Genomic DNA, 72,089 nt, shown 5'->3' with positions numbered 1-72,089 from the left:
ACTGAAACGCTTTGTAATAGGCTAGTTAAAACACTTGGTCTGTTATGCCTTCATGCATATTTATCTGCAATTGATGCATGCTAATCCGCCATGCTTAAGATATGATGTTCATAATCCATAGCTATTTGTTCAAGTTGCTCCTGCAGATAAGAAGCTTAAAGCGCCCTGGCAGTTTACCACCGGGCGGGTCATGATACCCAAATATATATATGACCAAGGTTTATAACCAAGGTTGTAAAAGATAACCAAATATGGAAATATATGATACCTGTGACCTTTAGGGATAGTGTTGGCTGACCAACTTTGTAATGAGGGTAATAACCCTAATCCGGAGTAGAAGTAACTCCTGTTATATGATGCCGGTTTATCATAAAACCGTTCCGGGCTGTGATAAACACCGGTTTATTCCATACTGGTGACTTTGAGTCAAAACCAGACCGGGCTGATAGTCTCCGGATTATAATTTGATCGTGTACTGACAACTTGTAGTTGACAGCCTAACCGGGTTGATAAACACCAGTTTAAAAAACATCACAAATCTTATGAAAACAAAGAAAGCTTAGCAAAAGGCAAATGAAAACCGTTGTAGTCGAGGCTTTTTACAGGCTGCCAGGCCCTAAATTCGACAACAAAGAATCCCCAAGGAACATTGTGAGCTGTGCTCAGTGGGTGCCTATGTTTGAGCTGTTGTTTTACAACACTCTCTTTGCCCCAGATTGATGTGGCTTTGAGCCGATCAAGAGGTGTGACTGTGGTTCGAATACGACCGAGCCCCCAAGTGATGATGTGGCATTACGCCGATCAAGAGGTGTAGCTATGGTTCGGGTACGACCAAGCCCCCAAGTGATGCTGTGGCATTGCGCCGATCAAGAGGTGTAGCTATGGTTCGGATACGACCAAGCCCCCAAGTGATGTTGTGGCATTGCGCCGATCAAGAGGTGTAGCTATGGTTCGGATACGACCAAGCCCCCAAGTGATGTAATAGAAAGCTTTCAGAAGCTAAATCAAGGGGTAAACCGGATGCCGCTTTGTAAGCTCCATGTAACCACACATGATGTAAGAAAAACAACAGATACCCCGCTTTAGCTGAGGTTCCGGTTTATTATATTGATCATAATATATACATTGTCATAATATGTACATAAGCAGAGCCTATAGCTCAAGTATAGTAAGGCCGAAGATGAGCAATATTCCACGGCCGGTTGGTCTCCTCCTCCGATTTATGTGAGTCTTTGCGCTCTCGAACATCGATTAGGTAGTATGAACAGTTGTGCAGATTCTTGCTGACCACAAAGGGTCCTTCCCAAGGGGGGATAGCTTGTGCATGTCCGTCTGATCCTGGATGAGTCGAAGCACCAAATCGCCTTCTTGAAAGGTTCTGGTTCTAACCCGGCGGCTATGATAACGACGCAGATCTTGCTGATAAATCGCCGAACGGGCTGCCGCCATGTCACGTTCCTCATCTAACAGGTCAAGAGCTTCCTGCCATGCCTTCTCGTTGTCAGCTTCAACATATGCCTCTACACGAGGTGAGTCATGACGGATGTCACTAGGAAGAACTGCTTCCGCTCCATAAACCATGAAGAATGGTGTGTATCCTGTCGATCTGTTGGGTGTGGTATTGATGCTCCACAACACAGAAGGTAACTCCTCAACCCAACAACCCGGCGTCCGTTGCAAAGGAACCATAAGCCGGGGTTTGATGCCTCTCAAGATCTCTTGATTGGCCCTCTCCGCTTGACCATTGGACTGGGGATGAGCCACTGATCACACGTCAAGCCGGATGTGCTCACGTTGACAGAACTCCTTCATGGCACCCTTTGACAGATTGGTACCATTGTCTGTTATAATGCTGTGTGGAAAGCCAAACCGGAAGATCACCTTTTTGATGAATTGAACCGCCGTAGCTGCATCACACTTACTAACTGGCTCTGCCTTCACCCACTTCATGAACTTATCAACCGCCACCAAAAGGTGGGTCTTCTTGTCCTTGGAGATCTTGAAAGGCCCAACCATATCCAGCCCCCAAGTTGCAAATGGCCAGGTGATTGGAATCATCCTCAATTCTTGAGCCGGTAAATGAGCGTGCCTTGAGAATTTATGACAGCCATCACATCTTTTGACCAAGTCCTCGGCATCAGCATGAGTTGTCAACCAATAGAAACCGTGACGAAACGCCTTGGCCACCAAAGATTTTGAACCGGTGTGGTGACCACAATCTCCTTCGTGGATCTCACGCAAAATTTCACGGCCTTCCTCAGGAGACACACAGCGTTGAAACGCCCCTGTCACACTGCAATGATGTAACTCTCCATTGATAATAGTCATGGACTTGGACCGCCGGATTATCTGCCTGGCCAGAGTTTCATCCTCTGGTAACTCGCCCCGGTTCATATACGCCAGATATGGAACCATCCAATCTGGGATAACATGAAGGGCCGCCACCAACTGAGCTTCCGGATCAGGAACGGCCAAATCCTCTTCACCAGGGAGCTTGACGGACGGATTATGCAGAACATCCAGGAAGACATTAGGTGGAACCGGTTTACGTTGGGAACCCAGGCGGCTTAAAGCGTCCGCCGCTTCATTCTTCCGCCGGTCCACATGATCCACCTGATAACCTTTAAAGTGACCTGCAACAATATCCACCTCACGACGATATGCTGCCATGAGTGGGTCCTTGGAATCCCAAGTGCCGGACACTTGTTGAGCCACCAGATCCGAGTCACTGAAGCACTTAACTCGGCTTGGGTTCATCTCCTTAGCCATCCGAAGACCATGGAGTAAAGCCTCATATTCAGCTGCATTGTTAGTGCGAGGGAACATTAAACGGAGAACATAACAAAACTTATCACCTCGTGGGGAAGTTAATATGACTCCAGCCCCCAAGCCCTCCAATTGCCTGGACCCATCAAAATGAATAGTCCAATAAGTATGATCCGGCTTCTCCTCAGGCGCTTGTAATTCTGTCCAATCATTGATGAAATCCACAAGTGCCTGAGATTTGATCGCCGTTCGAGGTATGTATTTCAACCCGTGAGGCCCGAGCTCTATAGCCCACTTAGCAATCCGACCAGTTGCTTCCCTGTTCTAGATTATATCCCCCAAAGGAGCAGAGCTGACCACCGTGATGGGATGAACTTGGAAATACTACTTAAGCTTCCGGCTTGCCATGAAAACCCCATACACCAATTTTTGCCAATGCGGATACCTCTGCTTGGACTCAATAAGCACCTCACTGATATAGTAAACCGGCCGCTGAACCGGATATTCCTTTCCCGCCTCCTTGCGCTCCACCACAATAGCCACACTAACAGCCCAAGCATTAGCTGCCACATATAGCAACAATGGTTCTTTGTCCACTGGAGCAGCGAGAATCGGTGGATTAGCCAGCTGCCGCTTTAAGTCCTCAAATGCTTCATTAGCGGCGTCACTCCAGACGAAGTTATCCGTTTTCTTCAGCATCTGATATAAAGGGATGGCCTTCTCGCCAAGGCGACTGACAAACCGGCTCAACGCGGCAATCTGGCCTGCCAGGCGTTGAACATCATTGATACACTTCGGTTTAGCCAAGGAGGTGATGGCTTTGATCTTTTCCGGATTAGCTTCAATGCCCCTGTTAGACACCAAAAAGCCCAAGAGCTTACCTGCAGGTACACCAAAAACACACTTGGCCGGATTAAGCATTATTTTATAAACCCGCAGGTTATCAAAGGTTTCCTTCAAGTCATCAATCAACGTCTCCTTCTTCCTTGATTTTACCATAGTATCATCCACATAGGCGTGAACATTGCGGCCGATCTGTTTATGAAGACAATTCTGCACACACCGTTGATAAGTCGCCTGGGCACTCTTAAGCCCAAAGGGCATGGACACATAGCAGAAGGCTCCAAAGGGAGTTATGAAGGTTGTCTTCTCCTGGTCCTTAACTGCCATTTTGATCTGATGATAACCAGAATATGCATCCAAAAAGCTTAAACGCTCACAACCCGCCGTAGCATCAATAATTTGATCAATACGGGGAAGGGCAAAAGGATCTGCTGGACAAGCTTTGTTGAGATCTGTGTAGTCCACACACATACGCCAAGTGCCATTCTTCTTGAGGACCAGCACCGGATTAGCCAACCACTCAGGATGGAATACTTCAACGATAAATCCAGCCGCCAAGAGTCTGGCTACTTCCTCTCCAATAGCCTTGCGTCTTTCTTCATTGAACCGGCGGAGAAACTGCTTGACCGGTTTATACTTGGGATCAACATTGAGAGTGTGCTCAGCAAGTTCTCTCGGTACACCTGGCATGCCAGAAGGCTTCCATGCAAAGATGTCCCCATTCTCACGGATGAACTCGATGAGCGCGCCTTCCTATTTCAGATCCAAGTTAGCGCTGATGCTAAACTGCTTGGACGAATCGCCAGGCACGAAGTCAACAAGCTTAGTCTCATCAGCCAATTTAAACTTCAGGGCTGGATCATGCTCTGTAGTTGGTTTCTTCAACGAAGTCATATCCACCGGATCAACATTGTCCTTGTAAAACTTCAACTCTTCTGTTGCACAAACCGACTCAGCATAAGCCGCATCACCTTCTTCACACTCCAGAGCAATCTTGCGGCTCCCATGCACGGTTATAGTTCCCTTGTGACCCGGCATCTTGAGCTGCAGATAAACATAACAAGGCCGTGCCATAAACTTAGCATAAGCTGGCCGTCCAAATAGGGCATGATACGGGCTTCTGATTTTCACCACTTCAAAGGTCAAGGTTTCTGATCTCGAGTCATGCTCATCTCCAAAAGCCACCTCCAGAGCTATCTTACCAACAGGATATGCTAACTTACCAGGCACCACACCATGGAACACCGTATTGGACGGTTTAAGATTTTTATCTGTTAACCCCATGCGACGGAAAGTTTCATAATAAAGGATATTGATACTACTCCCTCCATCCATGAGTACCTTAGTGAACTTATAACCTCCCACCTGAGGTGCCACCACCAGAGCCAGATGACCCGGATTGTCAACCCGGGGTGGATGATCTTCTCTACTCCACACAATCGACTGCTTGGACCAGCGCAAATAATGGGGCACCGCCGGTTCAATGTCATTCACCACCCTTTTATGAAGCTTCTGATCGCGCTTGTCCAAGCTAGTGGTGAAGACATGATACTGTCCGCTATTCAACTGCTTCGGGTTGCTCTGGTAACCCGACTGCTGCTGCTGCTGATTGCCCTGATGATTATAGCCACCTTGGTTACCCTGATTACTTTGATTGTTATGTCCACCCTGATTACCGTGAAAGCCTGAACCAGAATTTCCTCCGCCATAACCCGGCCCATGAGAGCCGGGGCCCGAACCGCCTCCTGGTCCATGATCATATCGGAAAGAATCAGAATTTTTGAACTCTTGCATGATGTAACAATCTTTCCAGAGGTGCATGGACGGGTCCTCCTTCGTCCCATGCTTTGGACAGGGCTGGTTCAACAGATAAGACAGACGGTCCGGATTAGGACTTGGCCTTCCACCGCGCTGGGGCAGTTTACCCTTACGCCGCTGGCCCTTGTCATGTGTATTAGTATTAGCCACAAAGTCTAAAGCGTGGTCCGCCTTACGCTTGCCGCCGTTTCCATGACCTGCCGAGTTGTGATGCTGCCCCTTGGCGTTGCCGCTCTTCTTTGCCTTCCCTGTCTTATCATCGTCAGACTCGGGATCCTTGGTACTATCAGAGTCGGCATACTTCACTAGTGCAGCCATGAGGGTTCCCATGTCATTACAATGACATTTGAGCCGTCCCAACTTCAACTTCAGGGGTTCAAACCGGCAATTGCCTTCCAATGTTAAAACTGCGGTGTCAGCGTTGATGCGGTCCGATGAATGCAAAATCTCCGAAACCCGGCGCACCCAATGATTTGTTGACTCTCCTTCCTCCTGGACACAGGCAGCTAAGTCCACAATTGACATGGGCTGCTTGCATGTATCCTTGAAATTCTAAATAAACCGGGCTCTCGACTCGGCCCATAACCTGATAGAATTAGCCGGTAAGCTCTTTAACCAAGTGCGGGCTGTCCCTTCTAGCATCATGGTGAAGTATTTCGCACATGCCGCATCATCCACATCCAGCATCTCCGTGGCCATCTCATAGCTTTCGACCCATGTTTCAGGGGATAAATCGGCAGTGTAATTCGGCACCTTGCGCGGACCCTTGAAATCCTTGGGCAGGCGCACATTGCGTCACGCCGGGACGAGACACGGCACTCCCAAAGAACTAGAGGTAACTCCTGGTTCCACCGATGTGGTTGGACAAACCGGAGTAGGCTGACGGGCTTCATGCTGCGCCGCTAACTCGGACTCTCTGCGTGCCCGAGCCCGGTCCACCACCTCCTGAGCATCACCAGCACCACCCGCCGGGTTATTGCCACGGGGCGGATCACGGTTCCGCGCATTGCTTGACACTGCCGGTTCATCCATACGCCTGGTGTAACTCCGGCTTGGACGGGGAGTGGAATGAATCCGATCATGACTATATGAATAAGCCTCCTGTTGAACCAAGGTTGTCTGAAGAAGCTCCTTAACCCGACACGTCTCGACCGCCGCCGGAGAATCGCCTTCGACCGGGATGGCCGCCAGCCGTGAAGCGGCAGCGACAATGTTGTCCATCGGGTTAGAATAATGACCCGGTGGTGTGGGGACATGCGGTGCTACAATGTTGTTCTGACGAGGCGGATCCACCAAACGTGGCTGAACCGACGCCCCTACTCCAGATGCCTCTGCCCGGTTTACTACCGGTGGATTACTGGTCCCCGCTCCTGGGGTGTTAAAGAGATTTCTGGCATCATAAACCGGCGGTAGGCGAGATCGGTGCCTCCTCTTCAGGACTTCGTTCGACGCACTCTGATCCAGCATAATCCGGTAAGCTTGTGCATCCAAAGCGGCCCGCTCCGCGGCTATCCTGGTATCCTTAGCTGCTAAGTCGGCTTAGGCCAGGGTGATCTGATATTTCACTTTTGTGATTTCGGCATTTTGTGCATCCTGATCCGCCGGATTAACCTCCGCCATCAGCGTTTCCAATGCGTCAAACAAATCAGATAGAACCTGAGCTGGCAGTCGCGCAGGGCCTCCTGCCCCGGTCGCTGCTGCCGCTGCCGATCCGGAAATCATCGCCGATGCGGTCGAAGAGTGGAGCGCCGGTTGCGTACCGGCCATGAAGATCGCAACCCGGTTTGGCAGATCAAAGGGGTCCGGAATACTGTCGCCATCGGAACAGCCCCCAATCCGGCCATCTTGTAACTGATATAATGACTCGGTCTCTCCGGTCGATGACTCGTCGCCGGAATAAACGACGGTCTCACCACCAGATTCCGATCTATCCTCAGATTCCCCTCCATGGATAACTCCCACAAAGGCACGCTTTATGACAGGCTTGACCCGGGCAGATCTCGCACGCTGAGCCGTTTCGACGAGGTCGGTGCAGATGTCCGGCTCAGGGCCCGGTTCGCCGATCTTGCCAATGAAAATGTGTATGCCACCAAAGGGGAGCCGGTACCCGTACTCAATTGAGCCGGCCTCGGGGCCCCAGCCTGCATCGTCGATGTAGAGCTTGCCGCGATGACTCTTGGTCATCCGACCCACAGCGTAACCCTTGAGTCCTTCGAAGCTGCCCTCCAAGAATTTGAAACCATCGTCCGATAGCCCCACGGTGGGCGCCAACTGTCGTGGTTTTGTCACGACAGATGTCCTAGAGAAAGGACTTAGTCGTGGAGCCAACGCTACGGGTTAGCTTAAAGGGGTTAAAGCGGACAAGGGACGCAAGAGAGTTTTATACTAGTTCAGCCCCTTACGATGAAGGTAAAAGCCTACGTCTAGTTGTGATGGAATTGATGGGGTTTCGATGACCAGGGAGCGAATACGCTTTGAGTCTCGAGTTGTTGTTTGTTGTCCTTGAACCGCCGCCGGGTCGTCCCCTTATATACATGGTTTGACGCCCGCCGGTTTACAGAATCCCGAGGCCGGCTCATAATCGGGTCCGGCTCGGTCTCTGCTACTTCTATCTTACAACACAAGTTTACATATCAATGCCGGTTTATGTCTACATGCCTTAAACCGGCTTTGGGCCCTGGGCCTTCATGAAGCGTCACCGTCTGTCTTCATGGACTTCAGATACAGATGAACTACTTATGGGGTTAACCCGGCCTCTCCTGGCCGGTTTACGCCCAGTGGTAATATCCCCAACAGGTGGAATAGAGTATGATGGAGGAGGTTGTGTGGAGAAGACAAAAAGGAGAAAGTCTCACATCGACACGGCTAATCAACGGGCTATGGAGATGCCCATCAATTGATGTCAATGCGAGGAGTAGGGATTGCCATGCAATGGATGCACTAAGAGCTATAAGTGTATGAAAGCTCAGACTGGAAACTAAGTGGGTGTGCATCCAACTTGCTTGCTCATGAAGACCTCGGGCATTTGAGGAAGCCCATCATCGAAATATACAAGCCAAGTTCTATAATAAAAATTCCCACTAGTATATGAAAGTGATAACTCAAGAGACTCTCTATATGAAGAACATGGTGCTACTCTGAAGCACAAGTGTGGAAAAAGGATAGTAACATTGTCCCTTTTATTCTTTTTTTTCTTTTTTTGCGGGCTTCTTTGGCCCCTTTTTTTATTTAGGCTTCTTTGGCCTCTCTCTTCTTCTTTTTTCGGGACAATGCTCTAATAATGATGATCATCACACTTCTATTTACTTACAACTCAATATTACGACTCGATACTAGAACAAAGATATGACTCTATATGAATGCCTCCGGCGGTGTACCGGGATGTCCAATGATCTAGCGTAGCAATGACATCAAAAAACGGACAAGCCATGAAAACATCATGCTAGCTATCTTATGATCATGCAAAGCAATATGACAATGAATGCTCAAGTCATGTATATGATGATGATGGAAGTTGCATGGCAATATATCTCGGAATGGCTATGGAAATGACATAATAGGTAGGTATGGTGGCTCTTTTGAGGAAGATATAAGGAGGCTTATGTGGGATAGAGCGTATCATATCACGGGGTTTGGATGCACCGGCGAAGTTTGCTCCAACTCTCGAGGTGAGAAAGGGCAATGCACGGTACCGAAGAGGCTAGCAATGATGGAAGGGTGAGAGTGCGTATAATCCATGGACTCAACATTAGTCATAAAGAACTCATATACTTATTGCAAAAGTTTATTAGCCCTCGAAGCAAAGTACTACTACGCATGCCCCTAGGGGGGAGGTTGGTAGGAGTTAACCATCGCGCGCCCCTGACCTCCACACAAAGGATGGCAATCAAAAAATATCTCATGCTCCAACTTCGTTACATAACGGTTCACCATACGTGCATGCTACGGGAATCACAAACCTCAACACAATTATTTCTACTAATCCACAAGTACCCACTAGCACACTCTAATATCACCACCTTTATATCGCAAAACTATTGCAAGGAATCAAACATATCATATTCAGTGATCTACAAGTTTTATGTAGGATTTTATGACTAACCATGTGAATGACCAATTCCTGTCATCTCTCTAAATAGATATAAGTGAAGCAAGAGAGTTTAGTTCTTTCTAGAAAAGATATGCCCACGCTCTAACAAATATAAGTGAAGCAAAAGAGCATTCTACAAATGGCGGTTGTCTATGTAAAGAGAAACAGGCAATCCAAACTTCAAATGATATAAGTGAAGCGCATGAAGCATTCTATAAAGCCATACTCAAAAGATATAAGTGAGGTGCAAAGAGCATTCTATAAATCAACCAAGGACTATCTCATACCATCATGGTGCATAAAGGAAAAGTGAAAACTAAATGCAAAAGACGCTCCAAGATTTGCACATATCGCATGAACGAAACGAATCCGAAAACATACCGATACTTGTTGAAGAAATAGGGGATGCCTTCCGGGGCATCCCCAAGCTTAGACGCTTGAGTCTCCTTGAATATTTACTTGGGGTGCCTTGGGAATCCCCAAGCTTGAGCTCTTGCCTCTCCTCCTTTTCCTATATCGAGACCTTCTCGATCATCGAACACTTCATCCACACAAAACTTCAACAGAAAACTCAGTAAGATCCGTTAGTATAATAAAGCAAATCACTACTCTAAGTACTGTTGCAAACCAATTCATATTTTGTTTTTGCATTGTGTCTACTGTAATATAACTTTTCCATGGCTTAATCCACTGATAGAAATTGATAGTTTCATCAAAACAAGCAAACTATGCATCAAAAACAGAATCTGTCAAAAACAGAACAGTCTGTAGGAATCTGAACATTCACCATACTTCTGGTACCCCAAAACTTCTACCAAAATTATGAAAAATAAACAATTTGTATAGAAAGACATTGAAAAAAGAATCAGAACCGTTTGACCTTCCAGTAAAAAATGTAAAATCGCGCACTACAGACAAAGTTTCTGTCCTGCACCGTACAAACCAACAAGCATTGTAAACATCCTAAAGGCAAACCTTGGCACATTATTTTTATAATACAATGGAATTGTACAAGGGGATAATTATTTTTGTTGAAAAGTTTCTGTAATTAAGATTCACAAATTTTCCGTGGGCATGAACAAAGTTCAAGGACGTCCCCCACTTTCACAATGCTCGTCTATCTCACTTTCACTTTTCTTTCTGAAAAGTTTTAGGTTCCCCACTTTATTTTTTTGTTTTTAAACTATATAAAAGCACTCAACAGAAATAAATGACTCTCTTAAACTTCCGGGTTGTCTCCCTGGCAGCGCTTTCTTTAAAGCCATTAAGCTAGGCATATAGTGCTCAAGTAATGGATCCACCCGGATCCCAAGGTATATCAAAGCCAATTTTAATTAACAATGATTTGTAATTTAGTAGTGAGCACAAAGTAACATATATCATGCAACAACGAAGTCTAACTCTCTTCCTATGCATCGGCATGTCATAAAAGAACAATTCATGCACACAAAGTAAAGGCCAATGCATAGTATAAGCAGTTTCTTGCAATTCTATCATATTGGAAACATAGAGAGGTGGAGATATAGTTCCTCTCTCATAATAATTGCAAGTAGTAGCAGCAAGCACATGCATATCACATTCATCAAAATTATCACGTGCAACAGTAAAAGGCAACCCATCAATATAATCCTTAATAAGCACAAACTTCTTCGATATAGTGTAGTAGGGAGAATTCAAAAAGATAATAGGACTATCATGCGTGGGAGCAATAGCAACAATTTCATGTTTAACATAAGGAACTATATCAAGTTCATCTCATAAGCATAATTCATATTTCCATCTTGGCCACAAGCATAGCAAGCATCATCAAAAAGGGGTATTTCAAGAGAATCAACGGGATCATAACAATCATCATAGGAATCATCCTTCGGTAAGCACGAAGGGTAATTAAACAATGTATGAGTTGAAGAGTTACTCTCATTAGAAGGTGGGCACGGGTAGCTAATCCACTCTTCCTCCTTTTGTTCTTCGCTCTCCTCATCATCTTTTTCATCCAATGAGCTCACAGTTCCATCAATTTCTTCTTCCATAGACGCCTGCAAAATATTAGTATCTTCTTGGACAGCGGAGGAGTCCTCAATATATGGTCTAACATAGGCATTAGAAGCATAATTATCATAACAATATTTAAGTATGGCAAAATTTTCAGATTTATAAAGAGTAGCACCATACTTTTCAATCAAAGAAGCAATTTCATAAGCACCCTTAAAAGCAACAAATTCTTCCATTTGTTGAACATCATAGTAATTATAAACACCCTTAGCATACGAAGATACGATTCCATTATCACTAAACTCGCATTGGTAGGGAAGGTGTTTCTTAGGGTTTTCAGAACAACAAGTAAAATCATATATTTCACATAAATTCCAAGCATAGCATTGCAAACGATGAATTTGATCCAGTAAAAGTTTCCCTTTTTCAGATATGCGGTGTCGCACATAACAAGCATGCTCATCTAAAGATTTGCCCTTAACTAAGCTAGTTGGGGTTTCAGCACGAGCTCATAGGGATCGAAGATGATCCAAGTAAAAAGCTTCAGGAGTGTGATAGATTTTGAGTGGTTCTTCAACCATTGGTGTAATAGGTACAACTAATTTTTTTGGTATTTTGCGTTTCCTACCCATAACTAAAGATAGAAAACAAATTAGAACAGAAAATAAAAACTACTTAGTGATAAAGCAAACAAGCACACACGAGAATATTCACCCCACGCTATAACTCCCCGGCAACGGCGCCAGAAAAAGGTCTTGATAACCCACGAGTATAGGGGATCAATTGTAGCCTCTTTCGATAAGTAAGAGTGTCGAACCCAACGAGGAGCTAAAGGTAGAACAAATATTCCCTCAAGTTCTATCGACCACCGATACAAATCTACGCACGCTTAACGTTCGCTTTACCTAGAACAAGTATGAAACTAGAAGTAATTTGTAGGTGTTTTTGGATAGGTTTGCAAGATAATAAAGAGCACGTAAATAAAAAGTAGGGGCAATTTAGGTTTCCCCTCTGGTCCATGGTCTCCATGGCTTGGGAGGGGCGAGAGCCCCTCCGAGATTGGATCTGTCTCTATGTCTCTCTCTGTTTCTGCGTTCCCTGATTCTGCCCTTTCACCGTTTCTTAAATTCCCGGAGATCCGTAACTCCGATTGGGCTGAATTTTGGACACGATCTCTATCCGGAAATTAGCTTTCTTGCGGCGAAAGAAGGGCACCAATCGCCTTACGGGGTGGCCACAAGGGCCCAGGGCGCGCCTGACCCCCCGGGACGCGCCCCCTGCCTCGTGGCCCCCTCGGGCATCATATCACGTTGATTCTTCTTCCCAAAAATCACAAATATTCCAAAAAAAATCTCCGTCAGTTTTTATCCCGTTTGGACTCCGTTTGATATGGATTTTCTGCGAAACAAAAAACATGCAACGAACAGGAACTGGCACTGGGCACTGGATCAATATGTTAGTCCAAAAAGTAGTATAAAAAGTTGCCAAAAGTATATGAAAGTTGTAGAATATTGGCATGGAACAATAAAAAATTATAGATACGACGGAGACGTTTCAGGCACCGATCATCGAGTTCAGCTCCGTGGACATCTTCCGGCACTTGCCTTTAGGCGATGTGCTATAAACTCATTAAAAGCCCTCTCCTTATCAGGGGACTCTCAGCCGAACTATATCCGGTTTGAATCGGAGGCTGATAATGGAGAATTTCGCTTCCCACCCACCACCCACTTCATAGCCACTGTCGAAGACTTAACCGACGAGCTTGATTACGGCTCCGAAGACATCGACGATATGGACGACGATGCCGGAGAGGAGCAGGCACAAAAACCACCGCTCACAGGGCGCTGGATAGCCACCTCCTCGTATGACGTATACATGGTGGATACACCCAAAGAGAATAACGGCGATGAAAAGAAGGATCCAGTCGAGGATGAACCTCCTGAGATATAGCCGAAGCATCGACGTCAGCGGCGCCGCTCTAAATCACGCCGTAGAAAAGACAACAATATCGGCACAAGAGAAAATAATACTCCGGACAAGGCCGAAGTCAACGAAGACCCCGTTGAACCAACTTCCGAACAGGATGAACGGGAGGATGGGCGAGTCAGCCCTAATGAACAGGCCGTTAACGGAGACTCGGAGGACAGGACCTATCTTCCACCCTCTGAGGATGAGGTGAGCCTCGGCGACGAAGATTTTATCGTGCCTGAGGAACCCGACGAGCAAGAGCGCTTCAAGCGCCGGCTAATTGCCACTGCAAGGAGCTTGAAAAAGAAGCAGCAGTAGCTTCAAGCTGACCAAGATCTGCTTAATGACAGATGGACCGATGTCCTGGCAGCCGAGGAATACGGCCTCGAGCGCCCAACCAAAAGTTACCCGAAGCGCAAATTGTTACCCCAATTCGACAATGAGGCGCTAGAGCCCGTCCTACCAGCGCGCAATGCGGCTGACCGACCACCACGCGGCCGGGACAAAGCGGCAACTCAAGCCGAACACTAGCCCACACTACCTCGTCGTAAAAACAGAGACACAACAGCTTGGGGATACACATATGACCTATGGCATGACCTAAAGAGGAGAGCAGGCCAGACCAGATCGATCTACGGATCGCGGGGGCGTGCCCCGATGCGCGACGATGGCCATCCGGCCGGACGTGACACACATAACCATGCCCGGGCCGAGCACCGCCGACGAACTCCATCCGAACTACGTCACAACGTGGCCCGGCATAGAGGTGTCGCACACCCCCTTTGCTTCACTGATGAAGTAATGGACCATGAATTCCCGGAGGGGTTTAAACCCGTGAACATCGAATCATATGACGGGACCACGGACCCCGCGGTATGGATTGAGGATTTTCTTCTCCATATCCTTATGGCCCGTGGTGATGATCTTCATGCCATTAAATACCTCCCACTAAAACTCAAGGGACCAGCTCGGTACTGGTTGAACAGTCTGCCCGAAAATTCAATTGGCAGCTGGGAGGACTTGGAAGACGCTTTCCTCGACAACTTCCAAGGCACATATGTCCGACCTCCGGATGCCGACGACTTAAGTCACATAGTTCAACAGCCCGGAGAGTCAGCCAGGAAATTCTGGACTAGGTTCTTAACTGAAAATAACCAGATCGTCGGCTGCCCGGATGCCGAAGCCCTCGCGGCCTTTAAGCATAGCATCCGTGACGAATGGCTGGCCCATCACCTCGGCCAAGAAAAGCCGAAATCAATGGCAGCCCTCACGGCACTGATGACCCGCTTTTGCGCGGGCGAAGGTAGTTGGCTGGCCCGTAGCACTAACAATGCAAGCGAACCTGGCACTTCTGAAATCAGAAACAGCAACGGCAAGCCCCGACGCAACAGACACAAGCGTCGAAGCAACGGTGACAATACCGATGACACGACGGTCAATGCCGGATTCAGTGGATCTAAGTCCAGTCAGCGGAGGAAGCCATATAAAAGAAACAATCCGGGCCCGTCCAGTTTGGACCGCATACTCGATCGTCCATGTCAAATCCACGGCACTCCTGATAAGCCAGCCAACCATACCAATAGAGACTGCTGGGTCTTCAAACAAGCCGGCAAGTTAAATGCCGAGAATAAGGAGAAGGGGTCGCAAAGCGAGGACGATGATGAGGAGCCCCGACCACCTAGCACAGGGGGACAGAAGAAGTTTCCCCCCCAAGTTAAAACAGTGAACATGATATACGCTACCCATATCCCCAAACGGGAGCGCAAGCGCGCACTTCGGGACGTTTATGCGATGGAGCCAGTCGCCCCAAAGTTCAACCCATGGTCGTCTTATCCGATCACTTTCGATCGCAGGGACCATCCGACTAGTATCCGTCACGGCGGTTCAGCCGCACTGGTCCTTGACCCGATCATTGACGGATTCCATCTTACGCGAGTCCTCATGGATGGCGGTAGCAGCCTGAACCTGCTCTATCAAGATACAGTGCGCAAAATGGGTATCGATCCCTCAAGGATCAAGCCCACAAAAACCACCTTTAAGGGAGTCATACCAGGTGTAGAGGCCCACTTCACGAGCTCAATCACACTGGAGGTGGTCTTCGGATCCCCGGACAACTTCCGAAGCGAAGAATTAATCTTCAATATCGTCCCCTTCCGCAGCGGCTATCACGCATTGCTCGGACGAACCGCATTCGCTCGATTCAACGCGGTGCCACACTATGCCTATCTGAAGCTCAAGATGCCCGGACCTCGCGGTGTCATAACAGTTAATGGAAATATGGAGCGCTCTCTCCGTATCGAGGAGCACACCGCGGCCCTAGCGGCAGAAGTACAGAGCGGCCTTTTAAAACAGAACCTTAATTCTGCGGCCAAGCTCCCAGACACTATCAAACGAGTTCGAACTACCCTGCAGCAGAACAGTTCAGCCCGTCAAGAGCTCGACTAGCAATTCATCCTCCGTCCTAGTCCCGATCAAGCGGCGGCGTTCGTACCGCGCGTACATAATTACACACTTAAAATACCATGGGCGTAGAAAGAGGCATAACCAGATTATGGTCCATAATACGGCTCGACCTGCCTTGGACCCACCTACTTTCACTTTTTCTTTTTCATCCTTTTCAGGTTTCTTTTTCCAAGCCTTTCCTGGTGGCCTGATTGTCGGACCTATCAAAGGACGGATACACCAAGAAGCATTGACGTATCAGGGAATTTCCAGGTGGTCTCTTTAAACGATCGCTATGCCTATTTTCAGGACCCACACGCAGCTCTCTTAGTTGTGGCATGTTAAATAGCCCTGTTGCTTATCGCACTATTTGTACAAATACGCTTTGACATATTAATCAAACTACAATGGAAAAAGTTTGCGGCCCAATTTCTGCAACATTGGCCTGTTGCTTCATTTTTCTTCTTCTTGATATTCTTACCAATTGCGCCCGTACACTCTGGTATGCCTTAATTCGCCAGGGGCTTCACTACGCCCCATAACACGGCGACAAAAGTCCGAACACTTTTTACAGTATAGTTCGGCACCCCGAACTTTAGCATTATATGCATCGGCTCCGAATCATGTCTTTGGTCAATAGTTGGGTTGCCCGGCTCCTGTGCTTACTACCTTATGTTCCGCTATATCGGCTAGCGTAGTAAAGGGAGAACTACTATGATTGTGTCCTGGTTTATCCGGATGAGCACCTCAGTAGAGAAAGCCGAAAACTGATTGTCATGATGCGGCGTGAGCCGGTCAGCTGTTCGAGAGGCTCTGTTGGAAAAGGCAGTGCCTAGGAGGCGCTTAGGCACGCCTAGGCGCTAGCAATGGGCAAACGCCCCGCCTAGGGCATAAATGGAGGTCCAGGAAGACCAAGCAAGGAATTGCCTACCCAAGCAAGAAATCATGCCACATACTGCACTGATATGCCAAACGGGTTATATTCCAATGGCAATAGACGGTAATTAACTTATTTATATGCTTTAAACTAATATCAACAGCCATATAATAATCACAAATACACAACAAGTAAAAACTATATTACCACCTAGGGCGCTTAGGCACCGCCTAGGTACTAGGCGAAGGCCAACCACCTCGCTTACGCCTACCGCTTTTTCCAACCGACGAGAGGTTACAAATCTTTTGCGATTTTTTCCACATTTCGCGACGAATCAGTTCTATCCGATCAGGTGTTTACAGTACCCCAAGTTCGGACTTACGAATACCAGGGGCTGCGCCTAAAATTTTATTGTCAAACTCCTATGGCTAAGTGAGGGTGATAAAGCCACATAGTCTGATTGCCTTGTTCATTGTGCTAAACACCTCCTTCAAGGACCAAACAATTGGATCAAGAGTGTTTAGATGCCATCCCGAACACCCCCGTACTACCAACGTGGGGGCTGAAGCCGACGACTGGCCAACTCTCAGATTTAATAAAAACGGCCGCACAGGAAGAAAAATCTTAACACATATTATATCACATAATCAACTTGTTTCATAATACAGGGCAAGGTAATACAAATGTACTCATTCAAATATTACATCTTTAGCGCACTGCGCCGCCACAATGCGGGATCCCTCCAGGACATTATCAAAATATAGCTCGGGCCTGCGGTGCTCCTTGCCAGCGGGCGGTCCCCCGGTCGCGAGCTTGGCGGCATCCATCTTCGCCCACTGCATCTTGACACGGGCGAAGGCCATCCGCGCACCTTCGATGCAGATCGACCACTTGATGGCATCTAGTCGGGGGCAGGCATTGACCAGCCGCTTCACGAGCCCGAAGTAGCTGCTGGGTATGGCTTTGGCAGGCCACAGCCGGACTATCAAGTCCTTCATGGCCAGTTCGGCAACCCTATGCAGTTCAACCAGTTGTTTTAGCTGATCGCTAAAGGGCACCGGATGTTCTGGCGCAAGGTACTGCGACAAAAAAAACTTCTCCGCAGAGCTCCCTTCTTCGCCTCGGAAGAATAACGCAGCGTCAGAAACACTGCGCGGCAAATCCACAAACGCCCCTGGAGAACTCCAAATCCGGGTTAGTAAGAGGTACCTCCCCTTCACATATTTGCTCTGCATAATGAAGGCCTTACCAGCCGCAATCTTCTTGGCCTCTTGAATCTCCTGGAGAGCGCCTTGGGCTTCAACCCGGGCATCTTGTGCGCTTTGGCGAGCCTTGGGGAGTTCAGACTCTTGATCCGCATTCTTGCGCTCCAAGGACTCGCATTTCTTGACGGCGTCCTGGAGCTCCCGCTGGACCTCATCAACCCTGGCCTCGTGCTTTTCACGGGCGGCTCGCTCCTTGGCCGCTTTCTTCTCGGCTTCGGCTAGCGCCTTTTTAAGGGCCTCGACCTCGAACGCCGCTTCTACACATATCGTGGCATTCCGGTCAATACACTTCACTTATTTCTTCCGCATATACAGCAGGTCATTACATACCTTGCTTTTCCTCAATCTGCTTCCTTGCTTGGCCGAGCTCCTCCTCGGCCCGCTCTAGTCTCTGCTTCAGTCCGGAGACTTCGGCAGCGTGTACGGTTGCAGTCAGCAACGACGCCTACTTATTCACATGGACACATATGGTTAGTCTCCTGCGAAAATTATTTGATCCTCTGTCCGGCTTTCTTTTCGAACACCAGACAGTGTCTCAGGGGCTATTGTGTATACTGAGACTTTCTTTTTACATAATTGTGTTTGCTTACCTCAAAGCCTGTTAGAAGGCTTGTGCAGGCTCTGGTCAGTCCGCTCTTCGTGGGCTGAATCTTTTCAATCACCATACCCATAAGGGTAAGGTGTTCCTCCACAATGGAAGCGCCTCGCAGCGCTTCCAGTAGATTATCCGGCGCCTCTGGTTGGACAGAGGTCACCGGCGGAGTAGGCACACCTCCTTCTTTCGAAGGAGGTTGTTCGCCAGATTCTAGAGGCGTGTTGGTCTCCGGGACCGTATTCGGCTAGGGGCCGAACTGGATATGGCCCCCTTGCCAGTCTCCATGGGGATTTTCTCCCCCATGCGTCCGGCGACCGAGGTTTTACCCTCCGGCGCCACCCTGATGGCCTCCTGAACCTCTCCTTGGCCTGGGAAGGTCCTTCGGGACAGCACCTCGGCATCACCCTTGGCCTTAGGAGAGTAAGCGGTCGACGGTGACTCGCTGGCCATCGCCTTTGAATCCAGCGAACCTCCTAATGAGGATCGCAGAGAGCTGTCGTGGACCGGACTGTAATTGCATAATTTAATATGTTAAGACTATGAAGTGGAAAGGCCGGTTATATGAATGTGTCTGGGTTCTTTTGTACTCACGATGCGACCAGGGGCTTGTTTCGGGGCGCGGCTCAGGGCTGCTGTTGACGTCCCACGCGGAGTTATCCACGAGTGAACCCTTCCCCCTCTTGGACGTCTATGCCTCCAAATTTGTGGGGGCCGCCCTCTTCCTCCTTCCTCCCCCAGGGGGGAGTTGCTTTCCTCCTCCTCCTCGTTGTCGTCCTCGGCGGCTGAGGAGTGAGTCTTGTTGTCTTCGGAGGACACGTCCGAAGCACCCTTGCGACGGAGGCCGCCTCTCGTCCCCTTGGCCTTCTTCTTGGCCTTCCTCTCCGGCGCCTGGTAGGGCGCCGGAACCAGCATCTTCGTCAGCGGGATCGCTGGTTCCTCGGGCAGCGGAGCCGGACACTTAATCCGCTCCGCCTTCTTTGTCCATTCCTGAAAAACGATAATCACCAATGAGGTTTAAATATCTTCCTTGAACGAGCAAGTAAAGGATACGCCTTGAAATACGAAAGACTTACCGGATTGGCGGGATGGGCCAGGTCATGCCCACGGTCGTCGGTCGCCTCCGGCAGCGTCTCGTTGCCTTTGAAGAGCACCTTCCAGATGTCTTCGTGCGTAGTTCCGAAGAACCGTAGCAGTTCTGGTGCTCGGCTTGATCGAACTCCCATAGATGGCAAGTCCAGCTTTGGCATGGAAGGATCCGGCGAACTAGCATCACCTGGATCACATCAACAAGCTTGATGTTTTTGTCAACCATGCTCTTGATGCACGTCTGAAGCGCTGTCAGCCCGTCCGACGAAGACGAGTTCAGGCCCTTCTCTAGCCAGGAGATGAGCCGCATTGGAGCTCCGGGCTGGAATTCGGGAGCCGCGGCCCAAGTGGCGTCGCGGGGCTCTGTGACATAGAACCATAGTTTTTGCCACCCTTTGATGGTCTCCACAAAGGTACCTTTGGGCCATGTGACATTGGGCATCTTGCTCACCATGGCGCCTCCGCACTCTGCATGTTGGCCATCCACCACCTTCGTCTTCACATTGAAGATCTTGAGCCATAGTCCGAAGTGAGGTGGGATGCGGAGGAAAGCCTCGTACACGACAATAAATGCCGAGATGTTGAGGAAGGAGTTTGGGGCTAGATCATGGAAGTCTAGCCCGTAATAGAACATGAGTCCAAGGACGAAAGGGTGGAGAGGAAACCCTAACCCACGGACGAAGTGGGGGATGAACACCACCCTCTCATTGGGCTCCGTGGTGGGACTTGGCCGGAAGCCGGTGGGCAATTTCTTTCGCCAAATACCCGGCCTCCCGGAGCTTGGTGATGTCCTTCTCCTTGACGGAGGAGGCCATCCTATTGCCCTGCGCTCCGGATCCGGACATGATTGGAGTGCTTTCTTGGGGCGGAGGAGATGAGAACTTGGGCGCTGGAGCTCGAGAATGGAAGGGCAGAGAGAAAGAAGGCGTGGGTGAAAGAAAGGATTTCTTATCTCCATATAAAGGAAGTGAATGTTAAGCGCCTCCCCACTCGCCTCGAACCTCGCCTATTCCCAAGGGCTGTGCAGATGGCACGGTTGGATTACCCACACCCGTATTGATGAGAATCTCGCAATAAGGGGACACGATCTCTGCTTTGACAAGACATGCCAATGAAGCCGCATCTCAAAATATGGAACGACAGGCCAAAAATGGTTCGAAATAATAGCCGGGCGGCAACGTGATGTCACGCTACAAAAAGTTGTCAGCGGATTGGACTCGTGAAATATTATACTCTCTGCGGTTGTGTGTGGGATTTGTTTTGCAGAGCCGGACTGTATTCTTGTGTTCAAAGACTATTTTGGAGTATACGGAGGAGGAACCCGCCTTGCAATGCCGAAGACAATCAGCGCGCCGGACACCTCTTCATTGAAGCCTGGTTCAGGGGCTACTGAGGGAGTCCTGGGGTCCTCGGACATCCGACCTGTTGATGTGGGCCAGACTGTTGGGCTGTGAAGATACAAGACCGAAGACTCTCACCCGTGTCCGGATGGGACTCTCCTTGGCGTGGAAGGCAAGCTTGGCGTTTGGGGATATGAAGATTCCTTTCTCTGTAACCGACTCTGTACAACCCTTGTCCCCTCCGGTTTCTATATAAACCGGAGGGCTTAGTCCGTAGAGGAACAATCATAATCATACAGGCTAGACTTCTATGGTTTAGCCATTACGATCTTGTGGTAGATCAACTCTTGTAATACTCATATTCATCAAGATCAATCAAGCAGGAAGTAGGATATTACCTCCATAGAGAGGGCCCGAACCTAGGTAAACATCGTGTCCCCCGCCTCCTGTTAGCATCAACCTTAGACGCACAGTTCGGGACCCCCTACCCGAGATCCGCCGGTTTTGACACCGACAACCATTCCCCTGAATTTTAATGCGTTCCTAGAGAAAGCTAAGTTGAAAGATGATGGTAGCGACTACACTGACTGGGTCCATAACTTGAGCATTATCCTCATTGCTGCACAGAAGAATTATGTCCTTGATGCACTGCTAGGTGAAAGGCCCGTTGCAGGAGCAGATGCTGATGTTATGAACGTCTGGCAAGCTCGATCTGATGACTACTCGATAGTTCAGTGTGCCATGCTTTACGGCTTAGAATTGGGACTTCAAAGACGTTTTGAACGTCATGGAGCATATGAGATGTTCCAGGAGTTGAAGTTAATATTTCAAGAAAATGCCATAGTTGAGAGATATGAAGTCTCCAACAAGTTCTATAGCTGCAAGATGGAGGAGAACAGTTCTGTCAGTGAACACATACTCAGAATGTATGGATATCATAATCACTTGACTCAGCTGGGAGTTAATCTTCCAGATGACAGTGTTATTGACAGAGTTCTTCAGTCACTGCCACCAAGCTACAAAGGCTTCGTGATGAACTATAATAAGCAAGGGATGAACAAGACAATTCCCGAGCTCTTCGCAATGCTTAAGGCCACGGAGGTAGAAATCAAGAAGGAGCATCAAGTGTTGATGGTTAACAAGACCACTAGTTTCAAGAAAAAGGGTAAGGGAAAGAAGGGGAACTTCAAGAAGAATGGCAAGCAAGTTGCCACTCCCGGGAAGAAACAAAAAGCTGGACCCAAGCCTGAAACTTAGTGCTTCTACTGCAAAGGGACTGGTCACTGGAAGCAGAACTGCCCCAAGTATTTGGCGGATAAGAAGGATGGCAAAGTGAAGAAAGGTATATTTGATATACATGTTATTGATGTGTACCTTACTAATGCTTGTAGTAGCGCCTGGGTATTTGATATTGGTTCGGTTGCTCATATTTGTAACTCGAAACAGGAGCTACAGATTAAACAAATATTGGCTAAGGACGAGGTGACGATGTGCGTCAGGAATGGTTCCAAGGTCGATGTGATCGCCGTCGGCACGCTACCTCTACATCTACCTTCGGGATTAGTTGTAGACCTGAATAATTGTTATTTGGGGCCAGCGTTGAGCATGAACATTATATCTGGATCTTGTTTAGTGCGAGATGGTTATTCATTTAAATCGGAGAATAATGGTTGTTCTATTTATATGAGTAATATCTTTTATGGTCATGCACCCTTGAAGAGTGGTCTATTTTTGTTGAATCTCGATTGTGGTGATACACATATTCATAATATTGGTGCCAAAAGATGCAAAGTTGATAATGATAGTGCAACATATTTGTGGCACTGCCGTTTAGGTCATATTGGTGTAAAGCGCATGAAGAAACTCCATGCAGATGGGATTTTGGAATCACTTGATTATGAATCATTTGATACTTGCGAACCATGCCTCATGGGCAAGATGACTAAAACTCCATTCTCCAGAACAATGGAGGGAGCCAATGACTTATTGGAAATAATACATACCGATGTATGCGGTCCGAAGAGTGTTGAGGCACGCGGCGGGTATCATTATTTTCTGACCTTCACAGAAGATTTGAGCAGATATGGCCATATCTACTTAATGAAACACAAGTCTGAAACATTTGAAAAGTTTGAAGAATTTCAGAGTGAAGTGGAAAATCATCATAACAAGAAAATAAAGATTCTACGATCTAATCGCGGAGGCAAATATTTGAGTTACGAGTTTGGCCTTCATTTAAAACAATGTGGAATAGTTTCACAACTCACACCACCTGGAACACCACAGCGTAATGGTGTGTCCAAGTGTCGTAACCATACTTTATTAGATATGGTGCGATCTATGATGTGTCTTACGGATTTACCACTGTCGTTTTGGGGTTATGCATTAGAGACAGTTGCATTCACGTTAAACAGGGCACCGTCTAAATCCATTGAGACGACACCGTATGAACTATGGTTTGGCAAGAAACCTAAGCTGTCGTTTCTTAAAGTTTGGGGTTGCGGCACTTATGTCAAAAAGCTTCGGCTTGATAAGCTCGGACCCAAATCAAAGAAGTGCGTCTTCATAGGATACCCTAAGGAAACTATTGGGTACAGCTTCTACCACAAATCCGAAGGCAAGATCTTTGTTGCTAAGAATGGAACCTCTCTAGAGAAGGAGTTTCTCTCGAAAGAAGTGAGTGGGGGGAAAGTAGAACTTGATGAGGTAATTGTACCTTCTCTCAATTTGGAAAGTAGCACATCAGAGAAATCCGTTCCCGTCACTACAAAAAAATACACTTCAGTGATGATACGTGTTTGTCAGAGTAGGTCACGTTTTCTGTCATGCATGTACATCCATGACGATTTTATGACAGAATCAAGATAGTCATACCTGTGCTGTCGTAGAAGTGTTCCATGAAATTACGAAAATTATCATCACGGAAGTGCCCACTTCCATGACGATAAAACACGCGTCATAGAAGTGCTTTCGTCAAGGGTGACCGACACGTGGCATCGACCGTAACGGCTCGCCGTTAAGCTATCGGGTCCGGTTTTGGATCCGATAACCCGTTAATAGCCCAGACCAATGGGGATTTTCCACGTGTAAAATTCTCATTGGCCGGAGGAAACACGTGTTGGCTCACCGTTGGGACAGATGTCATCCACTCAGTGGACAGGAGACGCCTATGATACGTCGACACGTGGCACGGCCCAACAGAGGCCCATTCCGGTGAAAATGTCGGGCCTGTCAAAATAAGCGGGCCGGCCCATTAGCGGCCTACTTGAGTCAGGCCCATTTACAATACCGCCCATACAAGTTACACAGAATCGGCCCATCAAAGGCCCATTCTAGATTCGACAATTTCCAGCCCATCGTTAGTTTAAGCCCGTTAACGAACCGCTACGTTTTTTGGCCCAATTGTGGCCCGAGCTTCTTTTGGCCTGTTAGCAGCCCATCATCAGTTCCAGCCCGTTAATGGCCCGAAACGTCTTTCGGCCTTTTCTCGGCCCATTCTGCAGTTGGGCCAATTCTAGCCCGCTGTGACTTTAGGCCTGTCCTCGGCCCATTCGGTAAATGGGCCAACTCTTGACCCATTTTGTCTCTTGACCTGTTAAGGGCCCGCACAACGGTTGGGCCTTTGACTTTAGGTCCATTAGGGGCCCATGTTCCGCAGGGCATCATTTCAGCCCAACGCGACTTTCGGCCTGTTAAAAGCCTAGTTTGCAAATTGGGCCTCCTCTGGCCCATAACACTTTCGGCCTCTTACTGGCCCGTAAAGTAAAAGGGCCGAGACAAAATGGACATTTATTTTGGCCTGCTAAAGGCCCGCAGGCCATTTCCATTTATACGGCCCTCTCGAGGTTTAGGCCTGTTGACGGCCTGCTAAGAGCCACTGTTACGGTGGGCCCATTTGGGATCCACTTAATATTATTTTGACCAGCCCAATTAAGGCCCGCTTTGACTGCACATGTTTGTTCGTTTGTATGGCGTCCAGGAAATGTTTGGGCGTGTTGGCCCCCGTTTCAACGATATAGCATATTCAAGAATTATCCTACTCTATACTATCGCCTCTAAAAAACATACACTATACAATAAAAAGCATAGAAACGTAGAATAATCCTACACTACATAATAAAGAAATTACAACCGAATATACCCACTGGGCATTATAGTTCGGCACCAGTGATTATAAAGCATACACAAACAACAAATTACATACACTGGACAAATAAAGCTCATACATCATGGACACGCATCAACAGAACTTAACATTTGAACTATAATCTCTTCAGAAAATAGGATTGGCCGGATTTAGATAGCACAAATTTCAGTCTGCAAAATCTCCAATTCCTTCGTGGTTACCTCAATGTCTTGTTTCATTTTTTGACTCCTGCATCTAATACCTGCATGTCCAGTCTCAACTTGTTTATTGTGCGTTGAGAATCATGTACACGTTGTCTTGCCATCTCTAGTTGATGCTCGAGAACATCAGCACATTCCAATTCCAATCCATAATCATTCGGTAACGGCCATGCCGCACTGCTCGCAGATCTTTGTGTTGATGTCACTTCATTCTGAAATGTTTCTGTAAGTACACATGACTAGGGCAAAAATATAGTTACAACAGTGAAGCGAGCAAGACAAACTATTTTGTACATGGCAAAACAGGACTAACAATAATGTTACACGTCATGAAGCATAAGCAGGTGATATTTTAAGAATTATAAAAAGGTAGTCTATGCAGCCTGCATACAGAAATCTCTCTTAGCTCACCAGAGGAGCATGATGTTGGGGCTCAATCCAAAACACAGACAAGTTACAAATTTAGACAACATGTTTCATATAAGTAAGCCAGCAGTTGGCCATTCTATAGCTCAATTAAAGTCTTAGGGAGCATAATGAATAGCAGAGGGATTCATACAAACCTACTACAGCAAGCAAAACTATGCAATCATTAGCCTAGTATAAACTAGATTGTGAGCCTCATGCAATAATAGTTGGTTAATAGACTTCAAAGCTTCAGGCACACTTTGCCAAAGTAATTAAATAGTAAGGCCTTTAATTATGTCAACTAATAGTTATACAAGTACCCAACATCAGGCATCATTGTTTGGGCATCCCATTAACTGAGGACAAATAAAGCAATTGAAAAGAGCAAATTAACTATGCCTGAAACAAACAAGGAATTGAACTGTTGAGTTGGATACAGTGACTTACCTTAACTGGTTGAACAGGCTCAGCGCAGCTCCTACTTCTCTTCCAAGGCTCCTTCCTAACATCTTGTACTTGGAAATCCTCAATCTTATCTTCATTGCACCCCCTCTGCAAGGTGACACAAACTAGTTACTCGTCTCCTTGGAAGATAAATATGCATACTTTCCAGTCTGTGAACAACACAAAAGGATGAGATTATAACAAAACAATACCACATAATAAAACATGCCACATCTCCTGCACTTGCACACAATGAAATGAGCATTTACTATGTCTGCACTATGTAAAAACTAGGCATACCTTCGAACTGGATCTCCAGGTACTCTTGGAGCCTACTTTAGTGCACAGCCAAACCTTTATGTCACCTATGAGTTAGACAAGGCCCCACTACAGCAGCCCTTAGTGTTTAAATCGTTAACAAGCTCTGTTAGAGTGTTAGGTCAAGAACAGCAAGTAATCAAAGCAAATAGTCCTAGTATGGATGGCTGATGCAAACAACAATTGAATAGACGTGTGAGCAAATCTTACATATCAAGAAAAGAAGCAAAGAAGGAGGCTTAAAGACCATTACATGACTGACCAGATTTAAGGGGCATTTAAACATCATGTGCAACGTATGAACTAACATAAACATTGCATATTCCAGATTCTACAATGGAATGCACATGTATTAGGTTATGCCATGTATGATGATGCCTAAATGTAAACTATAGCAGGCAGGAGTGATTCATCATTGCACGCACAATTGAATTGCAGGTTAAGGGCCAGTTCGATTCCGCCTTTTCAGGGCTTATTGTCAAAATAAGCCATAAAAGATGTAAAGAAGTCATTTTTGAGTTATGGGCTTGGGCTTAACTTATTTCGCTTTGGAGGGGGTGTTTAAGGTAGAAGCTCACTAAAAATTGAAGGGAAGGGGAATAGTGAAATGACTCTGTTGTTTGCCTATATTACACTTAAAATGCAACTGCTCACGCCCGCGTCACACCTGACCCTCAAGTAAAAACAAACACGCAAGCATTCATTGCCCTGCCCGCTTGCATCTCCTCTCCCCTTTCCCTCTACCTCGATCCCCTGCCTGCAGCACTAGGGTTCCTCCAGCGAGCCGTCGCCACTGGTCCCATCTGGCCTGGTCCTCGACGATGCTCTGTCCAGCTAGGCTACATGGCCGGTAGGTAGGGGCAAATCTCCCCGGCTGCTCCTCCCTCTGGCGCCGCCCCTCATTCACATGGTCTCCAGGAGCTGCTCCACTGTGGTCCGTCCAACGCACTACTCCGGCGGGCGCCGCACAACTACGACTGATGCCACACTGCAACAGAAGGCACCTTATTCCCCCTCCCCTCCTCCCAGGCCGTGGCCTTGAGGTGCTGTTGAAGGATGAGCTCATCCAACAAGGTGAGGATCTCCTCTGATTTTTTTGCCAAATTTTCATTCTGATCCACTATACGGTGAATTGCTATGAGCTGCTTCTGCTGCTGCTATATGATGCATTGCTATGAGCTGCTCCTGCTGCTGCTATATGATGAATTGCTATGAGCTGCTACTGCTATATGATGAATTGCTATGAGATGCTGCTGCTGCTATATGATGAGTTGCTATAAGCTACTCCTGCTGCTGTTGTATGATGAATTACTATGAGCTGCTCCTGCAGCTGCTATATGATGAATTGCTGCTGCTCCTCCTGCTGCTATATGATGAATTGCTATGAGCTGCTGCTGGTATATGATGAATTGCACACTGCTGCTGCTGTATGATGAGTTGCTATGAGCTGCTACTGCTGCTATATGATGCTTTCAGGTGGTGCTGCTATATGATAATAACCAGCCACTTGGACCATCGAATTTCAATAAATAATTGTTCTTCATTTAAATGTGGGTCATGCGTTCTTCGTTTAAATTAGGCAATGGGATCTCTACGGAAGACATTGACCAAAGTAGATTGTGCCAAGTAGATGGTATCTTTGTATTTGCATTTTGAACAAATAGTGATGGTTTGTTTTCCTATCATATTAATTACTACACTGGGTTCAATTTGTGATGTTTGCAAGTCAAATTAATTTTCATATGGGCAGCAAAATGAAAAAATATAATGCAATCTAGACTTTTCACTGATCATACCGAAGATAAGCTGAAAAGGAAGGCAATGAAAAGAACTGGTTGGCTTATTACCTGGAGCTTATATTCACAGGTGCTTATTTTCTTAGGATAACTCGTAATAACTGTCCCTAAGAAACTTGGCCAATAGAACTGACATACAAATAACATGTCACGATGATTGCAATGGAGGATTGACCTACCATAGCACACTGTATAGGCTCACCGCCGCCTCTCCTTTTTTTGCGATGTTCCATGAAATTGCCACATACATCTTGTACTTTTTCATTGTGTAACCCTATCTGCAAGTTGACACGGCTAATTTCAGACATCTCTACATGATAATACATTGCATATCCCTTGCGCATATTTAAACCACCTATTAATGATTGTGTGCGTAGCATAAACTAGCCATGACTCTGTGTGCTGGACTAGCAGGCACTCTAAGGGAGCCTAATGTAGTGCACTGGAATTCCTACATGCCACCTACAATTTTGTGTAATGTACTGCCTCTGTTCCTAAATATATGTCTTTGTAGAGATTCCAGTATGGACCACATACAGATGTATATAGATGCATTTTCGAGTGTAGATTCACTCATTTTGCTCCGTATGTAGCCTATAGTGGAATCTCTAGAAAGACCTATATTTAGGAACGGAGGTACGAGGTAGAATCATGTATGACATCTACATATCTAATTTAGCAGCCAGTAGTAGAAATCATTGTCTGCACAAAGGGATTACTGGTCGAAAATCCTAGCAAAGCACGCTGGCAGGCACACAACAATACAAGAGAGAGAGAGACGCACTTACAAGATCATAGCAATGCCTCAGTCCAGGATCTTGGTTGGCCAAGTTGTTAGATCCAGAAGAACCATCGTCCTTGTAGTTTTTTGCCAGCTGCATAACAGGTAACAATGACCTGTTAGTATATTTGAAGTACATCGGGCAGATGATGCTGGACGGGTTTAAAGGTGACAAGTACCTAGGCCGTGGCGCGTGGTTGGCATCTTGCTAGACGGTGGGAATCAGGTTAGAAACGTCAAGGGTGATGACGCTGCGCTGGCTGTCGGGGTTCGGTAAGGAGATCTAGAATCATCGAGTAGGGTGTTTGTGGAGCGGCTCCGGTAGGGTGGATTACGGTGTGGGCGAAGCGGATCTGTGGCCGTGGACGAGTGCGTCGGTGAAGCTGCTCCGGTGGTTGGTTTAAGGATGGTGTCGACGATGCGGATCTGCGGCCGTGGACGGGGCATCAGAAGCTGCTCCGGTAGGTTGGATGAGGGTGCGACGAAGCGGATCTGTGGCCGTGGACTTGTGAGTTGGCAAAGCGGCCCTAGTAGGGTTGAGAATGGTATAGGCGAAGCTACTCCGGTAGGGTTGACGATGGTGTCGGCGAAGCGGCTCTGGTAGGGTTGAGGAAGGTGTCGGCGAAGATGATCAGAGGCCGTCGGTGGGGCGGCTCCGGGGGGGTGTGGACAAAGTGTCTCCGGTGGGGAGTACGAATGAGCCGCTGCAGATGCGCTGCGGTTGACGAGAGTACCGGCGAAGTAGATCCGGCACCGTGGACAAGGCCGGCACTGAATGGGCTGTGGTACAGTGATGGATGAGCAGTCTACTTGTTTCTAGTGGAGGTGGGAGGGGTAGATGCGGCCGCATAAGCAGATCCGGCGAGGTGGACGCCGCTGGCAGTGAATGGGCTCTGGTACGCCGGTGGATGAGCAGTCTAGGGTTTCGAGAGGGGATGGGTAGAAAGGCCTATGAAGTACAGACAGCGTGATGTAAGATGCTCTGGTTCTGTGGAGTTAGTCGTTTTTGTGGGAGGGGGAGAAGAAATGGGGGTGCCGTGTGGTGGGGGGAACCGAAAGTTACCAAAGCAGCCCCGACCTATTATGTAGATGAGGGCGGTATTGTTATTGTTGTTCTCCGTGCACCAAGGACAAAAGGGGAATTTCGCATGCTAAAGACTAGGTGGCGGAAATTTTAGAAGGAGGCGGGAGATTTTGCCGCCCGCGGGATCGTTCATATCCAGTTTCAACTAATTTTGGACCGTGCTAGCGGGAAGGTCATGCGAGACTGTGTACACGGGGCACGCGTCAGTAGTTAATAACTGGTGTGAAGTCCACCCTAGAAAAAAAGACAATAACTCGGGATGATGCGCCGATAACTTGGACGTTCACACGGGCGCGGCCAATCGTACGGGTGTAGAGGCGCTTTCACAAAAAAGGGATCAAACGCTCAGCCTATGTATTTCTCGTGTAAATAGATAATTTAGTGCCATTGGTTATTTATTTTAAACATAATCATTGACGTGTTAGTGTAGAGGCGCACAAAAAGAAATGGATATTGTAGTCCCACAAAAGAAATGGATATTGTAGTCCGCTACTTAAAAGTGTTACCTCATATGATTACATAGCCTCCATTTCGTAGATTGCGTACCCGTTGAATTCATATATGAATATTACATATATTACTTCATAATAGAACCTTAAATCATCCAAGACTAATGAATTTGAATGCAAGAGTAACAATGGTGCATGTACATGATAGCTACATTGGTTGTTTGAAGAAACATCACTGTAACTTTGGCATGCACAATTGAAAATGTTTATTTCGATAGAAAAAATGTGATATGTGAGTGTCCAATCTTTATAGCGTTGAATCAATATTGTACCTTTGGCCACGATACGAAGTAGATATTGATTTATGTTCAAGCGATGCACGTCCACGATCGCTAGATAGTTATACGTGAATGAATTGTGCAATCCCTCTCACACGCATACATATCTCATTTCCCTGTGGGCATCGGAATCACACACGCGCACTTCGTGTATTTCTCTCCCTACATCAAGGTTAGAATTCGTCTTTCTACCCCGTCCTACAAGTCTCTCACACAGAAACACACACTCTCTCTCTCTCTCTCTGTCGAACATGCCCACCCCTTTAATTCCGCCCACCCACAGCCACTAATGTCTCAAAGGATAATTAGGTCTCTCACACATATGCCTAAGGTTAACTCGAGTTCCGGAACCATATGAATACATACAATGGGATTCCAGCAGAGCACCTTTTGTTTTGATATTTCGCTCTCTCTCTCTCACACACACACACGCATAGCATTGTTTATCGCTTCATTTTTTCCGGCACTTGCATGCACACCGTTTGTTTATCTCCGTGATGCTTTAAGTATGCCTCGCACACATCCTATCTACCTATCCCTTAATATAGATATGGGTCACACAAACTCCTTCTCCCTACTAGCAAGATGCCCATGCGTTGCACGGAACATCAAGATGCATTTGTATGAGTAGTTTATCTTGTGGGAGAAAAAGAAGAACGAGGGAATGCCTTATTTGCAATTGTGGAGAGGGGTGTGGGTATCTTTTTGCAAAATTGCCATAGTTTCCTTCCTATCCATCAGATATAAATCGAATGGCCTATATTGCAGGATGGCAGGAACACCATCATCACCAACTCTGTTTTTTATAAGAGTGGAGATATGTAAGTGTCACTGCCCCCCCCCCCCCCACACACCCACACACACACACTTCCCGACACTGAAGGAGTAGGGTGACACCTCAATCTTGATACTAATCTATCGACTGGCTTCTCTCTCAAACACACACACACACTACTCGACACCGAAGGAGTAGGGTGGCACCTCGATCTTGATAGTAATCTATCTACTCCTCTTTCAAACACACACAGATACACACACACACACACACACACACACACACACGCTAGTTGTGCCTCTGTGCCTACCGCGCACACTCTCAATACGTCTTTCTCCAACCCCAACAATGACAGCAGAAGGGTGACAACTCGATCTGATCTTAATCTATCAATTGGTTTGTCTCTCAAACATTGTGTCTCTGTGCCTCGCTCAGACACACTCGATATGTCTTTTTCTCCGTAGCCCCTCAATATGTAGACTTCCCACGTGCACACAGCTGTAGTGACGATGACGCTGAACCCAATGTGCCTTGTTTTCACCGGCCTCATGTGATAGTTTTCACCCTATTTTCTATTAATTAACAAGACAACCTTTTCTTTGTTACTACTAGTGAATCTAAAATCACTCGGGGCAGCCATATAATATATCACTTCAACCCAATTATCGCAGTAACTATTTTAAAAGAAACTAGCTAGATGCCCGTGCGTTGCACAGAACATCAAGACGCATTTGTATGATTAGTTTATCTTGTGAGAGACTAGCAAGATGCCCATGCATTGCACGGAACATCAAGATGCATTTATATCAGTAGTTTATCTTGTGAGAGAAAAGGATGAACGAGGGAAGGCCTTATTTGCCAATGTGGAGAGGGGTGTGGGTATCTTTTTGCAAAATTGCCATAGTTTCTTTCCTATCCGTCAAATATAAATCAGACGGCCTATATTGCAGGATGGCACGAACACCATAATCACCAACTCTGTTTTTATATCTACTCCTATAAAACACTCAGTTGGTGATGATGGTGTGTCTGCCATCCGTCATTTCTGACCATCAGATCTGCATCTAACGACTATGATGTAAGTCGTGGCATTTCTGCAACAAGACCCCACTTCTCTGCTCCAATTTGCAGAAACCCCTTAGTATCTTGAAACCAACCACATCCCTCCCCCACCTCATCAAAACAGCCACAAGGAATATATTTTGAGTGAAACCTAATACGAGTATATTTTTAGTGATATATACACCAAACTAGAGTGCTTTTCTTTCAAGTTTTTGAACTTGTATTATTCTATTTTGGATCAGTTGCAACGCACAGTCACATTGCTAGTAAGAGTTAAGGATGAACGAGGGAAGGCCTTATTTGCAAACATGGATAGGGGTGTGGGTATCTTTTTGCAAAATTGCCATAGTTTCCTTCCTATCCATTAGATATAAATTCGACTACCTATATTGCAGGATGGCACGCACACCATCATCACCAACTCTGTTTCCTACTCCCTCCGTTCCTAAATATTTGTATTTTTAGATATTTCAACAAGTGACTACATACGGTGCAAAATGAGTGAATCTACACTCAAAAATATGTCTACATACACATCCGTATGTGGTACTCCATTTGAAATCTGAAAAAGACAAATATTTAGGAACAGATGGAGTATAAGAGTAGACATGGAGATATATCTCCAGCATGGTCTACAACAAAAATGTGATGGACTGGTTAGCGCCGGATGCTCGCAACGCGATGACCTGAGTTCGAATTTTGTCTTTAACTTTAGATTTTTATATTATATATTACGTATTTAATATATATTTCTTTCGCTACTATACTAAAAGTGGAACCCATAGAGTACTTAGAATACAAGATTAAGGATGGACTTGTTTCTTTTTAACTTTCTGTACGAAGCTGTAGCCACCCTGCAAGTCACGTGTACACTGTACATGCAATTAACTTTTTATAGAGGGAGAATCATACATGCAATTAACTCAAATGGATTGGATGTGACTCTATTATTTCCAGCATAAGAGCATCTCCAACGGAAGCCGGAAAATTTCCTCCTGCTTCCTTCCGCGGAGGATGACATCAAACGCCAGCGGCATACATTTTCACAACTCTAACCAACCAGATGAAATTCGTGCAAACACGGACTGTTTTCATATAAGCATGCATGATTTCGTATAAAAAAGCCGGATCTTCATATAAACATGATGGATTTCATTACATTTACATGAACTAAGCGGTGCTAATCCGGCTCTCTTGGTATAATTAATACTCCCTCCGTCCGGAAATACTTGTCCTAGAAATGGATGTATCTAGACTTATTTTAGTTATAGACACATCCAATTTATCCATTCTTAGAACAAATATTTCCCGCCAGCCGGAGAAGGAGTACCTAATCTAAATGGCCGCCTGCGGATCCAATTGTCTTCCTCATGTCCGGCAGACACTTGCGGGGTCGACGAAGATCCTCAGAAGAGACGAAGCAGCAAAGAAACCACCTGAATGCGCAGTCGTCCCCTCGGCGGTGGCCTTCATGGGGCCCAAGTGGCGGCGGCCTCCCGTGTTCTACTTCTCCTTGATGATGGCGGCGGACACGGAGAAGCTGGCCACCGACTCGTCGCTCTCCACACACCCGGCTTCTCTCTTTGCCTGCATGGCGTTGCCGCAGGCACGGGAGGCGCGGCTGCAGGCACGGTAGGCGCGCACACAGACACGGGAGGTGCGGCCACTGGTGGCGCGGTACGACGCGGCAGCGACGACGCCCGTACCGGCGTGCTCGCCGCCGTGGAGCAACTCGCCACTCCTCATCGAGCTAAACAGGAGCAGCGAGTTGCTGAACCATGCGCCGGATTGGGGCGGCACCTGGCTCCGTCGGGCTAAGCGAGGTTGATGAAGCACCGGGCGGCCTCGCCCGTATTTGGAGGGCTCGGCGGGCCACCCAGCTGGGTAGTATGCCAGAGAACGGCTCCTCGGATGCCATCGGAAGAGTGGAGAAAATGGTGAAGGAGGAGAAGCGGGAGCGGCGGAGGGGTGCGATTCTTGCCCGCTGTCTGTCTGGCCTCGTTTAAATAGAGGGCGGACGGTAGGAGCTTGGCCGGCTTCTGGCCTAGTTTAAACTAAGGGAAGACGGGAGGTGCTCAGCCGGTGTTGCGTTTAATTCCGGCCCGCTCATGAACGGACGTGTGGCCGGAGTAGGTTTCTCGGTTTGCATGCGGGTTTAACGGAGGGGTTTGATGGAGGCGAGGAGGCGTGTTCAGTCGGGCGTGCAGCGGGCGTCGCAGTATTATTTGATTTGACAGCGGGCGGCACAGTTCCTGATACGACTTTAATGCGGACGAGGGAGGGGTAGCGGTTCCCAAAATGTTGAACGACCGATGATGCATCCTCCTTCAATTTGCATCGTGCATGCATGAGGGAAGTAATGGGAGGAGGACCGGGAAAAGAGGCCGCACGATGTGAATGCAACGCAGTTTGCACTCATATAAATGCGCCCCTCCATTCCAATGCATCTACCACATCGTACGCACCTAAGCATTTGCCTAAGCACCTACACTAAGCGCAAAAGTGCTCACTCCAGACCCATGGTGGCAATGCGCGCGAGCGGCAAGCGGCTATGCCAGATGGTCCATGGCGCCGAGGATCGTCTCCAGACGGTGTTCGCGACCGGCTGGTGGATGGCCGCCGTCGACGCCAACTACGACTCTTAGTTGGACCAGATGATTGTTGCCACCACCAACAAGTTCACCATCCTCGAGAAGCTCGGGGACGACATCGCCGTACTCCTCCAGTCCGCGCACCCGGGCTCCTCATTGCCTGCCACCCTAATCGGCCTCCATGGCCGGAACCTCTTTCAAGCACCGGTGGCCCTACGACTGCCCGCCGACGCCACGAAGAATGTCCACCTAGAGGTCACACTCGCCACGAGGCGCCTCGCCCTGCAAGAATTCGTCGACCTACACATCCACATGTACGAGCAAATCGTGTACATCGGTATCTACAACGCCATTGAGGACGCTATGACGTTGGCCTTCCTCAACCGACTGGAAGCCTTGGATGCCTTTGCTGAGAAGCACCTTGACCTCGCCACAAAAGCCGCCGGTCGGTGGCCGGGCGCACTAAGTTGAGGAGGAGGAGGTCGTACGTTGATGGATGCATCTTTCTTCTTGCCTCCTGTAACCACCACTGCGATCGCATCATCGTGGCCTTAATTCTTATTGTGCTATTGCATTCTCGTTCCAGTCAATACCGACATGTGCGATCCCTTTGCTTAATTATATGCATCACTGTAACTAGTACTCCATCTGTCAATTTATAAGTTGTGCTTACCTTTTCCATCAACTTCGTGCAACGCACGGGCATCTTGCTAGAAACACTAGAACATGTCGGACCGCATGTGACCAAACCGACGATGCGCCAACCTAGCTACTACGTACCCTGCTTATCTAGCGGAAATAGCCCTGCCCTAGCATTTCCAATTGTTATTTCTATCTATCGATAGTGCCAAGGAGCAGAACCAAATGTTACAATTTATACATTTTTCTCTACTCCTACTCCTATAAAAGACTCAGTTGGTGATGGTGGTGTGTCTGCCATCCGTCGTTTCTGACCATTAGATCTGCATCTAACGGCTGTGAGGTAAGTTGTGGCGTTTTTGCAACAATAGCCCACTTCTCTGCTCCAATTTGCAGAAAACCCCTTATTATCTTGAAAGCAACCACATCCCTCCCTCACCTCATCAAAACAACCTGAGAAATATATTTTGAGTGAAAAGTAATATATTAGGAGTATATCAAAACAAGAGTGATTTCTTTCAAGTTTGTGAACAAGTACTACTATTCTACTACTTTGGATCCGTTGCAACGCACGGGCATGTTGCCGTTAAAAGGAAAAGGCCTACAGCATTCGCGTCGCACCCCCACACGCCCGGGAATCGGGAGTACTCCATGGCCCGTCCGGCATGCCACATAGCTAGGGAAGGCGTGTTGCCTAGCATTTTCACTTTCATGTGGGACCACCGTTGCGCAAACCGACTAACAAACCGCACCCCGCCCACCGCCGGGTTGTAAAACAGAAACGAGGGGAAGATTTAGCTGTAGCACGGAAGCCAAGAAATTTGGTGTCTGATGGGGCTCGTTGATAGAGTGTTATTAATTCATAACTAGCAAGATGCCCATGCGTTGCACGAAAAATCAAGATGCATTTGTACGAGGAGTTTATGTTGTTGGAGAAAAGGATGAACAAGAGAAGGCCTTATTTGCAAATGTCGAGAGGGGTGTGGGCATCTTTTTGCAAAATTGCCATAGTTTCCTTCCTATCCGTCAGATATAAATTGGACGGCCTATATTGCAGGATGGAAGGAACACCATCATCACCAACTCTGTTTTTTATAAGAGTATAGATATAGATATAGATATAGATGTAGAGAGTAGAGATTTGGTTACCAAATCTCATGCGTGCAATGCACGTGTAGCTTACTAGTTGGTTACCAAATCTCATCCGGGTTTGGCACGCTTGTACTGCGGGAGCACCACAAGGCCTGCCACAGGAGTTACATTTCCCTCTCGGGGCCCACAGGACCGAGCTTCAGTGGCTTAATGCACCAGCCTATGAGCCAATGACATGTGGACCTTAAATGCGGCTGGCCCACATGTCATTCTCATGGTGTTGGCGTGGGTCGTGACTCACTCGTTTGAGATGAACCGACCGGTGGTGGTGTGGCCGTGGCGAGGGTGCCACAGCTGAGCGTCGAGGGTTATGAGGCATAGATGGCCACACCGGCGGGTACTACCTGTAGTACAGAAGTACTCCAGCTGAGGATTGATGCCCGGGACGAAATGTGTCACAGCCGCTGAATGAAAATTCGATGGTGCGGGAGTACGGATCGGAGCAGGCAAACCGCGTCCAATTGGGTGTGGATGTGGTAGAAAGTTGATGGTCGCCGCAGTTCAGCTGGCCTGCATGTCATGCACACAAAGGCAGAGGAGCGGTGGGGATGAGAGGGATGAGGCGCACGTCGGGGGACGTCATGCCGTGGGTTGGAGCGGCGTCGTGGGAATTGCGTGTGGGTGTGGCAGTGGTAGAAACAAGAAATATGATGGTCGCCGTGGTTCAACTTCCATGGACAAGCTGTCATGTCTGCTGACACATGCATTGCATACCGCTCACTTCAAGGAGCAGTAGTAGAGAAAACTTGTTCCAAAGATACCATTTTTCCGATAAAATTCTCGAGATATCATTAGTTTTTACACATGGGATTACTCCTGCAAGGGTCAATCACAACAGGTGTTTTGTAAAAAAATGCATCTTGATGTTCCTTGCAATGCACGGGCATCTTGCTAGTTATAGAAGAAGCCCACACGGGCATCTTGCCGCAGGGTGTGCCACCGGCCCAAACTCAATTTTTTTCAGACGATTAGGTGCACAGGATGCCGTGCCATGCTACAAAATGTAAAAAAAACAGCTCCAAATTTTTTAAAACCTGTTATCTTCAAACCATCAAAACAACCCGAGGAATTTATTTTGAGTGAAGCATGATTTACTTTTACTGATATATGTATATCAAAACTAGAGTGTTTATATTTCAAGCCCGTGAACAAGTATTATTGTACTACTTTGGATCCATTGCAACGCACGGGCCAGCACATTGGTAGTAGTAGTCTCTATCTCTATCTCTACTCTACTCTTATAAAAAACAGAGTTGTTGATGATGGTGTGCCTGCCATCCTGCAGTATAGGCCGTCCGATTTATATTTGACGGATAGGAAGGAAACTATGGCAATCTTGCAAAAAAATACCCACAGCCCTCTTATACTAGCAAGATGCCCGTGCATTGCACGGAACATCAAGATCTTGTGGGAGAAAAGGATGAACGAAGGAAGGCCTTATCTGCAAATGTGGAGAGGAGTGCGGGTAAATTGTCATAGTTTCCTTCCTATCCGTTAGATATAGATCGGACGGCCCATATTGCAGGATGGCAGGCACACCATCATCACCAACTCTGCTTTTTTATAGGCCGTCCGATTTGTATCTGATGGATAGGAAGAAAACTGTGGCAATTTTGCAAAAAGAAACCTACACCCCTCTCCACATTTGCAGATAAGGCCTTCCCTCGTTCATCCTTTTCTCTCACAAGATAAACTACTCATACAAATGCATCTTGATGTTCTGTGCAACGCACGAGGATGTTTCCTTGGGGGTCTCTCCAGCGCGGCGTGGCCATAGTTGCAAGTTGACACCCCTTGAGATGCCGACGTTGAGGGGCACTCGGATTTTGTCCGATGAGCAGGTAAGATGAGTTTGATCACGTAGTAAATGCATTCTAAAGACTACTTCCGTGTCCATTTCCTAATTCTCCCCCTGCCCACTATTTAACAGGTTAGGCTCGGTGTGAGTGGAGATTGGCTTGCATATGTACGGGAGGGTACCAACATCAATTCGCACAACATTTACAACGGTGACACCGTTCCCGTAGAACCATTGTCCAACATTGGGATCAGCCATGCAACGGGCCACCGCCTGAATTGGTATGATGGAACCATGGTGAGATTGAAGCAGATAGCATGAACCTTGCACATGGCGGTCAAAGGTGGACGATGATGTCTGCGGCCGATTTGTTGCCGTACGAGTACGAAGAAGCTGTGCTCATTTCTAAGCGCATCTTCGCGGTGACAAACCAGGGGACTTGTTTCGTATGGGACACATCCTACGGTACACTCCCTCTCTCCCAGTTTATTTGTTTTGAATTTTTTTGTTTTATAAGTTTCAAATTCAAATTTAGAGCTCCCCATCACATGTTGAGATTACAATGTCCATTAAATCGTTGCGTGCATGTATAGTAAAGAAACAAATCTCGAGTTTGCCACGAGTTCGTGCAGCGGTAGCACCACAAGGCCTGGCGCAGGAGTTACATTTACCTCTCGGGGCCCTCGGGTCTGAGCTTCAGCGCCTTACGACACCTGCCTTTGAGTTAATAACATGTGGACCCGATAGGTGGCTGGTCCGCATGTAATGCTCTTGAAGGCAGAGGGGCAGTGGGGCCGAGAGGGGTGAGCCGCATGTCGGGGGACGTGTGGTGTCATGGGTTCGAGCGGCATCGTGGGAATCACGTGTGGCTGTGGTAGAAACTTGATGCTCATCGCATATCAGTTGGCCCACATGTCATTCACACAAAGGTAGAGGGGCGGTGTGGCCCAGAGGGGTGAGGCGCACGTCGTGGGACGTGGTGCCGATGGTTGGAGCGACATCGTGGGAATCGCGAGTGGCAGTGGATGAAACGTGATGGTCGCCGTAGTTGAACTTCCATGGACAAGCTGTCATGTCTACGGACACATGCATTGCATACCGATCAATGGAAGGAGTAGTAGAGAAAGCTAGGCAGATAAATAGTTCCTTATAGTCAAGCGGACCCACGCTACTACTTGTTCCAAAGACATGCACACCATCGAAATAGTCCATCTATATCAATATACACAGAGAGGGAATATTTTTTTTACAAGAGAGAAAATAGTTCATCCATCCATAATGCCCTACTGCTGGTGCAGCATCTTCTTCTTCTTCTTCTTCTTCTTCTTCTCATTTTCTGTGGGAGACGGCTTCGCAACAAGCTCTCTGGACCTTGCAGCTATCTCGAAACTCACACGGGCATCGAGGGCAGCACATTTTATCCGCTCGTACGTCAAGGGATAATTCTCCCATCCAGACGACCTTAATGCCAGCGTCTCGTCACCCTTCTGAAGATTTGTTCCAAGCACAAAATTTACTACGTCGAATTGGGATGGTGTCGGTTTATCACAATCTTCTACAGGAATTTTTATTTTGGTTTGTACGTCAGCGATGCTTTTCAAATCAAGGTTGTACGGCTCCAACTTCTGTTTGTCCCCTGCGATGGCTGCCCCACAGAAGTATATGTCCTCCCGAGACAAGAAATCATGAAGCTCACCTGGTATGGAGGGCACGTGTATGATGTGGTACACCAAAACATCATCTTCGAGGCACAGCTGAAGGACGACAGCCCGTTGGATCTTCCCAGTGGCACGCTCCGTGTACTCTACGTTGAAACCGATGACATTCATCTCCACCTTTTGGAGGGAGTTGGATACATTGTTTATCCTCTTTTGAACAACCCTTGGGTGGTTGGTGACAGTGGAAACTATGCTCAACGAGCCTTCGGCGAGGACATGTTGGACGCTAAAAACCTGCATCTCGATCTCTTTCGCCATTTGGAACTGCTGGACCGGAGGGCTATGGTTTGGAGAATTAGGATTAGATGGCTAGTCTAACTGAAGAAGATGATTATTTATAGGAGCTTCAGAATTACTCCAGGAGGATGTGAAAGAGGTTAAAACAATGTGAATGCAGTGTGGTTTGGTTGCAAATGAAGATCAAGGAGTAGTGAAGAAGCCAAGGAAAATCGGTTCCCGATGGAGAAGTAAATGGGAGAAGTGGCCTGCAGCAGTTGATTAGACGGCTAGTTAGACTAAACGAAAAGGCTATGGGGGTAGACTAAGGAGTGGGGCCTGTCCCTGTACGTGCCCATCCTTCCAGCACTACATGTGCCACTGGCTAGTTGAGGTCACTCTTTCGAATCACCGTGGCAAGACATTTTATGATTCCTTTTTATTTCTGCACCCCTCTTGATAGGTGGGACCTATGCAAACGGATAAAAATGTGTCGTAGCTGGTTCGGATGGATATTGGCGCAGGCGTGGGAGGCACAACTTTCTCTAGTTAAGGAATATGCGGTTATCCTCAAAAAAGAAAAGACCTTCTTCGCGCTTCCGCATGCACGAGAATTTGGTTCTGCTTGTAATATCGATGATACCTGGAGGATGAAGTGAACCCAGAGGTATGCTAGCACGGGAGTACTACTCATGTTCCTACTACTCCTACTAGTAGTAGTAGTAGTAGTAGTAGTACAACTGTGGTACACTTGATGGTCAAAATACTATTATTCATCCGGTCCTCACAGTGAAGTCACAAGACCCTGCGCACGAGGTGACACCAGTCCAGGCTGTCGTGGTTCTAAGTCTGACAGTAGAATGGGGGGGTAGGGATGTAGAGGCAAGATCCTAGCTATGGAGAAGCTGTACGCACGAGTTTTACGATTTCAGGCCCTTCTCGGAGGAAGTAACAGCCCTACGTCTCGGAGCCCAGAGGCGGTCGACTGGATTATATGCGTGTTTGCTACAGGGGGTGCGAACCCTTGTGCATGTGGAGGGGGTGGCTTATATAGAGTGCGCCAGGACCCCGGCCAGCCCACGTTACAAGGGATTTAAGGTACATCAAGAGGGGGGCGTTGCTGGTACCGTCCGTAATAAAGTGTTATAAATGGCTATTAAGTCTAGGAGTTAATGCTCGACCGTTGCTGTGTAGAGTGACTTTAGGTCTTCTGTCCGTCGAGTGTTTCTTGTTACGGTCGAGTGATCTTGATTCCTCCGAGTGGAAATGTTTCTGGTCGAGTGGGTGATGGTACCCCTCGAATGCTTCTGGCTTTAGAGTGATGTCCTTGGGGAGGGTATTTAGGTCAGGCCTGTGACCCTACCCTAGGTACATGTCCTCATCATTAGCCCCCGAATGGATCAGGGTTTGAGTGGAGAAGGAGTTGAAAATTCTTCCGATTCATTTTTCGCGCTTCGGGTGTGTCTTGTTTCGGATCAACGAACCGAGGTGATGACACCAACTTCTTTTTCAGTCGCCTTGATCCATTCTTGGTTTTGTCGAGTGAACTTTTGCTCGAAGAGGTCCGAGTGCTAATGTGGTGGGGATCTTCCGTCTGACAAGTTGCTCTGCTGCCCGCGGATCTCGCGGGATTCAAATTTCGGGAAGCGCGCGGGGCGGAGGAGGCCGCTGTAATCGGGCTGGATAAGGCAAGGCCGCCTCGATTCCCGCGCCGCCTTTTTTGCCACGTATCACGCGCGCGACTGTTGCGGGATTTGATAAGATTGCCCGGGCCTACAGGTCAGTCACTTAGAAGCAACCCCATATAAGGCGCCGGATCGGGGTTTTTGAACAGTGCGTCCTCATTCTTCTTCTCTCTTCTCAGTTTTCCCCACTGCGCCTGCTCCACCTCCAGCGCCGCCGCTCTGCTCGAGCTCCGTTCGCGGCGATGGGGAAAGAAAAGACGGTGGTTCTGGAGCGCGCGAAGAAGGCGACGACGAAGGCGAAGGGAAAAAAGTCCAGCCAGGGCGGATCCTCGTCGCGGTCTGGTTTGCCGCACGGCTGGATCCAGGGCGACTTGATCCAGTCGATGATCAGTCAGGATGACCTCGACGATCTGGCGGAGGAGGGGCTGATTCCTCATGGATCGGCATGGCTCCCGGAGGATGAGACCGAACCTTGACCGCGGGAGGGTGAGTGCGTCCTCCTTGCCACTCACATCGACCGTGGATTTTCTCTGCCTCTGCATCCTTTTTTCCGGGCTTTCTTGAATTTCTTTGGAGCACAACTTCATCACTTTTCCCCCAACACCATCATATATCTTGCTGCTTTCGTGTCTCTGTGCGAAAACTTCTTGGGTTGTCGACCACACTGGGGTCTCTTCAAGCACATTTTCACGTGTCGCTAACCCGAGTGACGAGAGGACTCAGGTCAAAAAGGCTAACCCGAGTGACGAGAGGACTCAGGTGATCCAAATGTGTGGGGCTCTTGGGATTCAGATGAGGGGTAAGAGCTCTTTCCAAGCCATAACTCTTCCTGAGTCAGTACGAGGATGGCAGTCGACCTGGTTTTACTGCAAAGAGCAGCCGACTCTAGGTCAGTCGACTGGACTTCCTGATTTTTCTATGGCTCGCGTAAAGAAGCCCTCCGCCTTGAAAGTGACTCCAGGGGAGAAAGCGGAGGTGAAAGTGCTAGTTGAGCGAGTGGTCTATCTCATCCGTGAGGGTGTAACTGGAATGGATCTGCTGGAAGTCTTCCTCAGACGACACATTCAGCCACTTCAAGCCCGCGACCATCCGATGTGGATGTATTCGAGCATTGAAGATTCCACTCGGGTGCACCCAGAAGAAGTCTACGAGGATACGGTGGAGAAGTGGTTGAGGAGTATCACTGGCAACAAGGATAACCCCAGAGGAGCCAGGAGAATCCCTCCACTTGAAAAATCCTACGAACCAGACAAGGTCCAATTCTGAATTACCAAGTGTCATCTTGATTTAACATGCAACTGTTTATGCTTCACCGACTGACTTTGTCTTGCTTGTTTTCTTCTAGGCCCTTACTGAAATGTACTCAATGCCCAACGGAGAGCAGGAGCAGGACCCAGAGGTGAAAGCGGCGAGTGGCACTCCGACGGAGAGGGGGACGAGGAGAGCGACGACCCGAGTGACGAAGAAGAGGTCGACTCTCCTCCCCGCAGGGAATGGCGATCCAAACTTACTCACGACCCGGCGAGCGCCCGTGACAAGGCGACCGTTCAGATCGGGCAGTCGTCAATGCATCCTCGGACGTCCTCTCCGGCACCAACTGAAAAAGCTCCAAAGCAGTCCAAGGTTGCAGTGCAGAAGACTCGGAAGGCGCTGCCGAGTATCAAAATTGATGTTCATGTTGCTTCTGCGTGAGTGTTCTTCTTTCGGTTTTACTCGACGTTCTGTGCTGTTTATTTTTCCCTTGGTTTGACCGAATGAATCTTGAAACTGGCAGTGCCGCTACCTCTGGGACCTCTGCTTATAAGAATGAGGATGAGGAAATTGAAGATGCGGTGACCTCCAATCCGGGTACAATCCTCGTGATTTTGTCTTCGATTTGTCGATTGTACTGCGATATATCCAATCGGGTAATGAAACTTTGGCGACTGATCTTTTTACAGCCCTCAACGTCATTGACCTCCCCGACGACGACGAGGACGAGCCACAGAGGCCCCTGGGGAGAATAAACAGGAAAACGTCCACTGGCAAGACTCTTCAATCGACACCGGTGGCGGAACCGGTAATTCAGGACGCCGGCGATGCCAATCGGACTTCCGTCTCCTTCGCCATACCGCTGTCGAGTGCTCGGCCTTCCTCGTCAGCTGCACAGACTCCTGCCGATCCACCTTCACTTTTTGCTACACATCACGTCCCAGAGGACCAAGTGGGTGCTGCAAAAGAGGCTATACGCCAGGCGGGCATTATGATGGAGAAGATGAAGATGGTGCGGGAAGCCAGCCAAGCTGCCTATGATGCCAGCTCCGCTCTCCAGAGGAACGTCCAGGTTAGTAGACCATCGACTGACTCTTCTGGCTTGTTCTGTTAGGATACGGTACCTGAAAACTTTCTTTCCAAGAATCTTTGCATCTGTCTGCACCTTGTATCTGTACACCCACTGGGTGTTTTGATTTGTCACTGAACGGATTCGCACTTTGAGCTGATAATGTTGTTGCCGATTGAATCTTTTGACCAGTGGGGGCATGCTGAGTGCACCCACTGGGTGTAGTCCCCGAGACCATAATTGACTGCGGGCAGTCGACTATGGTCTGAGCATCAGAATTTGAATTTCTTTACTCGGTCTGGTCGGGCCATGTCGAGTGGAACTTTGAACCAGTGGGGCATGCTGAGTGCACCCACTGGGTGTAGATCTTTTGACCAGTGGGGGCATGTTGAGTGCACCCACTGGGTGTAGTCCCCGAGACCATATTTGACTACGGGCAGTCGGCTATGGTACTGAGCATCAGAATTTGAATTTCTTCACTCGGTCTGGTCGGGCCATGTCGAGTGGAACTTTGAATCAGTGGGTTTTTTTTGCACTCATGCTGGAAAGGCCTTGTCGAGTGTAAACTGAACAAGTGGGGGCACGCTAAGTGCACCCACTGGGTGTAGTCCCCGAGACTACTGTTGGATGTTTGATTCGGCAGTAGTCTTAGAATTTGTTGGCTTTATCTTTTTACCTCTCCGAAACAGCCAATCTTTTCACCAGTCGACTGACCTGTTCTTTGGTTGCAGAAATCTTGTGATCTTGGAGCTCGTTTTGCTGCAGCAGATTCGGCTCAACATCGATCTGGAGCTGGCCAAGACAGAACTGCAGAAGGCCAAGGATGACGCCGCTGGTAAGGAAGACCTGTCGACTGAGTTTTCCCTGAACCGGATTTCATTCTGCTTTTTCTGAATCCGACATTATTTCTTTTAGAGAAACTGAACCAAGCTCTGGCGAAAAAGGATCAAGATCTGGCGGTCGCGCAGAAAAAAGCTGATGAGAAAACTGCGCTCGCTGAACAGAAGTTGGCTTCAGTCGGCAAATTGGAGGAAGAAAACTCCAGGCTGAAAACTGCCCTTGACGAAGCCAATAAGGAAGCGACTCGCCTGAAGAAGGACAAGGAAAATCTGAACGAGAAGATGGAAGGTATTGCCCGCAGGAAGAACGATCTGGAGAATTATCTGGGAAGCCTTGCGAAGAAGTTGTTCGTCATGCTTGAAGGTGTTTCCTTTGATCCGACTGGTTTGTTCTTGTCGACTCGACATATTATCATTGGCTTACCCTTGAATTGGGTATGCAGAGTTTTGCCGGGACTTGCACTACTAGGAAAAGGGCTATAGTTGATATGGACACTAATGGTGCACCAGACATGTGGTGCGCCACTACTATAAACTAGTAATGGCGCACCACTCCCACGGTGCGCCATTACTAACTTGACCCAAAAATTGCACCGAATGCACCCCCCTCATGGACTGCCTTTTTAGTTTTAAAAAAAATAAAAGAAAATAATGGAAATGTCAAAAAATAAAAGAAAATAAGTTTCCCATGTGATATGTGGTCTAGTTGTTGGGAAAATTTACAAATATGTAAAATGGGCATAACTTTTGCATACGAACTCGGATTAAAAAAATTTATATGAAAAATCATCTACTCGAAAAGTTACATCCGAATTTAACTGGGGGAACCCCGTTAAACATTTTCAAAATCCTCAAAAACCTAACAGAAAAAAGTTACGGGGCTTTCAAGATCTAGAGGCAAAAAAATTCAAAAAATTTCAAACATACTAGTGGCGCACCGTTTGCTAGGTGCGCCACTAGTAACAGAAAAAAAAATTGGTGTTGAATTTTTTTTTTGGATTTTTTTCAAAAAATGATACGTAATACTCATGAACATGAACAAAGTCCTCGACATCAACAAGGTTTAATAGGATTGATATGGTAGATATATCAACAAGTGCCTGTTAAGTGAGGTGGTGCTGGGGTTGGATAGAACTGTGAAGTTAAGCGTGCTCGGGCTGGAGTAGTGTGAGGATGGGTGACCTTCCGAAAAGTTTGACCACTTAGTGCGATTTGACTTGAGATTAGGCATATTGACCCGAGATTAAGCCATAGTGACCCAAGATTAAGAAAAAAACAAAAAAAATTAAAAAATATATGAAAAAAATTGTTACTAATGGCGCACTTCTATGTGGTGCGCCATTACTAAGTCAGATAGTAATGGCGCACCACTGGTGCGCCATTAGTATCTGGTAATACTAGTGGCGTGGTACTAGTGGCACACCAGTAGTGCGCCATTAGTAGGCAAAACTGATGCGCCACTAGTAGGCCTTTTCCTAGTAGTGTTCGAGGAAGAGACCGGGCGAATTGAACCAAGCTTGGACCCCATCAACTCTCCAGTGAAGGATGAAGCTGCAATGAACGTGCTCTGACTGGAATCCCGCATCACTGGTGTTGTCGATTATCTCGCCCGACTGAAAGTCGCGATGTCACGGATTAACACAGCTCTCTGGCCCATGGAAACACTTCAGAATGACCTCGAGTCTATGATGGCTCGGCTCAATGAAGCTCCCAGTCGAATTCAAGAATGGAAGAAGTCTTCTGCCCGGTGCGGCGCTGATGTGGCTCTATCTCTGGTTCGCGTCTACTGTTGAGAAGCTCGGGAAGAGAAGCTGGCGGCGATTAAAGTTGCTAACACCAAGAGGCACGACTTCCAGTCCTTCATGGAGACTTTCATTGCTGCCGCCACTCGGATTGCTAACGGGATCGACCTGGACGAATTCGTCGAGCCTGCCAGCCCTCCTCTTGCGGAGTGAACAAACTTTTATGCTCTGCCTTAAATTTGCCTCGGAATGCCGAGTGATTTTGTAACTGTTAACTCCTTCGGGCTGAATGCCCGAGTACTTTGATCCGTGGTCTTGAACTTTAGGATTTATCTAAACTTGATTTATCTCTGAATATGCTTGTATTTGTCTTCGAGTGGAATTTATTCTTCACACGGAATAATCTTTGTGCTTGAGATGCAACTCTGAGGTTGATGTCCTAGTCGACCCGCACCTCGTCATCCTTGTGGATAAGGGTGGAGCGCACGTTGTACTTGTGGCGCAGCTCCGGAAGAGAAGGTTGCAGTCGACCTGCACCTCGTCGCCCTTGTGGATAGGGATGGAGCGCATGCTGCACTTGTAGCGCAGCTCCGAAAGAGAAGGTTGTAGTCGACCTGCACCTCGTCGTCCTTCCGAATGGGGATGGACTTCGAACTCAGGCGAGTACTAGACTGCAGCTAAGCCCCCGAGTGGGAGGGTTGCTCACCACTCGGTAGGATTTTTCAAACTTAGGCGAGTACTGGACTGCAGCTAAGCCCCCGAGTGGGAGGGTTGCTCACCCACTCGGTAGGATTTTTCAAAGTTAGGCGAGTACTGGACTGCAGCTAAGCCCCCGAGTGGGAGGGTTGCTCACCACTCGGTAGGATTTTTCAAACTTAGGAGAGTACTCGACTGCAGCTAAGCCCCTGAGTGGGAGGGTTGCTCACCACTCGGTAGGATTTTTCAAACTTAGGCGAGTACTGGACTACAGCTAAGCCCCCGAGTGGGAGGGTTGCTCACCACTCGGTAGGATTTTACAAACTTAGGCGAGTATTGGACTACAGCTAAGCCCCCGAGTGGGAGGGTTGCTCACCACTCGGTAGGATTTTACAAACTTAGGCGAGTACTGGACTGCAGCTAAGCCTCCGACTGGGAGGGTTGCTCACCACTCGGTAGGATTTTACAAACTTAGGCGAGTACTGGACTGCAGCTAAGCCTGAGTGAGAGGCTTGCTCACCACTCGGTAGGATTTTACAAACTTAGGCGAGTACTGGACTGCAGCTAAGCCCCCGAGTGAGAGGCTTGCTCATCAGTCGGTAGGATTTTACAAACTTAGGCGAGTACTGGACTGCATCTAAGCCCCTGAGTGGGAGGATTACTCACCACTCGGTAGGATTTTACAAACTTAGGCGAGTACTGGACTGCAGCTAAGCCCCCGAGTGAGAGGCTTGCTCATCACTCGGTAGGATTTTACAATCTTAGGCGAGTACTGGACTGTAGCTAAGCCCCCGAGTGAGAGGCTTGCTCATCACTCGGTAGGATTTTACAAACTTAGGCGAGTACTGGACTACAGCTAAGCCCCCGAGTGAGAGGCTTGCTCATCACTCGGTAGGATTTTACGAACTTAGGCGAGTACTGGACTGCAGCTAAGCCCCCGAGTGAGAGGCTTGCTCATCACTCGGTAGGATTTTTCAAACTTAGGCGAAACGGATTCGCGGCTAAGCCCCCGAGTGAGAGGCTTGCTCACCACTCGGTAGGATTTTTCAAACTTTAGGCGAAACGGATTCGCAGCAAAGTCACCCACTAGGGATTTCAGACAGAAACAAAAGCAACAACAACCATTTAGGAAGACTGTAAAGCTCTTGTATTTGATAAACAAACTACAAAGGTATTTCATATTACATCTCATCCGAATGAGTACTTAAGTATAAAAAGGGCGAAGCAGCTCCGCGTTCCAAGCCCGTGGCTCATCTTTCTGATGCTTGACATTGTAAATATGGTATGCTCCATTGTGGAGAACTCTGGTGACAATGAAGGGACCTTCCCAAGCAGGGGCGAGCTTGTGTGGTTTCTGCTGATCCACTCGAAGAACCAAGTCTCCCTCTTGAAAGGCTCGGCCTCTCACGTTTCTGGCGTGGAATCGACGCAAGTGTTGCTGATAAATGGTCGACCTTATTAAGGCCATCTCTCTTTCCTCCTCTAGGAGATCGACTGCGTCCTGTCGGGCCTGTTCTGCTTCGTCTTCAGAGAAGAGCTCGACTCGGAGTCCATTGTGAAGCAAGTCACTCGGTAGAACAGCTTCAGCTCCATAAACCAAGAAGAATGGAGTTCGGCCAGTCGACCGATTGGGAGTTGTCCTCAATCCCCAAAGAACTGATGGAAGTTCATCGACCCAGGCGCCTGCTGCGTGCTTGAGATCACGCATCAGTCGGGGTTTTAGTCCTTTGAGAATCAAGCCATTTGCTCTTTCTGCTTGTCCATTCGACTGGGAGTGGGCGACTGAAGCATAGTTGACTCGTGTGCCTTGGGAAACACAGAAGGCTCTGAAATCATCATAATTGAAGTTCGACCCGTTGTCAGTGATGATGCTGTGCGGAACTCCATATCTGAATGCCAATTCTCTAATGAAGCTGACGGCAGTACTGGCTTCAAGATTCTTGATAGGCTTGGCTTCAATCCATTTGGTAAACTTGTCGACTGCTACAAGCACATGAGTGAAGCCGCTCCTACCAGTCCTCAGGGGTCCAACCATATCCAATCCCCAAACAGCAAAGGGCCAGACGAGTGGAATAGTCGTCAGGGCTGACGCAGGCTTGTGGGACATATTGGAGTAAAACTGGCAGCCTTCACATTTGTCGACTATATCTTTCGCCATTTCATTTGCTCGCGGCCAATAAAATCCAGCTCGGTATGCTTTGGCCACAATGGTCCGAGAGGACGCATGGTGACCACGGGTCCCCGAGTGGATGTCGTTGAGGATCACTCGACCTTCTTCTGGTGTTATGCATTTCTGGCTGACTCCGGTTACGCTTTCCCTGAACAGTTGTCCTCTTATCACAGTAAAGGCCTTGGATCGACGGATGATCTGTTGAGCCTCTTCTTCATCCTCTGGGAGTTCCTTCGCACCTAGTATATTATGTTTCTAAAGTTTTGACTCCATCAAAGCAAAGATATCCACATTATCAGAAGCTTGTTTATGGGATTTATATGACCACGAAGAAGGTTGCACATTATTTCTCTGACCACTCCATTACAATCGTCAGCGATGCTCCATTATCAGAGATTCTGAACAACAGAGATGCAACTGGTCGAGTGGCAAAGTGGGCGATCGAACTCCTTCCCTTGGATATTAAGTTTGAGGCAAAGAAAGCTATCAAGTCCCAAGCAATAGCATATTTCCTCGCCGAGTGGATCGAACAGCAACTACCGACTCAATCAACTCGGAACACTGGACCATGTTCTTTGATGGTTCCAAGATGCTGAATGGTTCTGGTGCTGGGGTGGTACTGGTATCCCCACGAGGAGACAAGCTCAGATATGTTCTCCACATTCACTTTGATTCCTCCAATAACGAAGCAGAATATGAAGCACTCTTATATGGGTTTAGTATGGCCATCTCACTCGGCGTCCGTCGCCTCATGGTCTACGGCGACTCAGATTTGGTAGTTAATCAAGTGATGAAGGAGTGGGATATCAAAAGCCCAGCTATGACCGGTTACTGCAATGTGGTGAGGAAGTTGGAAAAGAAGTTTGAGGGGTTAGCGCTCCATCATATACCCCGACTGAAAAATCAAGCAGCCGATGATTTGGCAAAGATAGGTTCCAAGACGGAAGCCATTCCCAGCAACGTGTTTTTGGAACACATTCATACACCTTCAGTTAAAGAAGATCCTTTCACTAAAGAGCCCCCGCAGCCTAAGAGTGCCACATATCCGACTGAAGTCGAAGTCCCAGCCGTGGTCGACCTGATCATGGAGGTTTTGGTCATCACTCCCGACTGGACAGTGCCATACATCGCGTATATCCTTCCTCTTGTATACTGTACTGACGACTTGTCCAGTGGCTGCAATGTAAAGCAGTAAACGCTCTTTGCTGATTGGGGCAGCAAGCACCGGCTGGGTGGAAAGCAAGGCTTTGAGCTCTGCAAATGCTGCATCAGTTTCAGGAGTCCACTCGAACTTTTTATACTTCTTCATCAGTCAGTAAAGAGGCAATGCCTTTTCACCGAGGCGAGAAATGAATCGACTTAAGGCAGCCAAACAACCTGTAAGCTTCTAGACATCGTGCACACGCACAGGGCGTTTCATTCGGAGAATGGCACCAACTTTCTCTGGGTTAGCGTCGTTCCCCCGTTCGGAAACGAGGAAGCCGAGTAATTTTTCGCCCGGAACTCCGAATGTGCACTTTGATGGATTAAGCTTGATATCATACCTTCTGAGGTTGGCAAAAGTTTCAGCAAGGTCAGCCAACAGGTCGGAACCTTTACGTGACTTGACCACAATGTCATCCATGTATGCTTCCACATCCCGACTGATTTGAGTGAGTAAACACTTCTAAATCATCCTCATGAATGTGGCTCCAGCATTCTTCAGGCCGAATGGCATGGTGACATAACAGAAGCACCCAAATGGAGTGATGAAAGCTGTTTTTATCTCATCGGGTCCATACAGTCGGATCTGATGATACCCGGAATAAGCATCCAAAAAGGACAAGCGCTCACACCCTGCAGTCGAGTCGACTATTTCATCGATGCGGGGGAGAGGAAAGTGATCTTTCGGGCAGGCTCGATTGATATGCTTGAAGTCAATGCACATGCGAAGTGAGTCGTCCTTCTTGGGGACCATGCCAACATTGGCTAGCCACTCGGAGTGGTAAATCTCTCGGATAAACTCAGCTGCTAGGAGCCGAGCCACTTCTTCACTGATTGCTTTTCTCTTCTGTACGGCGGACCGTCGAAGATGTTCTTTGACTGGTTTCACTTTTGGGTCGACTCGCAAACGGTGCTCAGCCAGCCCCCTGGGAACACCCGGCATGTCAGAAGGTTTCCATGCAAAGATGTCCCAGTTCTCACGGAGGAACTGGATGAGCGCTTCTTCCTATTTGGAGTTGAGTGTTGTCGAAATGTGAGTTGGAGCAGCATTGGGATCGGTCGGGTGAATATGAATCGGCTTCGTTTCACCAGACGACTGAAATGCTGAATCCGTGGCAGGCTTCTTAGCTCGCAACAAATCACTCGGATCTGCATTTTTTCGATACTCCTGCAATTCCACTACTGCCATTTGCGCATCGGCGATCTTTGAGCCCTTCTGGAAGCACTCTTCTGCCTTCTACCGATTGCCAGTGATAGTGATCACTCCTTTAGGACCAGGCATCTTCAATTTGAGGTAAACGTAACATGGTCGAGCCATGAAACGTGCATAAGCCGGCCTGCCCAGAATAGCATGATAAGCACTCTGGAAATTCACAACTTCAAACGTCAACTTTTCTTTGCGGTAATTCTTGGAATCACCGAAAACCACATCGAGGGCGATCTGGCCGAGTGACTCAGCCTTCTTGCCAGGAATAACTCCATGGAAACTCATATTGCTTTCACTGAGTCTAGACATCGGAATGCCCATTCCCTTCAAGGTCTCTGCATACAGTATATTAAGGCCACTGCCACCATCCATCAGAACCTTAGTCAACCGAGTGCCTTCGGCGACTGGGTCGACCACCAACGCTTGCCTCCCAGGGGTGGCTATGTGTGTTGGGTGATCAGACTGGTCAAATGTAATGGCAGTCTGGGACCACTTCAAATAACTGGGCGTCGCCGGAGCGACCATGTTCACTTCTCTGTTGATGACTTTCAGTCGACTCTTGCTCTCAACATCAGCAAAAGTCATCAGAGTGGAATTGACGTGGGGGTAACCATCATCGTCCTCTTCCTTATCCTCAACTTTGTCCAATTCTTTCTCCTTTTCTTTGGGTTGTTTCTCTCGGAACTGCTGGATTAGGAGCCGACATTGTCGAGTGGTATGTTTCGGATAAATGAGATTACCCTCCTCATCATTTTTGGTGTGAATGTGGCATGGTAAATCCAACACATCATTTCCATATTGATCTTTTACTTTCTTGGGGTTCCATGGCCCTTTGGGCTTCCCCTTGAACTTTCCTTGAGCCACTACTAAGGCTTCTCCGGGAGCAGCTGGCTCGGCTTTGCGCTTCTGCTTCCGACTGGAGTTCCCTCCCCCGGTTTCGCGGGCGACTGTTTTGTGCTTGCCACTCCGGAGCCGATCCTCCTCTTCACCATTAGCATACTTGGTGGCAATTTCCATCATTCGACTCAGAGACATATCTCCGGTCCAACCGAACTTCAGATTCAATTCTCGATACTTGACACCTTCCTTGAAGGCACAAACTGCTTGGTGATCAGACACATTCTCCACCATGTGGTGCAACGTGATCCATCTCTGGATATAATCTCTCAAAGTTTCATTCGACTTCTGCACACAAGACTGTAGCTCTGTTAACCCTGCTGGTCGTTTGCATGTACCTTCAAATGTTCTGACAAACACTCGGGTAAGCTCTTCCTAGCTATAAATACTGCCAGGTGCTAACGGATTCAACCACGCTCTGGCCGAGCCCTCTAACATCAGAGGAAGGTGCTTCATGGCCACTTCATCATTTCCACCACCAATCTGCAAAGCCACTCGGTAGTCCTCAAGCCAAGTGTCAGGCTTGGACTCACCAGTGAACTTGCTGACTCTAGTCGCCAACCTGAAGTTGGGAGGAATCACTGCTGCTCTGATGGCTCTGCTGAAACACTCGGGACCTGAAACATGCACCCTGCTGCCGGTCGGGTAATCTCTATCGTAGCCATCTCTGTGTGCTCTGTTCCTGTCAACCAGACCTTGAACAAGAATGGATCTCGCGTCAAAGCCCGGCTCCCGGGGGTCGACTGGAATCCTTCGCCCACCACTATGAGGGCGCCTGTCATCGTGTTGCCGAGGCGCGTATGACCCACTCCTTGGGGGAGGCGTGGGTACTCGATGACGATCATACTGCTCACGGTCTCTGTACTGATCCTGTCGATCTCTACGTCCCTCACACCTTGGAGGTGATCTTCGGCTGTGGGCCGACTGAACTGTGTCTGCCATTACAGATCTACTATGAATCCTATTCCGAGACTGTGACACTGTTGTGTTCTGCTCCCCCGCCGCCCGGAGCAAAGCCCGGATCTGCATCAAACCCCTACCAGCCTCCGACTGGGAAGGCTGAATCGACTCTGCTATTCGGGCAGCAGCTGTGAGATTTTGGATCGAAGTTCGATATACCTGGGTTGGAGGCGGAAAAAGTTGTCGTCGACTGGATTCAGGAACTCGCTGCCAAGCACGCTCGTCGAGTGCATGCTGGAGATTCTCCAGTCGAGTGCGCTCAGCCAAGTTGGCCAGGCGCACCTCCTCCAAGGCCCGGGCCTCGGGAGTTTCTCCAACGATAGGAGTGTGAAGTGCATCCATGTTACGGCGGCGAAGCTCTTCCCTCTGCTGCGAAGAGAGGGGCTCGGGGCGGTACTCCTCGTGGACACGCGACGGCTCGCCTCCGCCATCACCACCGTCGTCGGAGGGAAGCCAGGAGGACTGCGCGGTCCGTTGACCATCAGGACTTCCGCCGCGGGGTCACTGCTGTCGCACTCGCATGCGGTCTCAACGGAGCCAGTCGAACAGGCCGTAGAGAGTTTCGTCGGGCTCGATTGCCACGACTTGGGGGGTGGCCGATTGGCGAGCCACCGTGTGCCTCACCCACCGCTGGAGCCTCGACCGACCGGAATGCTTGTGCTGGCGGGCAGTAGGGAGTGAAGACGCCACCGGAGCCGACCGATACTGGGTCGGCTGCCGCAGGAGGACGCCGCGGACGCACGCGCGAAAGTGCGTTGCCCCGCGGACGGGGAGTGCCTCGACGTCGAGTGGAGCTTCTTGGAGCCAAGCGGAGTCGTCGGCGACGAACACGAGCGCGCCGAGACGGATCTCGCGGCCCTCGGCCAATCCTCCGCCTGAAACCATGCTAATGGGGATCTGAAAAATTGCAACTTCTCCAACAAGTCGCTAAGACACCGGCCCCAAGGTGGGCGCCAACTGTCATGGTTCTAAGTCTGACAGTAGAATGGGGGGTAGGGATGTAGAGGCAAGATCCTAGCTATGGACAAGCTGTACGCACGAGTTTTACGAGTTCAGGCCCTTCTCGGAGGAAGTAACAGCCCTACGTCTCGGAGCCCGGAGGCGGTCGACTGGATTATATGCGTGTTTGTTATAGGGGGTGCGAACCCTTGTGCATGTGGAGGGGGGTGGCTTATATAGAGTGCGCCAGGACCCCGACCAGCCCACGTTACAAGGGATTTAAGGTACATTAGAGGGGGCGTTACTGGTAACGTCCGTAATAAAGTGTTATAAATGGCTATTAAGTCTAGGAGTTAATACTCGACCGTGTAGGGGATCGTAGCAGAAATTTAAAATTTTCTACGTATCACCAAGATCAATCTATGGAGTCATCTAGCAACGAGAGAGAGGGGACTGCATCTACATACCCTTGTAGATCGCGCGCGGAAGCGTTCAAGAGAACGGGGTTGATGGAGTCGTGCTCGTCGTGATCCAAATCACCGATGATCCTAGCGCCGAACGGACGGCACCTCCGCGTTCAACACACGTACGGAGCGGGGACGTCTCCTCCTTCTTGATCCAGCAAGGGGGGGGAGAAGTTGATGGAGATCCAGTAGCACGACGGCGTGGTGGTGGAAGTAGCGGGATCCCGGCAGGGCTTTGCCAAGCGCAAACGGGGAGGAAGAGGTGTCACGGGAGGGAGGGAGGCGCCAGGGCTTGGGGTGCTGCTCCCATGCGCCTTCCCACTATATATAGGGGTGGAGGGGGCTGGTTTCTTGCCCTCCAAGTCCATTGGGGCGTTGGCAAAGGTGGGGGAAAGAAATCCCATCATTTCCCTTCCCCACCGATTGTTATCCCCCTTTTTTAGGGATCTTGATCTTATCCCTTCGGGATATGATCTTATTCCTTCTAAGGTGGGATCTTGGTGCGCCTTGACCAGGGGTGTGGGGCCTTTCCCCCACTACCCACGTTCATGTGGGTCCCCCCATGCAGGTGGGCCCCACTTTGGAACCTTCTAGAACCTTCCCGGTACAATACCGAAAAATCTCGAACATTTTCCGGTGGCCAAAATAGGACTTCCCATATATAAATCTTCACCTCCGAACCATTCCGGAACTCCTCGTGACGTCCGGGATCTCATCTGGGACTCCGAACAACTTTCGGTTAACCGCATACTAATATCTCTACAACTCTAGCATCACCGAACCTTAAGTGTGTAGACCCTACGGGTTCGGGAGACATGCAGACATGACCGAGACGACTCTCCGGTCAATAACCAACAGCGGGATCTGGATACCCATGTTGGCTCCCACATGTTCCACGATGATCTCATCAGATGAACCATGATGTCGAGGATTCAATCAATCCCGTATACAATTCCCTTTGTCAATCGGTACGTTACTTGCCCGAGATTCGATCGTCGGTATCCCAATACCTTGTTCAATCTCGTTACCGGCAAGTCACTTTACTCGTACCGTAATGCATGATCCCGTGACCAAACACTTGGTCAAATTGAGCTCATTATGATGATGCATTACCGAGTGGGCCCAGAGATACCTCTCCCTCATACAGAGTGACAAATCCCAGTCTTGATTCGTGCCAACCCAACAGACACTTTCGGAGATACCCGTAGTGCACCTTTATAGCCACCCAGTTACGTTGTGACGTTTGGCACACCCAAAGCACTCCTATGGTATCCGGGAGTTGCACAATCTCATGGTCTAAGGAAATGATACTTGACATTTGGAAAAGCTCTAGCAAACGAACTACACGATCTTGTGCTATGCTTAGGATTGGGTCTTGTCCATCACATCATTCTCCTAATGATGTGATCCCGTTATCAATGACATCCAATGTCCATAGTCAGGAAACCATGACTATCTGTTGATCAACGAGCTAGTCAACTAGAGGCTCACTAGGGACATGTTGTGGTCTATGTATTCACACATGTATTACGATTTCCGGATAACACAATTATAGCATGAACAATAGACAATTATCATGAACAAGGAAATGTAATAATAACCATTTTATTATTGCCTCTAGGGCATATTTCCAACAGTCTCCCACTTGCACTAGAGTCAATAATCTAGTTACATTGTGATGAATCGAACACCCATAGAGTTCTGGTGTTGATCATGTTTTGCTCTAGGGAGAGGTTTAGTCAATGGATCTGCTACATTCAGGTCCGTATGTACTTTACAAATATCTATGTCTCCATTTTGAACATTTTCACGAATGGAGTTGAAGCGACGCTTGATATGCCTGGTCTTCCTGTGAAACCTGGGCTCCTTGGCAAGGGCAATAGCTCCAGTCTTGTCACAGAAGAGAGTCATCGGGCCCGACGCATTGGGAATAACTCCTAGGTCGGTAATGAACTCCTTCACCCAGATTGCTTCTTGTGCTGCCTCTGAGGCCGCCATGTATTCCGCTTCACATGTAGATCCCGCCACAACGCTTTGCTTGCAACTGCACCAGCTTACTGCCCCACCATTCAAAATATACACGTATCCGGTTTGTGACTTAGAGTCATCCAGATCTGTGTCGAAACTAGCATCGACGTAACCCTTTATGACGAGCTCTTCGTCACCTCCATAAACGAGAAACATATCCTTAGTCCTCTTCAGGTACTTCAGGATATTCTTGACCGCTGTCCAGTGTTCCATGCCGGGATTACTTTGGTACCTTCCTTCCAAACTTACGACAAGGTTTACATCAGGTCTGGTACACAGCACGGCATACATAATAGACCCTATGGCCGAGGCATAGGGGACGACACTCATCTTTTCTCTATCTTCTGCCGTGGTCGGGCATTGAGCCGTGCTCAATTGCACACCTTGCAATACAGGCAAGAACCCCTTCTTGGACTGATCCATATTGAACTTCTTTAATATCTTGTCAAGGTACGTACTTTGTGAAAGACCAATGAGGCGTCTTGATCTATCTCTATAGATCTTGATGCCTAATATATAAGCAGCTTCTCCAAGGTCCTTCATTGAAAAACACTTGTTCAAGTAGGCCTTTATGCTTCCCAAGAATTCTATATCATTTCCCATCAACAGTATGTCATCCACATATAATATGAGAAATGCTACAGAGCTCCCACTCACTTTCTTGTAAACACAGGCTTCTCCATAAGTCTGTGTAAACCCAAACGCTTTGATCATCTCATCAAATCGAATGTTCCAACTTCGAGATGCTTGCACCAGCCCATAGATGGAGCGCTGGAGCTTGCATACCTTGTTAGCATTCTTAGGATCGACAAAACCTTCCGGGTGCATCATATACAATTCTTCCTTAAGAAAGCCGTTAAGGAATGCCGTTTTGACGTCCATTTGCCATATCTCATAATCATAGTATGCGGCAATTGCTAACATGATTCGGACGGACTTCAGCTTCGCTACGGGTGAGAAAGTCTCATCGTAGTCAACCCCTTGAACTTGTCGATAACCCTTAGTGACAAGTCGAGCTTTATAGATGGTAACATTACCATCCGCGTCTGTCTTCTTCTTAAAGATCCATTTGTTTTCTATCGCTCGCCGATCATCGGGAAAGTCTGTCAAAGTCCACACTTTGTTTTCATACATGGATCCTATCTCGGATTGCATGGCTTCAAGCCATTTGTCGGAATCTGGGCCCGCCATTGCTTCTTCATAGTTCGAAGGTTCACCGTTCTCTAACAACATGATTTCCAAGACAGGGTTGCCGTACCACTCTGGCGCGGAACGTGTCCTTGTGGTCCTACGAAGTTCAGTAGGAGCTTGATCCGAAGTACCTTGATCATCATCATCATTAACTTCCTCTCTAGTCGGTGCAGGCACCACAGGAACATCTTCCTGAGCTGCGCTACTTTACGGTTCAAGAGGTAGTACTTCATCAAGTTCCACTTTCCTCCCACTTACTTCTTTCGAGAGAAACTCTTTCTCCAGAAAGCACCCGTTCTTGGCAACAAAGATCTTGCCTTCGGATCTGAGGTAGAAGGTATACCCAATGGTTTCCTTAGGGTATCCTATGAAGACGCATTTTTCCGACTTGGGTTCGAGCTTTTCAGGTTGAAGTTTCTTGACATAAGCATCGCATCCCCAAACTTTTAGAAACGACAGCTTAGGTTTCTTCCCAAACCATAATTCATACGGTGTCGTCTCAACGGATTTCGACGGAGCCCTATTTAAAGTGAATGCGGCAGTCTCTAAAGCATAGCCCCAAAATGAGAGCGGTAGATCGGTAAGAGACATCATAGATCGCACCATATCCAATAGAGTGCGATTACGACGTTCGGACACACCATTTCGCTGAGGTGTTCCAGGCGGCGTGAGTTGTGAAACTATTCCACATTTCCTTAAGTGTGTGCCAAATTCGTGACTCAAATATTCCCCTCCACGATCTGATCGTAAGAACTTTATTTTCCTGTCACGTTGATTCTCAACCTCACTCTGAAATTCCTTGAACTTTTCAAAGGTCTCAAACTTGTGTTTCATTAGGTAGACATACCCATATCTACTCAAGTCATCAGTGAGAGTGAGAACATAACGATAGCCACCGCGAGCCTCAACACTCATTGGACCGCACACATCAGTATGTATGATTTCCAATAAGTTGGTTGCTCGCTCCATTATTCCGGAGAACGGAGTCTTGGTCATCTTACCCATGAGGCATGGTTCGCACGTGTCAAATGATTCGTAATCAAGAGACTCCAAAAGTCCATCTGCATGGAGCTTCTTCATGCGTTTGACACCAATGTGACCAAGACGGCAGTGCCACAAGTATGTGGGACTATCATTATCAACCTTACATCTTTTGGTATTCACACTATGAATATGTGTAACACTACGTTCGAGATTCATTAAGAATAAACCATTAACCAGCGGGGCATGACCATAAAACATATCTCTCATATAAATAGAGCAACCATTATTCTCGGATTTAAATGAGTGGCCATCTCGAATTAAATGAGATCCTGATACAATGTTCATGCTCAAAGCTGGCACTAAATAACAATTATTGAGGTTTAAAACTAATCCCGTAGGTAAATGTAGAGGTAGCGTGCCGACGGCGATCACATCGACCTTGGAACCATTCCCGACGCGCATCGTCACCTCGTCCTTTGCCAGTCTCCGTTTATTCCGCAGCTCCTGCTTTGAGTGACAAATATGAGCAACCGCACCGGTATCAAATACCTAGGAGCTACTACGAGTGCTGGTAAGGTACACATCAATAACATGTATATCACATATACCTTTGGTGTTGCCGGCCTTCTTGTCCGCTAAGTACTTGGGGCAGTTCCGCTTCCAGTGACCACTTCCCTTGCAATAAAAGCACTTAGTCTCAGGCTTGGGTTCATTCTTTGGCTTCTTCCCGGCAACTGGGTTACCGGGCGCGGCAACTCCCTTGCCATCCTTCTTGAAGTTCTTCTTACCCTTGCCTTTCTTGAACTTAGTGGTTTTATTCACCATCAACACTTGATGTTCCTTTTTGATCTCCACCTCCGCTGATTTCAGCATTGAATATACCTCAGGAATGGTTTTTTTCCATCCCCTGCATATTGAAGTTCATCACAAAGCTCTTGTAGCTCGGTGGAAGCGACTGAAGGATTCTGTCAATGACCGCGTCATCCGGGAGATTAACTCCCAGCTGAGTCAAGTGGTTGTGTAACCCAGACATTTTGAGTATGTGCTCACTGACAGAACTATTTTCCTCCATCTTACAACTGAAGAACTTGTCGGAGACTTCATATCTCTCGACCCGGGCATGAGCTTGGAAAACCATTTTCAACTCTTCGAACATCTCATATGCTCCGTGTTGCTCAAAACGCTTTTGGAGCCCCGGTTCTAAGCTGTAAAGCATGCCGCACTGAACGAGGGAGTAATCATCAGCACGCTGCTGCCAAGTGTTCATAACGTCTTGGTTCTCTGGGATGGGTGCGTCACCTAGCGGTGCTTCTAGGACATAATCTTTCTTGGCAGCTATGAGGATGATCCTCAGGTTCCGGACCCAGTCCGTATAGTTGCTGCCATCATCTTTCAGCTTGGTTTTCTCTAGGAATGCATTGAAGTTGAGGGCAACATTAGCGTGGGCCATTTGATCTACAAGACATATTGTAAAGATTTTAGACTAAGTTCATGATAATTAAGTTCATCTAATCAAATTATTCAATGAACTCCCACTCAGATAGACATCCCTCTAGTCATCTAAGTGAAACATGATCCGAGTCAACTAGGCCGTGTCCGATCATCACGTGAGACGGGCTAGTCAACATCGGTGAACATCTTCATGTTGATCGTATCTTCTATACGACTCATGCTCGACCTTTCGGTCTTTCGTGTTCCGAGGCCATGTCTGTACATGCTAGGTTCGTCAAGTCAACCTAAGAGTTTTGCATGTGTAAGTCTGTCTTACACCCGTTGTATGTGAACGTTAGAATCTATCACACCCGATCATCACGTGGTGCTTCGAAACAACGGACTTTCGCAACAGCGCACAGTTAGGGGGAACACTTTCTTGAAATTATTATAAGGGATCATCTTACTTACTACCGTCGTACTAAGCAAATAAGAAGCAAAAAATGATAAACATCACATGCAATCAAATAGTGACATGATATGGCCAGTATCATATTGCTCCTTTGATCTCCATCTTCGGGGCGCCATGATCATCTTCGTCACCAGCATGACACCAAGATCTCCATCATCGTGTCTTCATGAAGTTGTCACGCCAACGATTACTTCTACTTCTATGGCTAACGTGTTTAGCAATAAAGTAAAGTAATTTACATGGCGTTATTCAATGACACGCAGATCATACAAAAATAAAGACAACTCCTATGGCTCCTGCCGGTTGTCATACTCATCGACATGCAAGTCGTGATTCCTATTACAAGAACATGATCAATCTCATACATCACATATATTTCATTCATCACATCCTTTTGGCCATATCACATCACAAGGCATATGCTGCAAAAACAAGTTAGACATCCTCTAATTGTTGTTGCATGTTTTTACGTGGCTTCTATAGGTTTCTGGCAAGAACGTTTCTTACCTACGTAAAACCACAACGTGATATGCCAATTTCTATTTACCCTTCATAAGGACCCTTTTCATCGAATCCGATCCGACTAAAGTGGGAGAGACAGACACCCGCTAGCCACCTTATGCAACTAGTGCATGTCAGTCGGTGGAACCTGTCTCACGTAAGCGTACGTGTAAGGTCGGTCTGGGCCGCTTCATCCCATGATGCCACTGAATCAAGATAAGACTAGTAACGGCAAGTAAATTGACAATATCGACGCCCACAACTGCTTTGTGTTCTACTCGTGCATAGAAACTACGCATAGACCTAGCTCATGATGCCACTGTAGGGGATCGTAGCAGAAATTTAAAATTTTCTATGTATCACCAAGATCAATCTATGGAGTCACCTAGCAACGAGAGAGAGGGGAGTGCATCTACATACCCTTGTAGATCGCGCGCGGAAGCGTTCAAGAGAACGGGGTTGATGGAGTCGTACTCGTCGTGATCCAAATCACCGATGATCCTAGCGCCGAACGGACGGCACCTCCGCGTTCAACACACGTACAGAGTGGGGACGTCTCCTCCTTCTTGATCCAGCAAGGGGGGAGGAGAAGTTGATGGAGATCCAGCAGCACGACGGCGTGGTGGTGGAAGTAGCGGTATCCCGGCAGGGCTTTGCCAAGCGCAAGCGGGGAGGAAGAGGTGTCACGGGAGGGAGGGAGGCGCCAGGGCTTGGGGTGCTGCTCCCATGCGCCTCCCCACTATATATAGGGGTGGAGGGGGCTGGTTTCTTGCCCTCCAAGTCCATTGGGGCGTTGGCAAAGGTGGGGGAAAGAAATCCCATCATTTCCCTTCCCCACCGATTGTTATCCCCCTTTTTTAGGGATCTTGATCTTATCCCTTCGGGATATGATCTTATTCCTTCTAAGGTGGGATCTTGGTGCGCCTTGACCAGGGGTGTGGGGCCTTTCCCCCACTACCCACGTTCATGTGGGTCCCCCCATGCAGGTGGGCCCCACTTCGGAACCATCTAGAACCTTCCCGGTACAATACCGAAAAATCTCGAACATTTTCCGGTGGCCAAAATAGGACTTCCCATATATAAATCTTTACCTCCGGACCATTCCGGAACTCCTCGTGACATCCGGGATCTCATCCGGGACTCTGAACAACTTTCGGTTAACCGCATACTAATATCTCTACAACTCTAGCGTCACCGAACCTTAAGTGTGTAGACCCTACGGGTTCGGGAGACATGCAGACATGACCGAGACGGCTCTCCGGTCAATAACCAACAGCGGGATCTGGATACCCATGTTGGCTCCCACATGTTCCACGATGATCTCATCGGATGAACCATGATGTCGAGGATTCAATCAATCCCGTATACAATTCCCTTTGTCAATCGGTACGTTACTTGCCCGAGATTCGATCGTCGGTATCCCAATACCTTGTTCAATCTCGTTACCGGCAAGTCACTTTACTCGTACCGTAATGCATGATCCCGTGACCAAACACTTGGTCACATTGAGCTCATTATGATGATGCATTACCGAGTGGGCCCAGAGATACCTCTCCGTCATACGGAGTGACAAATCCCAGTCTCGATTCGTGCCAACCCAACAGACACTTTCGGAGATACCCGTAGTGCACCTTTATAGCCACCCAGTTACGTTGTGACGTTTGGCACACCCAAAGCACTCCTATGGTATCCGGGAGTTGCACAATCTCATGGTCTAAGGAAATGATACTTGACATTTGGAAAAGCTCTAGCAAACGAACTACACGATCTTGTGCTATGCTTAGGATTGGGTCTTGTCCATCACATCATTCTCCTAATGATGTGATCCCGTTATCAATGACATCCAATGTCCATAGTCAGGAAACCCTGACTATCTGTTGATCAATGAGCTAGTCAACTAGAGGCTCACTAGGGACATGTTGTGGTCTATGTATTCACACATGTATTACGATTTCCGGATAACACAATTATAGCATGAACAATAGACAATTATCATGAACAAGGAAATATAATAATAACCATTTTATTATTGCCTCTAGGGCATATTTCCAACAGACCGTTGCTGTGTAGAGTGACTTTAGGTCTTCTGTCCGTCGACTGTTTCTTGTTACGGTCGAGTGATCTTGATTCCTCCAAGTGGAAATGTTTCTGGTCGAGTGGGTGATGGTACCACTCGAATGCTTCTGGCTTTAGAGTGATGTCCTTGGGGAGGGTATTTAGGTCAGGCCTGCGACCCTACCCTAGGTACATGTCCTCATCACAGGCGGCGTGTCCGGGTTACCAATGTCAGCCTCACCTTGTGCACTGTGCAGTCATTGTCACCGCCGCTGTATAGCATGCCTCGCCTCGTGTCCCTCTCCCCTAGCACCACTCCATCTCCATCTCCGTCTCGCCGGAGATCCTGAGGTCACTCTTCATCATCTCACTGTGCCCCCGCATACCCTCGCCTCGCTCGCCTCCCCTGGTACCACTATTCCCTCGCTAGCCGCTCCAGCACCAAGAGCCTTCTCCCCCATAAATCAAGCCCCCCAAAACCCCACCTTCCAAACTCCACCATGGCTGAACGCGAACCGAGCAGCATCCTTATGAGTCGCGATTGGAGCAATCTCCCCAGTGACGTCCTCGACCTCTGTTGTTCGTGTATGGATATGTTGAGCGCCTTGCGGCTGGCTACATGCTCGAGGGGCATGCGCACGGCCATCCTCGAAGTGAGGCCTAAGCTTTTCAAGACACCCTGCTTGCTGCTATCTGGTCTTGCGAGATTTTCTCACCATGATATGGAGGCGTACATGATGCCCCTCAACTTCAATCCGACCTCCATTAGCCAAAACTTCTTTGCAGGTATGTAGTGGGTCGCCGTACATCATTTCCCTCCACTTCAATCCGATCACCATCGCCCGAAACTTCTTGCAGGTATGTATTGGGTCGGCATGAACTCCCACTGGATGGCTGCCATCAGAGAAGAGGGGGAAAAGCTGGTCCTCGTGAACTTCCTTCCTCCGTTGGATGATATAGAGTTTTACCTTCACGGTCCAAGTCATCTAGATTACGTCGTCAGTTGGACGCACCTTATTTTGCAGAAGATTGTAATCTGCCAAGTGCCCACACGACATGCGGATTATGCAGACTTCAAGCTAATTTCCTTGTTCGACAAGGGACTCGCCTATCTTTCCGCCGGTGCCTTCTTTAGCTGGAGACAGCTCAACTCACAGTGGATCATCGTCGAAGCTGATACACACTTCTGTGATGCTATTGAAAACAATGGCATCATCTACGCGATCGACAAAGCAGATGGCACCACATATTGCTGGGACGACACGTGTAAGTTGTTTCGTCTGATGTTAATGATGACGCCATGACACTGTTTGAACTTTTTGTGATGATTGACATATCCCTGTTTGAGCAGAATTTGAGTAGAACTATGGCAATGTATTAGAGACGCCGTAAATCAGCTATATTTGGAATGAGTTAATTCATGTGATTGTGACCATGTCATTACAACCAATTTGTACCCCTGAATAATCAAACTGTTAGGAAGATATTGATATTCTCCTTATTTTATAGTAATCTATATACTACTAAATATGAGTGTGTATCAATGAACATGTTGGTTTCCTCATTTTCATGATGTAGAAACATGCATCACACTATTGATTTCATCTAACCATACATTAGGGAAGTAAATGTGCATATGGAGAACTCTATATTTTGAAGTAGTGAAATCCTGTAATGCTTACCATGTGTACATACCTATGTTCGCCCTTCAGCAATCAATAGCTAGAATAATATGCTCCAAAATTTTTGCCCACAGAACATGAGTATATAATGCATGGTTTGTTAGTTTCCTTGAAGAATTTGTTTGTGAGGACAGAACATGATTACATAACATGCATGACATGGTAGTTTCCTGTGAAGAATCGATTGTGAGATAACATGAGTATAACCATGCATGGCACTTCCATATAGTATACATTTCCCTGTATTTTCCTCCCAGTTCCAACAGGGACATATCAAAATGTTGTTTCTTGCATTATCCTACTCATACTCTGAACAATGATGATCTCACATTAACAATGCCTGTCCTTTTTGATATGATGCAGTGTCCCTACAGTTACTGCCCTTTGTAATCACACCACCTTTGCCAAAAACAGGGAAGCACAACTGGTTCCTCGCTCGACCAGAGGACGGCAAAAGACTGATGATCATTCGGACACATGAGCTGGAAAAGTTATATTGCAAAAACCCCACTGTATGCAAGCACCGTGAAATACGTGAGTATCCGGACAGTGGTTGTTGCGTCTATGAGCAGGATACCAGCTTGTTGGGGCTGCAGGATTTTTGAGTTGGAGGCAGGTAAACAACCTTGGTTCATACTCTCTGTTTCTCGGACTCAATTATCAGATTAACCAGAGATCACCGTTGGCAAGGACCTTGATGGCAGAGAGGCTCTATTTGCTATGGAAAACTGTGTCTACACGGCAAGCCCTAGGAGTTCGGGAGCAAACTCCCCTGAATGTCAACGATACAGCCTGCAGCCAAAAGAAGGTGAGAATGACAAAGGCATCTGGATTAACTTTGATCCTTGGATGTGTCGAGTCCGACAGGCAGTGATGTGGTTCAAGCCTTCAGGTTGATAGGTAATTGGGCTGTTGCGTGGAAAGGGTGGAGTACCGGTGTCTCCAGATCACTGGTGGCTGAACCGGGGCTGCAAATTATGATGGTGTTGGATCATCCCTCTTCGAATGACTTGTTGTCTTTGCTGCTTGTTCTGGATGGGTAGTTCTCTCTTTTGTTATGCATATTCCTTGTCATTTGGTCATCCTCGTCTATGTCACTCTTACTATGTAATAGTTGCCTCTATTTAGAATGTCATTCTCGTCTGGATCACGAGAGTCTGAGCGCTGCAGATGGCTGCGTTTTGGTGGTGTAGCAAGACTTCTTATGAACTATCATGTCTTGCTGTTTATGTCAGTAGTAGTCACTAGTCAGTGTTTGAATGTTGTATATATCGTTGTTTCGCACTATTTATTGTCTCGAACTGCTGGTGGGCTAAATGAGGGCATCACCATTCTCCAGTGTTCAGAGTATATCTCCTTTTTTCAAGTTATAATTTGAGATCAGTGTCTTTTCGATGATGTACACTTGTTTGGGCCAGTGAGGTGTCGTTGAATATGGGCCAAGTAGTAACGCAATGCCAAATAGGTCAATTATGACTCTTAGGCGGGCTCTCAAAAGATCCTCAAAAAAAGGCCGGGCTCTCAAAAAAAGAATAGGGACTCTTAGGCCGACATGTGGGCGCCACCGGTGTTTTCGTGCGCTTGCGCGCCGAGAGCATATTGGCGCATGTTCGTAATTCATGCTACCTTTTCATCCCCAATCAACCGCCCCTCCCCCACCTCTGGAATCTCAATTCCTACTCCAGTTCCCCCAAATCCCCCTCCTGTACTCCCTGTACTCAAGCGCACTATCATGTCGCCGGTCAACGCGGATCTCCGAGCCGGAGATCCTGAGGTCCGTCCTGCCTTCGGGCGCTGCGTGTTGTCGCTCAACAGTGGCATGGCGGCGCTTGACGACCAGTTTGCCGGCAAAGTGCTGATGGTAACCATCAATGGCGACCGGCCTCCCGTCTCGCCGGACGACCTTGTCAAAGCTCTTGCCATTGCGCACGGCATCCAAATAAGTGACTTGCTCGTCGAAGTCTGTCCGCCACAGGCTGATTTCTTCGTCAGGTTCCGGACAACTTTTGACTGCAGTCGTGTGTTCGAATCTTCCCGGCATTTGTTCTGCGATGGCGCGCTGGTGAGCTTTGATCGGTGGCACCCAGGATGGGGCTCGGTGCCCTCTAAGCTTGAGTTTTTAACAAAGCTTACCTTCCACGGCATGCCTCGACGTGCTTGGAACAGCGAGTCCATGAATGAGCTTATCAATGACCTTGGAGGTGATCTCGTAAGTATGTTTGTTCCTCTAGACAGCTGGGCTCTGACGGTTATGGCATGGATGAAGAAGCCGTCCACCATACTGAAGGTGATTGGTGTTGAGATACCGGTGCAGGAACCAGGGTTGTACTATTCGTCGCCACCAAGGCCGCCGCGGACCACGTTAGGGATGTACCTGTATCGAGTGTTTGTGCATGTCGAAGAAGTGGTCAATCCATCAATAGAAGTCATGCCGCCACCGCTGGTGCCCGGGTCCGTCGACGACGTCCATTACAAGAGTCAACGTCAGACTTTCCCCGTGTTGCTCAAAACGAAGGATGGCACAGGCCTACTCCATCGCGCAGCGGAGGCCACTGTTTCTTTGGGAGAAGAGGCAGGGCTGGGTGCCTGGATGTGCTCTAATTTGAGGTAACAATTGAATCTTGTCAGATGACCTGTTCTATTTTTTTACCTGAACTTTTTTTAGAAAGGGCTGTACGTCAACTTAATGTTCTAGCAGAACTTATATATTGTGTTGTCTGTTTTCTTTGCACAACATTCAAGATATTTCCCCGTCATTGATAAAGACGATGAACCGTTACGTACGAGTTCATTGGTTTCAACATAGCCCTACCTGTAGCGATCCACTGCTTCCACCCAGATTGTGCCGCCTGCATGAAATTTTTGTATGCAAATTCAGTGTGCTATGATGTTCTATATGATTGTGTCAACTATATAAGTTTTTACTGAGCATCATCAATGCATATGGCTGAAAGATGTATTTACGAGCATCGACTGATGGGTCTCTCTCTCTCTCACACACACACACACACGCACAAGTGGGACCCATTGAATTATTTCTTCGCTCATGACAACTTTTAATTAGGTTTCACTGTACTCTAACTTTTTTCTTAAGTTATTAATTGAGCTCAGTGACTTCAAAAAGTTGTACAGAAGCCTTGTTTGGGCCTTTCCAGCGTCGCTGAATGTGGGCTGAGTAGCCATGTAAGGTTGTACTGTACTACACAGGCCTTTTTTCAACATCAGCAATGCAATTGGGCCGACAGTTGTACACAATCCGGGTCAACTTGTTATTCTCCGCCCCGCTGGGCTGCAAATCTTTCCTAGGAGGGATGCATTAGGCTTAACAAGAAAATGAGCTTTAAGAAATAATAAATGGGATGTAATTATGAAAACTGGGCAGTAACTATAAAAAATGCACCAAACACGTAATTAGTTCATAAAATATTACTTATGGATTTTGAAAATTTTAATTTCATTAATTGTTACGCGCGCAATGTTTCGTTGGATTTTTACATAATACAAATTTATATTGAAATTGTATTTAATCTGACTAGAAATTTCGGGACAAAAATATTTCAGATCCTATCAAAATGTGGGAAATTCTATTGAATTCTGTTCTGAACGGTTGGTTGAAATTATTAATCATTGTCCTAGCTAGAAAATGGGTTGTACTTTTAACAAACTGTAAATGGGCTGTAGTAAATTCCATTGGAATTCAAAAATGGGCTGTACATTCTTACAAATCGCAAATGGGCTATAAGTTCTCTGCCACACACTTGTGGGCCTACTAAGTTGACGGTATGCAAGGCTTTGTCAACTTATAGTCAACACACGGTTCTAGCAGCAGTGTTCGTTGGATGTCCATCCAACGGATGTCGTGCTTCTTCTTCAATCTCGGATATTCTAGCTTCAGCCGCCCAAAAAATGATTCCTCCCCCTGACATCTGGGGCGCACCGTTTCGGAGGCTGACCTGTGGGCCTACTAAGTTGACGCGTACCAAGGGCTTTGTCAACTTAGTCAATATAAACGATTCTAGATGCAGTGACCGTACGATGTCCATCCAACGGCCGTTGTGATTCTTCAATCTCTGGTCCTGTTGCTCCAGCCGCCCAAAGCAGCGCCGGTCGTGCCGCCTACTCCTGCCTCCCGTGGCCGACTGTGCTGCCGTGGAGGCCTCACCGACCCTACCACTCCAACCGCTGGCCAGGCCCTGCGGCGACGGCATCCTCACACCGCAGCCGAACCAGTGAACCCTCGTACTCCTCTCTGCGTGGGCATCCACTGTCGCGTCTTCCCCGGCTCCGTGTCGTCCCCTTCCTAGGCCTCGCCGTCGTCCACCACCTTGGTGCTCTCGGCGCAGCGTGGTCAATGTGGTCAACGACCGACTTCCATCAGAAGAGGCTGACAGCTGGGTCCACGGCCGCAGCAAGGAAGTGTCTCCTTATTACGCGGAAAATAATTATTCGTCCACCTGACAGCAGAGACCCACCGGACGGGCCACCGTATTTCGTGAAAAAAATGTTTTCCCCTGACTGCTGGGACCCACCAGCTACATCTTCGCACGCAAGGAAGTGCGTCCATATTACGGGCAAAAAAATGATTCGCCCCCTGACTGCTGGGACCCACCAGCTACATCTTCGCACGCAAGGAAGTGCGTCCATATTATGGGCAAAAAAACGATTCGCCCCCTCACTGCTGGGACCCACTAGCGACATCTTCGCACGCAAGGAAGTGCCTGACAGCCGGGACCCACCTGGTTGAAGCGTACGTAGCGTTGTCATTCTAGTCGCGAACGTGTACGTACATACTGGTCGATCGGTCTGTCTACAGGCTGCAGCGATGAACCGTGGCCGTGCAAGGAAGGGCACGTGTCGTAGTAGAGGCGCGCACGTAGCATGTACACGTACGTACAACGGCCGGGGTGCAAGAAAGAAAATACGGCCAGGTACGTACATACGGGCAGGGTCTTGAATGGCTACTCGCGCATACGTACGGCCAGGGCTCGTGTACATGGTTGGGTCGGAACGGAATGCGACGTCGTGTTCATGGGGAGCCAACTGGCTGGGTCAAAATGGAATGCGACGTCGTGTTCATCGGGAGCCAACCGGCTTGGATGGAACAGCCGATGGAAACGAGGACTGGCGTACCGCAGAACGGATGTGTTCGACCAGCCACGGTCGAAACGGGATCCTGTTCATCGGGAGGGGTCTGGCGTACCGCAAAACGGAGGAAACGGACTTCTCTTGGTCGAAACGGGGTCCTGTTGACCGGGAGGGGTGTGGCGTACCGCAAAACAGAGGAAACGGACTTGTGTTGGAGCTCTACGGTCGAAACGGGGGTCCTATTCATCGGGAGGGGTGTGGCGTACCGCAAAACGGGACTCCACGGGATACTGTTCATCTCCACCGTCGACCTCCTCCAGCCTCCACGGGCTTCTGTTCATCCACCGTTGACCTCCTCCAGCCTCCACCTGCGACTGTTCATCCACGGGCTCCTGTTCATCGAGCCTCCACCGCTCCTCCACCCGCTACTGTTCAACCAGCCCTCCATTGGCTACTGTTCAACCAGCCCTCCATTGGCTACTGTTCAACCTTCCCTCCACGGGGTCCTGTTCATCCAGCCCTCCACGGGGTCCTGTTCAT

The sequence above is a fragment of the Aegilops tauschii genome, chromosome 3 (assembly GCF_002575655.3).
Source record: "Aegilops tauschii subsp. strangulata cultivar AL8/78 chromosome 3, Aet v6.0, whole genome shotgun sequence".
NCBI lineage: Eukaryota > Viridiplantae > Streptophyta > Magnoliopsida > Poales > Poaceae > Aegilops > Aegilops tauschii.
The sequence above is the reverse complement of the archived record's forward strand: the minus strand, read 5'-3'. Positions refer to the sequence as shown.